This window comes from Channa argus, chromosome 2 (assembly GCF_033026475.1).
Source record: "Channa argus isolate prfri chromosome 2, Channa argus male v1.0, whole genome shotgun sequence".
Classification (NCBI taxonomy): Eukaryota; Metazoa; Chordata; class Actinopteri; order Anabantiformes; family Channidae; genus Channa; species Channa argus.
Window position 1 is genome coordinate 20845806 of NC_090198.1, and position 71606 is coordinate 20917411.

General features: G+C 38.5%; 5 protein-coding genes across 11 annotated transcripts in view; 2 read left to right on the forward strand and 3 right to left on the reverse strand.

Annotated features, from left to right (window-relative positions):
• Nucleotides 1-419: 419 nt before the first annotated feature.
• slc39a13 (solute carrier family 39 member 13) lies at nucleotides 420-11539 on the forward strand. Of its 4 annotated transcripts, none has more exons than XM_067496309.1 (10): nucleotides 444-726; nucleotides 2013-2378; nucleotides 4340-4447; nucleotides 4914-5053; nucleotides 7042-7161; nucleotides 8234-8323; nucleotides 10097-10147; nucleotides 10329-10461; nucleotides 10549-10648; nucleotides 10940-11539. In XM_067496309.1, exons 2-10 carry the CDS (start codon nucleotides 2051-2053, stop codon nucleotides 11013-11015), a joined length of 1146 nt encoding a protein of 381 aa, XP_067352410.1. In that variant the 5' UTR covers nucleotides 444-726; nucleotides 2013-2050; the 3' UTR covers nucleotides 11016-11539. The 4 variants fall into 4 exon arrangements, with proteins under 4 accessions (XP_067352411.1, XP_067352410.1, XP_067352408.1 ...); XM_067496307.1 differs by having other exon boundaries at nucleotides 446-726; nucleotides 4911-5053; XM_067496308.1 differs by lacking the exon at nucleotides 444-726 and adding an exon at nucleotides 893-1401 and having other exon boundaries at nucleotides 4911-5053.
• Nucleotides 11540-13695: 2156 nt separating this feature from the next.
• On the forward strand, nucleotides 13696-23084 carry tmem276b (transmembrane protein 276b). Its single transcript, XM_067496311.1, has 4 exons — nucleotides 13696-14446; nucleotides 17666-17779; nucleotides 19216-19353; nucleotides 19590-23084. Exons 1-4 carry the CDS (start codon nucleotides 14050-14052, stop codon nucleotides 19835-19837), a joined length of 897 nt encoding a protein of 298 aa, XP_067352412.1. The 5' UTR covers nucleotides 13696-14049; the 3' UTR covers nucleotides 19838-23084.
• gas2b (growth arrest-specific 2b) lies at nucleotides 22599-39448 on the reverse strand. 2 transcript variants are annotated; one of them, XM_067496306.1, is made up of 8 exons: nucleotides 39309-39448; nucleotides 35255-35510; nucleotides 33951-34060; nucleotides 33159-33300; nucleotides 31592-31655; nucleotides 29966-30533; nucleotides 29780-29887; nucleotides 22599-24545 (listed from the first exon to the last, which is right to left on the reverse strand). In XM_067496306.1, exons 2-8 carry the CDS (start codon nucleotides 35475-35477, stop codon nucleotides 24336-24338), a joined length of 1425 nt encoding a protein of 474 aa, XP_067352407.1. In that variant the 5' UTR covers nucleotides 35478-35510; nucleotides 39309-39448; the 3' UTR covers nucleotides 22599-24335. The 2 variants fall into 2 exon arrangements, with proteins under 2 accessions (XP_067352407.1, XP_067352406.1); XM_067496305.1 differs by having other exon boundaries at nucleotides 35255-35507; nucleotides 39309-39442.
• Nucleotides 39449-52622: 13174 nt separating this feature from the next.
• Nucleotides 52623-65942, reverse strand: slc17a6b (solute carrier family 17 member 6b). The gene is made up of 12 exons (XM_067496312.1): nucleotides 65167-65942; nucleotides 63572-63827; nucleotides 62742-62860; nucleotides 60967-61081; nucleotides 59523-59610; nucleotides 59301-59387; nucleotides 58791-58933; nucleotides 58551-58700; nucleotides 57949-58081; nucleotides 57509-57619; nucleotides 56079-56206; nucleotides 52623-55837 (listed from the first exon to the last, which is right to left on the reverse strand). The coding sequence occupies exons 1-12, from the start codon at nucleotides 65238-65240 to the stop codon at nucleotides 55496-55498; spliced, it is 1746 nt and encodes a 581-aa protein (XP_067352413.1). The 5' UTR covers nucleotides 65241-65942; the 3' UTR covers nucleotides 52623-55495.
• Nucleotides 65943-67039: 1097 nt separating this feature from the next.
• Nucleotides 67040-71606, reverse strand: part of ano5b (anoctamin 5b) — a 21569-nt gene continuing 17002 nt past the window's right edge. For all 3 annotated transcript variants that reach the window (XM_067496315.1, XM_067496316.1, XM_067496314.1), the window contains 7 exons: nucleotides 70950-71128; nucleotides 70668-70765; nucleotides 70352-70482; nucleotides 70050-70255; nucleotides 69697-69875; nucleotides 69109-69214; nucleotides 67040-69008 (listed from right to left, as the gene is read on the reverse strand). In XM_067496315.1, coding sequence (XP_067352416.1) covers nucleotides 68784-69008; nucleotides 69109-69214; nucleotides 69697-69875; nucleotides 70050-70255; nucleotides 70352-70482; nucleotides 70668-70765; nucleotides 70950-71128 — 1124 coding nt within the window. In that variant the 3' untranslated portion in view covers nucleotides 67040-68783. The remainder of the gene's footprint in view (nucleotides 69009-69108; nucleotides 69215-69696; nucleotides 69876-70049; nucleotides 70256-70351; nucleotides 70483-70667; nucleotides 70766-70949; nucleotides 71129-71606) is intronic.

Here is a 71606-nt window from a genome sequence, read left to right on the forward strand (position 1 = left end):
CAAGCTTTCAGTCCAGTGATGGAGGAACCTACTATGTGTTTATTATTGAGGTCAAAGTGGGTGGTGGAGTCGTTCTGGAGTGCATTATAAGAAGAGGTGGCTCTAATGTTTTGGCACCTCTGGTGGAAAGCAGAATTCACAACAGAGCCATTGGGTTGGATTGCATTAAATTGAACCTTTCTGACAGTCGCAACCTAAAAACTGAAAAATTATAACTTTATATATGGCCGAGCTGTTGTCCTGGATTGCATTAGATTTTACAGGTGTTCCTAATAAAGTTGAGTGTATATACAGGAACCAGTTTATGGAGACAGGCTTTACTAAATATGTTGTTTTGAGCATATAATACATAGGGATATATGGATATTCCGCGTTTGTTCTTAGGCTTTTCTCCACTTTTAACACTGTTGTGGCCTAAGGTACCATCTGAACGTAAGAAATTTGTGCCCCGGAGGCTGCAAAAAAGATATGTAAAGAGTGTCCGACTCTTTGGGGCAAAAAGTGAATGACTTCCTGATTTTTCTGGGGCGGGATCTGTATCCCGATTCCCCTCTCTTGTTTAGAATTCTTCCTCCAGGATCCTGCTACGTGGCTGTTCGGGAAGCTAGCGGATCCCTGCCCCTCAGCTGCTGGGACTGTGGAGCTACTCTGCGGCGCAACCCTGCATTCACCAAGCCGGCCTGGATGGCAGGGACACACTGGTGCAAAGAGTGCCGAAAATCTAAGGTATTGAAACACAAAATGTCGCGTCCGTGTTGGAATTTAACGATTTGCTGAGGTTTCTCGGTTTGTAAAGTTGGCACTAACTTAGTCAAACTAATGCTAGTGTCGCAGTAACGTTACTGTTTACCGTTAGCTGTTAGTTAGTGTCGGAGCTAACTGGCTAACGGTTACTCTCTTAGCGAGCTGCGACTTTCTGTCGCTGTGAATATGTTTGCTCCGGCTAACGCTAGCTAGCGTGCTAACCTTTATTCCCCCACTGAGGAGAGAGAGCTGTGTTGTGAAACGCAAGGTTTAACGTAGCGGTGATTTAATGCGGCGTTTTGAGTTTCTGTAGCGCTAAAGTTCAACGCGGGGACACTGCAGAAGTAGCAAGTAACTATTTCATGCGATCGACTCAGTCCTGCTAACTTTTCGCAGACAAATGTCGATCAGCATTTGTGACGTTGTATGTTTCTAATCACTACTTTCTTTAAGTAACAGACTTGATTTAATAGTCAGTGAACTGAGGGTAACGCTACTTTAGAACTTGGCACAGCCAAGTGTCCATAGACTGCTGCCAAAAGCAAGCAGACACTGGCGTCTGGCCCTTTCTGGAGTTTTCTTTGCTTGACAGCGGTACCTAAAAGTTACTACGTAGCCTACATTCGCTCATGTCTTCTTCTTAAATACATCATTAAGGTACTTGAACATGTTTCCATCATTATGCTACTTTACACGTCACCACATTTCAATTATCCTCATTGTTCTTATTACTGACAGCTGTAGCATTACTTAACTTTAGCTACGCACTAATATTTAACAAAAACAATGGCACGCTTAGACAATACAGTCCTTATTTTTAACAATAATTAGATTCAACTAGTTGTTCCACAGTTTTTTTTTTGGTGTGTGTGTGTTTTCAGATGTCGCATATCACCTCTCTGTCTGTCAGTGGTTAATGAAATATTTCCCCTTTAAAGGTCTTACACAGATGGATTTAAAGAGTCTCAGCGTTGTCTGAACTGTTCTTTCCTGCCCCGTAAACCATCTTGTGACTCCTTACTTACTGTGCTATGTGACCCTTTGGAGGGGCCTGACCTCTATATTGGGAACCACTTAAAACAAGCTACAAGACTACAATGCTCCTGACCCATTTGCGCTCTAGTATTTATCTAATAATGCTGTATATGATCATTTATCAGTACTTTAGTTTTGTTATTAAAGTAAAATCTTAAGTAGGGCTTTTATGCAGTAAGTTTACTGTATATTGCTTTGCTTGTACTTTGTGTGAGAGTGTGTTTATCTTACAGCTTTACTGGTTGGAAGTGCTTTTTGGACCTTGGGACGGATGAAAGGTGGAAGCTGTACCAAGCCCAGCTGGGCTGTATTTGCTCTGTTTATCCCTGTTACTCTGCTGATGCTGACTTCCAGAGGGGCATCAAGCAGCAAGAAGATGACACAAACCGTTATGGCTGGTGCAACAGCCACATCTGCAGGACCAGGCCCCGGCTTGACACCTGACCTCTTAAGCCTTCAGGCAGTGGCAGACTTCTTTGCCAATGAACATGCTCATGTTTGGCTCTTGTCGCTGGTGGGCTCTGTTGCTGTAGGCCTCAGTGGAATTTTCCCCCTGCTTGTCATTCCCATTGAAGCTGGAGCAGCTCTCAAAACAGAAGGTAAGAAATGATGTTACCTAAATATGCCTGTGAAATATTTGGAATTATTTAGTAACTCATGGTATTAAAACATAATGTTTGGCTTATGGCAACATCAACCTGATACATCTTATTGTATATGGTTGAAGAGACAACATAAATGATCAAATAACTTTTTGAAAAGCAGGGGTTTTTTCCACTTTTTGTCATTTTCTAATCTGGTACAGAAATTTCTTTCAACTTTGAAGGAGTCCCCCTCCCTATTTTTTTTTTTTCACTTAAGCGCTATAATTCTTTGTGAATAACTTTTTATCTTTGCCAGGATTTTGTCTTAATTAAAAGGGGAGATTCTTAGATAACTTTAAAGAATTTTCTTAAAATTTTGTCACATACTCCTTAGTTGCTCTGTTGCAAATCTTAGCTTTATATAGCAATTCAATTCAACTTTACAGTACAGAATTTACAAATATGGAGACGAAACCCAACAAATCCCCCTTGAGCAAGGCATAGGTAAAAGTGTAAAAAACTTCCAGCAGAGCCAGGGTCAGGGTGGGCAGCTATCTGCCTTGAGCAGTTGGAAAGGAAGCACAAAGTTAAATTCATGGTGACATATAAATGCATACCTTCACTAACGGGGAAACAACTCCAGTACAGTAACAGTATGTGAATCTTTGTCACCCACTGTGTTTACATGCATTAAAGTAATCAGGTAATTCAGATAAGTCAGCATTCTTGCGTAAACTGGGAACAGAGTTTCGACTCACTGGAAATCTGCAAATAGATACAACAGAAGAATATTCTGATCCTCCTTCCTCTCAAACAAATTTTAGAGGCATGGCTTCCATATATTTTACTGTATAGTGATGGCACGCTTTCCCACACACACAGACACACGGACCGGTATATAGCTTCCTGAATTTTTCTTTTGTATTTTTTTTAACACTGTCAGCGCAAACTGTCTGAATTTTTTAAAAAATTGCAGTGGAAGGCATCTTATTTAGACATTTGAGGCGCTTTATCTTGTTTTCAGTCAGACTTTGATTTAAAAATAAGGCATCTCTCCCTCATTCAGGCTTTCACTGCCCTGCCTGCAGGCTTTTATTACGTACATGCATTGTTGCAGAAAGATCATTTATAAACCTGGTTATATGCATAGACAACAAAACAATCAGCTTTCTCCAGGAGAAATCAACCTTAGGTTTCCTTCAACACCTGCCCTTGTTTTGTAAACCAGCTTTCCCGTTTACATTACAGTTAAGAAACCAGCTTTCAGGAGAAAGCTGACTGTAACCTGGTTATTTAGGTGCATGTAAACGCAGTGACTGAAATCTAAGGGAGACCTTTCACAGAAAACCACAGAGCATGGACGCATTCATCAGGATACATTGTCTAAAATACTATATTATCAATTTCAACAAGGTTAATTTAGTTATCTTAGTTCCTGTATATTTGTCTCAATACACAATTTTGAGAAGAGCTCTGGCACTACTGTTGGAATCAAATTGGCTTAATGCTTTATATATGTTCCTAAACATTTTAATTACTTTAATAATGGCGACCCCGAACACACGGGATAAGCCGAAAGGAGAGTAGTAATAATGGTACATTATGCCTCAGTAACTGAGCCTTAGTTACTGTTGGTCAGCCTGAGGCCATAGTCCCTTCGAGTGGCCCCACCCACAGAAACGTGGCATTCCAGATGTATTTCAGTCCTTTGGTTTTTAAGTGTAGACCTAAGTGGAGCTTAGCCATTACCAAGGAACTCCTTGAGAAGTTAACACTTCTGTGGAAGGCATAAAAGACCACAGTGTATTGGGTTGATGCATTTCTGTGCTTTGTGGGGAGTGGGGTTAATTGGGGAAATAAGTAGTATAGAATATTGTTTTCAAAATGTCAACGGAACTGTAAAGCTGTTATTTTATTTGTTACTGTGATGTCAAGCCAACATGAGAATGTTAATTCATGTGTGTTTGTTTTCCTAGCTGGAAGCCAGAAGCTGAAGCAGCTCTTGAGCTTTGCTATTGGTGGTCTCCTCGGTGATGTTTTCCTTCACCTCCTTCCTGAGGCATGGGCGCTCTCTGGTGCTTCAGGTGGATCCCTTTTCCATTTGTCTTCAATTTGTCTTTCCATTCTTTTTTCTCAAAAGGCAGTTATAGCAAAATTGAAAATTAAATTTTGCTCATAGAGTATATCAGTATACTATTCCTACTACATTATCTTGCCTTTCAACATTATGCTTTCTCACAGACACACACAGACCACAGACCCATGTCATGTTTGTCATTAATCTCCACAGTATTTGCATCAAATATAATAAAATAATAATCTATCAACAATTAATCATTGCATCCCAATTTAAATTATTTTGCAAAGCTGCAATCTTATTTACACTTACAGTGAAACACTATATATATCAGGACAAAACCAAGTATTATTTGTACACTGTTAAACTTTTTATTAGAAACTGCATTTTTTAACACTGACATACTGCTATACTGCTCTAGCTCAGTTGTCACATTCATTCTTATGCACAGTCTCTCTGCTTCTTTCCAGCAGGTAAACAAAAACACTACATGACCCAGGGCTTGTGGGTAATTGCTGGCCTAGTGGCCTTCCTCCTTCTGGAAAAGATGTTTCCAGACCAAGACAGCGCCACGAATACCACTTCAAAATCAGACCTGAATCTTAATTTGGCTGTAAGTAATTCAGCTTAAATAGAAGCTTTCTAGATTTGGCTTTAATTTTTATACTGACTCTCACTGCACAAAGACAAGTCAGTACAAGCCTCCACACTAGTTTGCTTTCATTGGCATGCTTGTTACATACCTCTCTCCTCCATGGTGTTCCCGCAAAAGTTCTGTCAGTGGTGTCATTGTTTTGGTGCCTCATTACCAATAAATGCAGTTACATTTAGGCTGTCATTTATATACAGGTCATCACATTTGTGTTGATATAAAAGTATATATATAATTGGAGAACTGCATGTCCTGAATACTAACACCAGAGCTGTATTGTTGCGGTTTAATGTCTGATAGTTTGCATTTGGCAAAGCCATGCTGTCACTTATATCTTCTTTGAATCGCTTATGACTTCTTTGCAAATAGGTGTGTAGTTATGTTTAGGTTTAGGTTAGCATCCCATTATTTGCCATTTCAGTGTAAGGGGATGCAGACTTTACCCTCAACATAACATAACATAATAATAATAATAATAATGCACATTTGAATAGTACTGGTAAAGGGTCAAGGATGTTATTTTAAAAAAGGATATAGTAATAGCAATCAATGTTTGTTACACAAAGCTAGCTTGATGATTTCTACTTTGTATGCTTAGACATAAGGGGTTTATCATCTCACTCTGAAGCCTTTTTTCCCCCCAAAATATCAGACTCCTCCTTTTCACATACCTGAATATGGAATAATTGAAACTGCTTGAAATCAGAATAAGACGCTTTTTGATAATGCTACTGTTTTGTTATGGAATTATATTATAGCGTAACCAGAGATACAATTTAGCAAAAATGGTGTATGGTGTTGTACTGGTTGCAGTTGGTTTGATGTTAGTAAAATGGTCTTATCCTGCCTCCTGTCTTTGTAATACTCCTGCTAGTGAGGAAGAAGATTGGAATCCATAGCTAAACTCCTCCACTAGTGTCTATTTATAGTGCTGGGATGAAACAGCTGCTTTAGTCATTTTAGTGTCCAAAGGAGAGCACTCAGATTATAGACAGAGGCAACAATGGACAGGGACAGAGTGTGACAGATTGTGTGAGAGGCAAGGAGGGAAGCTATAAGCATTTTCTCCTAAAATACTATGAGTTTAGGCTGATCACACCATAAGATGAAGGGGTTTCAACAAGCTAAACTTTATTTTTATTTGAATTGTCAATGTTTTTATGCAGCCCGCTTCATATTTATAAAGAGCTACTATGCCTAATGTAATGTATGAAGAAAATTTATCCCTAAACAGAATTCTGAATTGACTATTTATCTCCAATCCGTTTTACTTCTGCACAAGATTGATGGCACTAAAGTTATTGCACATATTATTTCCTTATGCTTCAATCATGGACTTGGAGCCAACATTTGCACTTTATGCAAACAGAAGACAGCAGGTTATTTCCCTTTCACTTAATTTTACTGATCGGCTTAAATTGCAACGTATGGGTTTTTTTGATTGCGGGAATAGGGAAGTTGACTATTCTCAGAAAATGAAAGCAATGCCCTGACAAAAATCGGTGTAATCATTTTTGTGGTGTACAAAGTTGGACTTTTTAGGATCTATTATGTCTCATAAATAAACAGAAGTACAAATGACTACTTATTACTACATATGTTGGAAGTTAAAAATATTATCTGTACTTTTTTCAGCAGAAGTTCTACTGCCATTGGGTGAACTGTGTGACACATAATGGAAGCAACCATAAAATGACTGTACACTGCACTTCAGATTTTAGGCTGCCATTAGCTTACTGTTTTTAGTGAGACTGATGTTATTGGACAAGATGGGCAATATTTTTCCTTATAAATCTTTCCACTTTAATGGTATATTACTGATGCTAGGAGCTGACGTGTAATTGGAACATGAGTAATATTTATTTAAAGAATTACATATCTGAAAAAGGAAGCTTCATGTGGGAGAACATAATTTTTCCCCTTTTTTTTTCTTCCTCGTTTTTCTGCAGACACAGTCTAATTCAGTTTTTAGTGGCAAAACAGCAGTATCAATCAGAAACGGGCACCATGCTGAGTCATGGAAATCCTCCAAGCAACAGAGCCTGCAGGAAAGATCAGAGAAAATCAAGGTAATGCTGACAACCATAACATTTTCTGGTTAACAAAGAAGACAGAAAATGTTTTTATTTATTTAATTTTACGTAAGAAGACGCGCCTGGGGTAAGCTCTTCACATAGGTTGTTTATGTATAAGATGAGGCTTTTGCTTTTTCAGTCCTCTCAAGCAAGTCATGACATCTGTCATAAATAGCAACTGAAACAGAAACGGAAGAAAAACACTCCTAACCAGTTATACGTGAATACAAAGGAATAAGATTAAAAAAGTATCTTGGAAGTGTTGGTGTGCTGTTTGGAACATCACAGATTGTTTGGAGATTTACTGTAATGGTGTTTGTATGTGCCTTTCTGCATAAATACTCTACTCTGGCATAATAAAATGAAGCTGGTAAATAATTGTACAGTAAATCCTCTCAAGTAGCACACCACAGGGTAGCTTTAATGCGTAGTCAAAACAGTCAATCAGGATAAAGAAGAAGAGATTTAAGTCACATTTACTTTTGTTTTATTTAGGCATAAACTAAACAGAGGTTCTCAAATATGTTGCAGATTTGGAGTGGATCACCAGATATAATAAGAAATAAGAAAAAGTGAAACGGACAAGGTGATCAATAGCATAGAAATTGAAGCATCAAGCATTTGGCAAGTGGCCATAAATTGAAATACAAGAAAGACCTTCTAAGGCCAAACTGAGCGATTCAAGTGTGAGTTCTTCGAAATCAGAGCAGAAACAATGTCTTAGTATAGAGGTTTACACCTTAAACAATTTTCTGTTATGTTGGAGGAATAAAAACAAAACTGGCCTATAATACATGAGGTATCAACTGCAACCAGTTGGGTTTCTGTGTATCACATGTCATAAGAATCTTCAGAGAAATAGATCACTTACTTTGTAAGTGATTTGTACAGGGTCACTGTACAAAGCTAATAGCACAATACTTACAAAGAAGTAAGTGTAAGATACAATAAAAAACAAAGACTGAATTGCAATCTATGCAAGCTGACGTTCTGGATAATACCACACCTTTCTTAGTTCCCACTAACAAAGGGTCATTTGAGTAACCTTATGTTTAATTTATTACAGACAAGTGGATACCTAAACCTACTGGCTAACTGCATTGACAACTTCACTCATGGCCTGGCAGTAGCTGGGAGTTTTCTTGTCAGCAAAAAGGTAAGAAGTAGTGCTCCATAATTAATCTAACTGCAATTATGATGCCACTGCAAATATAACTTCAGAAGTCTGCTGTTCAATTCAATAAAAAATGTGACAACCTATTTAGGGATTCCCTACCAAAAAAGTGTGTGTGTGTGTATATATATATATATATATATATATATATATATATATATATATATATATATATATATATTTTGCAGAGCCTTAAGCCAAATGGCATTAGGTGACATATCAGGAAGGATATAAACACAACAGTGAGAATTTTATGTGCTGCGAAAAAGTGGAGCAGTGTCAGATTAGGGTTAAATCAGCTCTTAGACACTTGGCATTTATTGTGTGTGTGTGTGTGTGTGTGTGTGTGTGTGTGTGTGTGTGTGTGTGTGCCCAGTTCACCAATGTATTAGTGCATTTCAAAAACTCTTTGTTTGAAATGTAATGTTCTAAAACCAAGCACTCCTTAATTTTGTAGAGGAATATGAGGTAGGAGACCAGGCAGACTTCCCTTGTATTAGTCATTGAAAACTCTAATGTTTAGCTTTTTCCCTTTTTGTATCAAGGAGCAAACAAGTTGCAGCACAATCTATTTGAGTTAAACTGCCTACTTTGGCATTGCACAGCCGGCAATGTGAATATTGGTATGTGCACATCATGATAATGATATAACAATGTATTGTGCAGCCCTAATAGTTAATATTTATAGATTTACAAGATACTAGCAGTTGTTGAGGGGAACGTCAGTCCCTGGCCCTGAAGAACATGACTAACAAGAAGGCAGTGTCTTGATTACTGACAAACAATATCCATTGAGTGTGAACGTGTGTGAATACAAATGTGATTCTTTGCACTTAAAAGGTCAGATCTTAAATGCATTGTGGGAGCTGCAAAATGTCCAATGAGGAGTGCTATAAGACTGAATGAAAGGAAAGGACAAAAATATATCTAGTGAAGTTGGACATCTCTTGTGACTACAGTGTTTGGCAGTGTGTACAGGCTTTCTGGCAGAGCAGGAGACCTGTTGTATCAGCTTTCTCACTGTCTTAAAAGACGACCACTCACTGAGCATTTATCACAGGATACAACAAATGCTTTTAGTTTGAACCCTGTTTTTGTTGTACAGTGTTTGATTGTTTAGAAAGATGCTCTTTAAACTGCAATAATGTAGATTTGGATCCCTTCGGTAGGTTACTGTATATTTGTATCTGTGGGAAGAGGCAGTCCAGCTGGAGAGACATAAGGCTAGCAGCATGAACTATGGATCTGTGTGCCAGAGAGGAAGTTAACTAGATGCATCAAACATACACATACAAGACACCTCACCAGTGGTTTGTGCATATTGTAATATGCTTTTCTAATAATGTGATTTTTGCCGCAATGCTGACTGATTATTTAAAATGTTACGTAAACAAGGAATTGCAGTTTATATTTGTAGTGGCTCATGAACATATTTTAAGCTTAATTTAGGAACTTTTAAACTGTATATCATTGTGCCTCAGGCCTCTTACAACTAAAATAAGCTTTACCTAATCTAAATGTATAACTACATTCCTGTTTCATTCCCTCATCCTTGAGTTATGTTGACTTCTTTTTGACAAAACATTAAGTAGCTTTGTAACTGCATTGACCGGCATCTTCAACATTATCATCACAGCTCTTAAGCAGCTTTCACATAAGACGGAAGAATTTGTCAAACATTTCCCTTTTTTATTGTGAAAAAAAACCCAGCAGCAATTAAGACAAAATGCTTTGTTAATGAGAGTTTTCTTGCAGGTTGGGTTCCTTACCACCTTTGCAATCCTGCTTCATGAAATCCCACATGAGGTGAGATTACAGAAGTCATGTTTAAGTTGTACTTAAAATGTATCATTTCAGGATTTACTGTACTTTGAAATTTCTTGTTTACGTAGTATATAAATAATGTATATTCTGACCACTAAAATAGTTATAAACAAGTACTAAATGTGTAGCCTTTCCCCAATGTTAAAAATGTTTCTGTCTGCAGGTGGGAGACTTTGCCATTCTGCTGAGGGCAGGCTTTGACCGATGGAGTGCTGCTCGCATGCAGCTGTTAACAGCACTGGTTGGGCTGTTGGGAGCTTCCTTTGCTCTGTGCACTCAGTCACCAAAAGGCACAGGTAATTTAAGACTAATATGCTGTGCAAACAAACAACTCATCATCATTACTGCCAAAATCAGTCCTATGTGCTTTTTACTCTTCCTAGAAAATGCCACTACCTGGATTTTGCCTTTCACTTCTGGAGGCTTCCTCTATATAGCCTTGGTGAATGTGGTGCCTGACCTGCTTGAGGAGTCCAGTTTAAGGTATACTAGTGCTCTTATTGGTGCCTAGCTGATATTGTGTGTGTGCGCATATTACAGTTCAAACAGATCCACTTTACCGTACATACCTCCACAGCACTGTAAGTGGCAGACAGCTCTGCAGGGTGCCTTTTAACCTGCTCTGTGTTGATAGAATTGAAACATGGTGACTATTGAACAAGGCCACTTGACTGTAGAACAAAACTTGATATATCAAATGTAAAATGCATGATGAATTAAAAGTAGTACATTTCTGTTCCTGAATCTGAATATGTAACATTTGTGTCTCCCCAGGCACTCCCTCCTGCAGATCCTGCTCATTTTCTGTGGTGTTACAGTCATGGTTCTGCTCTCTGCCATTGTTGGCTGAACAAAGACGAAACACCCTCTCACCTTACCAAACACTAAAACTCAGCACTGGAGATGCTGTGACCTTTCTCATAGAAACATTGTCTTGATTACACCTTGTTCATTTCATCATCATCATCATCATCATCATCATCATCATCATCATCATCATCATGTTACACCAAAATAAATGAACAGCACTTCAGAGATGGATGACTGAAAAGTAGATGTTCTTCATCTGCCTACATTTGTGTGGACACTTTAAAATGTGCCATACTTTGATGTCAAGGGAATGAAGATGGTTTATATGGATATCTGTTACCAAATTATCTATTATATTGTTGGTCAGACAATCTTGTTGTTTTGCACATACATTTACACAGGTACACCCGTTTTAACAGATGCTCCATAGAACAGGTGTTATGGGACCTCCTGTAAAACCTATTGCATTCAAAATTGTTTAAACATGTCATGTATTGTTTCTGTTTTGCATCTACTGTTTCTGTTGTAGCTACTTTCATATTTATTAAAAAGAACACAATTTTATTAGATGTGCACCACCACTACTCTTATCAGTTTGTCTTGTTAAAAAATAAGTGCCAAGAAATCTGGCTGGTGTGTTAAACTAGTATCCTCTCTTAACCAAATGCACTATTTCAAGTTGTAATGCAAAGTTCTGCTTTTATTTTTATGTGTGTGTGTGTGCGTATGTATATGTATATATACATACACACACACACACACAGAGCTGTGTGTGTGTGTGTGTGTGTGTGTGTGTATGTGTGTATGTATATATATATATATATATATATATATATATATATATATATATATATATATATATATATATATATATATATATATATATATATATATATATATATATATTAAAAAAATTGTGATAATGTTTAAATGGCGAAAACAATCTGTACTATTTGTTTATCTCCAATTTTCAAATAATTCTGTGAGACAAGAAAGAGGTGATTATCAGAAAGTGAACCATGCAGGTTTAATTCATATGTTCTTCATGACTTAGCTCCTGCTGAAAATCTCCACCCCTGGAAAAAATAAATTTTTTAAATACGTACATTTAAAACCAATCCTGTTAATTCGTAACTTTTTGACAAAAACACCACACACGCTAGGTGATAGTTAGGATGATTTCCTCATATTGATAAGTTACTGTAGACCTGAGTGTTGGCTCAAACAAACTTTCCATTATGAACGCAATTTTAATGCAAATACCATATGCATAAAATGCCAAATTGGCACGAGGAGAGGGGCTATTGGTGGTGTGTTCATACTCGTCCCATCTCAACGCAGTCTCTTTGGCAAGCTTCTGTTGCCATAACGACTCCACTGCAGGTTGCCTTCCTTAGTCATCAGCCTGTGAGCTGCCTATTGTCTGTGGGAGCCTTCCTCAGTCGCAGCACAGAAGGACAACAAACAGGCCCCGTGTGCACTGGAGGACATTCATTAGGAAACAGCGAAAACACACAAGTGACAAATCTTTCATTGACACTCAGCTGAGATGCAACATTAATTTAGTCCCAGCGTTTAATTCATGATGTCTTGGTTGCAATACTTGGTCTTGCAGACAGGACGCTTGATGAAAAATACGACAGCTTGCTGAACATGACAACAGTCCCTGCGAGTTGTTTTGATCAACCTACAAGTAACAGTGAGAAATAAATATATATAATAGCTATGGTTGGAATTACAGTTTACTGACTGCAGCAGCTTTTCGATTTAAATTCTGTGTCAGACTCACATGACATCAGTGTTTTAAGCTGGTCAGTGATCTGTTTCTCGATCTTTGTACTAGTTTAATGTCTCGGTCCTCTATTCTGTATGGATCCTTAAAGCAGCATGTTTTTGAGAGAATTATGGCTACTTCAGCACTCAGTGTAGACATTTAATGTAAATGGAGTTTTGGAGTTTTCTTTATTCTTTATTGACATCATCAAAAAGTCAGCTATTTACACCTGCTTATAGGCGCCCTGCTTACATATCCATATCCTATAAACTGTGTGACCAACTTTAAAAAACACAAATACACTGCTAAGATCTTTCTTTGAAAATAATAAACGTAACCTTGATTTTTTTTTTAAGAACACCTAAATGCTTTGCTTCACTTTGACAAACTGGTGTGCACATCTCTTAACTATATTAGACCATTGCATTTAAATATTTTATCTTTTAACATTTAGTTCTTTTTGCTTTTTAATTCAACCTTTTCCATTTCATTAGCCTGTAAATAAGCATCTGTGAGTGAATCACCCTGTATGAGATTAAAGCAACCATTTGTAATAGTGAGAACCATAGAGGTCAAAATACGAATTCAAACTAATGTGCTGCTTGGCCACTAGATAATATAAGTTATAAGTTTATAAGGTAGAAGTTTGCTTGGGAGATAAACAATTTGTTAATTCCTAAAACTATTTATATATTTCAATATATGAAACGGAGGTTTTGTACTTGTCCAAGCTGGCACACGTTTTCTATGCATTATAGGTTAATCGGCTGAGTAACAAAATGTTATTGAAACAAGTCATTTCTGCGTCTTCGTGTTGCTGTTCTTCAGGGATTTCTGTTGATTTAAACGAATCCATATAATGATGAAGTGTCCCTCCTTTGCACTTGGCGGTGTTTTGCATGTTTACCAAATCCAAAAGATGACCATTCATGCATTACAAATGACCACTCCCCCATACCAGAGCACATTCCTGTCTGCTCGCCATCCCGCGACAACCTGGAGGAGAGAGAGCGCAACTACATCTCTGCCCCTGCCTCCTCCTCACGGCGTTGGTCGCCATCCATCCCCTCTCCTCTTGTACCATAACAGATGGTGGGAACAACATTGCATCCACCGGGCACCACAACAATAGAGCGCAGAATCCAGTTCGGACCACACTGGCCTTGCACCATCATGCTCCTAGTGCAATACTGCGTGAGGCTGTGAGTGCCGTCGTGATTTATTTCACGCGGTACCACCACCACCACGGCCACGGAGGAACCTTCTTGCGACTATTTGTGCTCTCCATCGTGCGGGAAAGATGGCCGCTATGAAAATACTAACCAGCACAGGGCTCTTCTTGGCGTTCTGTGCGCTGGGGCTGCTTGCCATGGCGATTTGCACCGATTATTGGTACGAGACCGACGCCAGGAGACACAGAGAAAGGTGTAAAAACTATGCCAACAAGCGGAACGACCCAGGGTACATCTACATTTCAAACCACAACCTCCCCCTCCAGATGCCTCCAAAGAGCCTGGAGAGGAAAAGTAACGGCCCAGATGCTGCTGCTCTCATCAGGGCGAAGCGGCACTTTCTGGCCGCAGCATCAGCCATGGAGTCTCATTGCAGCCGGCAGTTTAACTCCACCGTCTCCGGGCTTTGGAGGAAGTGTCACCGGGAAGGATTCGACCTGGAGACCGAGGACCTTATTTACAAAGGTAAACACGAGCAGCCTGAAGCTCGGCTTTTCTTGTGTGCACCAGGCCATGATGCTCAGGGGATGAGCCTACACTCAGCCTGACACAAACACAGGCTCATCCAGAGGCCCGTGCTCTGCCTTCACACTGACATGTGTCTACCTTTTAGATTTTTGGCTTAGAAAATAGAAAAGCCTTTGTGCTTCTGTTGATTTGTGGATTTCGCTGTCCATGGTGCTGAGTGATGCTCCTCTCTCTGAGCCCTTCTCTGAAATAATGTCAGGCCTCTGCTGCTCCATGTTTTCTAAATCTCTCCCTCTTTAGGAGACTAAACAACATTGTGTAAAGGATGGTGTCGCACCGAGGACTTTACAGAGCAAATGAAGTGGTTTTTACGTTGGTTTGAGAGAAAACAGAACCTACAGGGAGAAGCCACACTTCAGGCCTTGCTCATTTATGCTACACCTGACCCACAGCAAGGTCCTAAAACAGAGCAGATACACAAAGAGGCGATTCTCATGGTGTAGAAAAACCACAAGTTGTTATTAATAATGTGAATGTAGAGCCTAGGAGATCTTTCAGTCTACCGTAAAACAGCCAAAATGCCGCATTATTGACAGTTTATCTACCAAAAATTGAAAACAATGAACTACACCTTGTTGTTTTTAGTGTCCTGTGTCAAAGCCCACTGCACTTTCACTATATGGCTACATAGAATTAATGATTAATATCATGTTTTGGTAGGTTTAATAATTAAAGTTTGGAATTGATGTGGTATTTTTTAATCAATAGCATACAATCCAAGGCTGTGGCATAATAGCATCTACAGTGTAATCCTTCCCGTTCTGCTGTTCAAAACTATAGTGACAACCGTGTAGAGCTAATGTGTAGGGACCATATTTTACATCTGCACATACAGCACAGCGTGTATAATGACAACCCGGTTATATTTGGTTTAACTGATTGTACTTCTTTGTCATACAGGGATACAATTTATGACATGTGCACAAATTCAGTGCTATTCCTTGGACAACACAGACCTTTATGAGGCTTGTTGACACTGGCTCAGAAAGTTGATGATTTTATCCTTAGTAGATTTTAAGCCTTGTCCTTTAATATATTTGACACTTTCTTTGTTTCTCACACAATGTCAGGAAACAGTTTTTATATGGATGGGAATTATCAACGTGTGCATGAAATTTCATTGCATTAATTTGCTTCTGTTCACAAAGATTGTGGTCACGTGACTACGACAGATTTTGCTCCTTTGCTCCTTTTAAAAGCGGCTACTTACTCCTGCACCACAGAGATATTCAAAGTATTAAGCCCCAAGTAGCCAGAAGGGAAGTGTAAATTAGAATTTGACTCAGGTGCATGTTTAATGAAATCCAGTAGCCCTTAAAGTACTAAAAAGTAATCTAGCTATTTTAGTTGTGGATTTATTAAGTCTCTTCTGATTTTTAGTATCATGTTTATTCTTTGACAATTAATGATAATGTTGTCACCTATATCTAAATGATTACTGTCAAAAATTCTAAACTGTTTTCAGAAATGACTGATAACACTGGGTTGTCAGAAACAGTTTTTTACAAGGTTTAAATGACAGGTTCACATTTTCGCAAGTGTGTCTTAAAACAGCAGTTAGGTGCCCATATGAACTCTGCTTGCTATAAGAGCTCCTCCTGTTTGTACTGGACATCCAGAGAGCAGATCTCTTCCTAAAGCTCTTCAAAAGTGAGTAATAGGGGCTAAAAGCACAGTCCTCATTGTTTTTCCTTTGACAGTGTTTTCCTGCTGAGTTGGAGCTGAAAATAAAGAACAAAAAGAGGGAATTTTAACCAAAAACGCAGCAACTTTTAGGATATTTACTTAATGTGACACATTAGGAGGATGGAAGCCTTTTATGATCTTCTGATAAACTTTCTCAATATTTTTCTTTTGAACAGATGTGGATTTGGCCCTAATTACTTCCATTCATACTTGATGATTTGGAGGGACCATTTAAAGGCCTGTATTAACAGGAAAAATGCTTACAGTGTTCACTTACACAACGTGAGCTTGTCCTTTAACAACAGACATAGTTTCAAACCAGACAGGCTTTCCCTAAAGTACCAGCTGTACTCTGCCTGTGGTCATGTTGAAGATTAAGTTACACACACACAAAAAAAAAAACGTTACATGGATTTGATATGACATGACAAGTCAAATTATTGTTGTTGAACATCATGGTTTTAGGGACAGGTGGAAGTTTAAGGACAGTACATGTCATGTTTAAAGTTTCTTATTTATTGCACTGGTTAGCAAATCATAAAAAAGAAACTCTGATGTGATGCCATGTACAAAACTGTGTTCAGAAAGACACTAGACACCATGTCACCAGGGAACGTGATTTGAACTACAAATTGTGAATGCTATTGGTGAATGGTTGTGAGGGTGTCTGATATTTGTCTCATCCCGAGGATCACACTGTTGTGACTGCAGTGATGTTAGGAGTAACATCTGGATCGTTCCTCTGGTGTGAACTCTTGTGTTCACCGGTGTAGTGAAAAATGAGACTTCTGAATCTGCATAGACATTGTTCCGTGGAGACTCTGTTAGTGTTGATGGTTGAACAGCGCAGAGTGTTGACCTTTGAAGCTAATATGTTGTAGAGCCACCATTTTAATGGTAGGTACATTTAAAAGTAGGTTTGTATAGAGACTCATAATACAAATCCTGAAGCTTTTCAGATGACATGAACTGATGCCAAGTTAACTGTAATAATCATTGTCTTTGTTTCAAATAATCACTTGAAAGTGTGGTGCAGGATTTAGATGCACCATGTGGTTCATACTTGAAAAGCCTTAAAGAGCTAGCTGCTCTGTCACTTGTTGGCTTTTTAATATTACTTCAGCCCATCTGGAAAACATGAAATATTTGGACTAAAACAACTCCCTGTTGTTAGAACAACTCTTTGCATTAATAACCTCAGATGTCATTAACAAAGCATGTTCAGATCAAAGTCTGGAAGACCACAAACATGAATCGAGAGCCGTAAAACTCCAAAAACATTACAGAGGTTCATTCTTTTACACATAGATTTAATTGTATTGTAAAGAAAAAAAAAAAATCATTTCCCATAGGCTCTACAAAGGTTCAGTTTTACTTACATTTCTTACCTTTCACTGTCTATGTGCTTGTATTTAGAACAACTGTGCTCCAATTATAAATATGCCTTTTGTTTTTATAATTTGTTGCTAGGAATAATTCAAAGATGTACCCCGGTCAAGTATCACTACTCTTCGTCCATCCTTCCACGAAATTTACCCGTCAACATCACAAAGACCATACGACAGGATGAGTGGCATGCACTCCGTAAGTAACTAAGTAATTATACAGTATGTGAACGTTGGCCTCACCCATGGCACGAATTTAACTCCTAGAGTATTTTCAATCATTTCTTTCTCCCAGGTCACAATATTCACAAACAACTCTTTAAAGAACAAATTCTAATAAATAACATAAAACACATTTTCTCATATTTACCATCTCACAGACATTGAAACACAGATTTCTTCATTCTTACCAAAATGTCCTTGTGCTGTTATTCACTTCAAATCTATTCAATGCACAGTTGAAGCAGCCAAGTTATAACTTAAACTGCTCAAGCACAAGAGTGCATAGTGGATAACACCATATTGTTACCATCACCACACAAGTTTCCTGGTAATTTCTTTTACTTTAAAGCACAACTGGTCCCCACTCCTGAATGTATAAATGACCTCATCAACCCTTTGCTCCCACATCTAGATTCATGACCAGAGGTTATCAGGTCATCACTATTAGGGAGCTCTGGGCTTATCTGAAGATAATAGGTCACACAGATCAGGGTCGGCTTTTTAATATTAAGCATTTAGATAAGCTCATATCTCTTATTGGATATCCTTGTACAAAGGGGTAGAGCAAGAGCGATTTTTGACCTTGGACTGTAGAAGTAGCGATTGTCAGTTTGATGCACGGGCAGCTTTATCTTGTTCTAGGGGTGATGTTTTGCATTCAGAGCAGATGTGCTTTTTACCGTCAGTATTCTGTTATAAAATGTTGAGCTTTAAACATTCTATACTACAACATTTTTCAAGGTGTTTTTCTAAGCAGTATTCATGCATATTACTGTAGATACTTAACATATCTAAATTTCTATTACTGCCATCTCTCATCAATCAATCATCTGTTACAATTTCATCCTATATTGTAGCTTATTGCTAGTAAACCTTGAGTTTACAGTTTAAACAAGTTGAATTGAGATGCAACCATAAGATAGGTTGTATATGCAAAAAGGTGAATATTCTTTGTATGAGTTTGTGTTTCCCCCTTTTTGGGGAGAGGGCTTCTGGTTTAATATAATAAATGTCTTAGGAAGAAAAAGCCACTTGAAGCTTAAAATCAGTTTGTTGGTTGGGGCTCCTGTATCACATACTCTCTGATTGACAACACACTTAGAGCAATCAAGTCTTCAGCCGTATAATTTGGCTCTTTGGTTAAACACATTCAGTGTGATGAAGTGGGACATAAGTTGCTCAGCTAGGAATGATGTCTCTTGAAGCAGACTCCAGCTTTACCACACTGCAGGATTAGTTCACACTGCATATTCACTGACAAGTAAAATGAGGGCAGGATTTTCATTTTCCTGTTTCAGCACACTGACAATTTGTCTGTTACGTCCTGTAAGCTCCAGTTTAAGCAAACATCTTTGGTTCCTTTGTTCCGTACCTCTAACTCAGTCGGTGGTGTTTTTCGTTCCCTGCTTGCAGATCTAAGAAGAATGACGGCTGGCTTTGTGGGCATGGCTGTGTCCATCATCCTTTTTGGCTGGATCATTGGAGTGCTGGGATGCTGCCAGCAGCATGACCTCATGCAATATGTAGCTGGGCTACTCTTTCTCATGGGAGGTACTGTGAGAGCACATATGCCTACTTCCACACACATGCATGCAGACACAATGCAATTTTATTAAATTTTTTTATTGATGTCAGCTGAGAGCATCTGTGGGTTAACGTAAGAAAGGCGATCGATGTTCTGTAGTAACATGATTCCTGTCCTGCAGTAAGATGCACAGTTTGTGTAGGAATTGAATAATTGAACTGGAACAGTTTTAAAGCGGTTCTTGTCTTTTCTGCTCACACAGGAACGTGCTGCATCATCTCCTTGTGCACATGTGTGGCAGGGATCAACTTTGAGTTATCCCGCTACCCCCGCTACATGTACGGCCTCCCTGAGGACATTAGCCATGGCTACGGCTGGTCCATGTTTTGTGCCTGGGGGGGCCTCGGTCTCACATTGCTGGCTGGCTTCCTCTGCACCTTGGCCCCCTCCCTGAGCACACCTGCTCGCACAACGACCCACAAGCCAAGGCAGGAGAATGGAACAGTGTGACAGGACCGTGGTGTCATGACGCGACTGATCCATCAAATGCACAAACCGCACCCCTCCAACCTTGATGTTTGACTCTGATCCAGTTTTTGTCTGATCACCATCTCACACCACCCTCGACATTGCCGTCCCCCATCAGTGTGCCTGAATTGTGACAGAAGGAGGAAAGTAACGACAAATTTCACACACCTAATCCTGAAACTCCCAGAGGGGCCTTTAGGAACACCAAAAGTAACACCTGCAGTAACATATGACTGAGACAAGGCTCTCTTAGCACAATTACGAGTTTTTTTTAGTTCCGATTTTTGTCATTCTGACTTTATGGTGATCTTAAGGTGACTGTTTTCAAGACAAGAGAATTTGTGTAAAAATGGTGCTCTCTTAAATACACAAAGCCACATACGTACACTCTCACAGCACACACACACAGACACACACACATGCACACACAGCAGCTATTCCACACATGCTCAGTTACTCTGGATGAATCATGAGCGAAATCCTCCAAAAGGAACAAACACACATCAGGCATCCGGTCAGCATTTCTCTTTCAGTCAAGTGATGTGTGCTGTGTTATTGTTTGTAATGAAAAAAAAAAAATTCTGGCGTTGACTGCCCATCGCTTATCTTTAGTGTAGCACACTTACTGATATCAAACATGAGCCCTGAGCGTACATGTCTGCATCCTCTGCAGAACACAAATGAACGGCGTGGTCAGTACGATTAAAAACACAGACTTAAATTTGCATTGAACAGCAAACTGTTTGATGCTTCTTTAAAGATTCTATATGTACAAATGCATCTATATGTATATCCAGATCATTGTTTGTGTGAAGTAGCTTTTGAATAAGAATGTTTGTTTCCTGTTTGTTTAAAGATAATGATGGCTGACAGTGTGGAGAGGAGAGAGTCACAGGATGGTGCAAGGAGCATGAATCCATTATTGATTCAGCAGCATTAAAGTATTTTGTGGTATGAACCAAAAGGAAGTGAGAAATAAAATAAAAACATTGAATCACAGTAACTGCTGAGCTGTGATTTAGTGCTGCTGTGGTCTTACTGCTCTGACAGACCCAGTTGTTTGCTGATGGCTGAATCACAACCTGACCCAAAATATGGAGGAAGTATTTAATTATATTGTTGTTTACCCTGAATTACAAAATTAAAAATCCAGTGTTCCCACTACATGCTAAAGCACAATCTGCACTCCCAGTCCTCATCTACACAAAATACAGTGGCGTAGTATTGTCCACACACAGAGAGCCAAAGGAGCGAGCCAAAGTGTAATCATGTCATGATGGAAATCTAGCTACTACTGAAACAGCAACACAAACACAATATGAAAAATAATTAATTGAATAACCTGTTTTTTTTTTTTTTTTTACTTTCGTGTGAGATCCCCTTTTGTGATTCAATGGTTAAAATGAAAATACCTCAAATTCTGATGTTAAAAAAGCACAAATGATCATTTAGAATGGATCTTGTGTTGAGCAACTTTCTAACACAGTGTATAGACATTTTGCGCTTTATTCATGATTCATATACACGCAGAAAATCTAAATCAAAAGAAATTCTAGAAATTATTTTAAGGGTCTAGGACTTATAAAAGTATACACTTTGTTGAAGAGCAGCTGCATTTTGGAAAACATTACTTCTTTAGTAATAAATTATTGAGAAAACATTTTTGAATTAGAAAAAGGACATGCCACTTCAAAATAAGAGTTGGGCTAATGTGTGTTACGTACAATAAATTTAGTTTTTAGTAAAAAAAACAATAAAATTCAATAATAATTGTGTGCTAACCTACAAAATTATATACAACATTGTGTGTTAAATAGGTTGTGGCCCCGTAAAAGGTTTGGAAAATGGACTATAGTGGATATGACTTTGGTTTGTTCAGTTGAAATGAAAAAATAATTCTTCTGATGACATTTTTGGATAATAATAACTCACCGCAGCCAGTTTTCTGTTTGTTCCCTCTGGTCTCTAGAGCTAATTTATTTTGCTATTTTGTTTCAAGCTCACTACGATGATACAAGAATAATATAGCCATGTTTTCATAAATGTTGATTGCTGGAGATATTCCGTCAGCTATGTCAATTAACTTTCTTAGGAAAAAAAAAACAACGGTGTTATAATGTGTGTTGACAACACTGTGTGTGATGTTTCGGTCCTTTCACCATCATCATTAACCTCCTCATGAGGCTCCCACTTTTCAGAGCTTGAAGAAAATTAACTGAGGCATGACTGAAAACTTTATCTTCAGTGTGTTGTTGAATCTTTGCACTTTGCTGGGTCCGTGAACCTGAAGTCTGACATGTTTGAATTATACATTTCATGTTTGCAAGGCCACATGTGGGAGCAAAAGATGATCGGAGCATGTAATCAACACCCTGTTGTGTCTTTTACAAAGAGTTTGGGTTTATACCATGTTGTGTGCATTGGGTCGGTCGGTCCAGACTCTTATTGTAAAAATATTTATGCCAGAAACAAGGACATACCATAAATATAAACATATTTATATCTATGGTCATTACACTGACAGCTTAGTCAGTATATTTTCTGATGTCCTACAACTCACAGAATGCAAAGCTGTTTGGTGTTTTGGTTTTTTAACGTTTTAATTTCACACGTAAACTGATACACAGTAATATAAGTATTACTGTAAGCAGTAAACTGTAATGTATAGGTACATGGTGCAAGTATCATGTGTTGTTAGGACTGAAGCACAATTGCACATAACGTTTTGTGTATTATAGGTGGGAAAATCAGATTTTTTTCCTGTACTGATTGGCCGCCACTAAACATGTGGAGGCCTTTGTCAAAATATTTTACAAACAACAAATCCAAGGGACATATTTACACCCCCATATCTTAAACAATAAAACTCCAACATACAAGCACATAAGAAAGATTTTGATTGGACTGAGTTTCATTACATAAGAAAAGCAGCACACAGTAGCAAGATTTACAAAAATAACGTACTTTAGAGAACAAATGAGGTCAGCGAAGTGTAACGCTGTATTTGCAATTGTAAAATCCCTCTGAAGTGGCAATTTCCTGTGTTTCATGAGGAACTTAGAAATGTACTCTGTGCAATGAGAGATGTCCTGTGAAAACGCCACCATTTAGGGTGGCTCCTGTTTCAGTAGCACAGCTATTATTTTCTACAAGTCATTTATACTGGTTCAATCACCTGCAGATGTTACATGGGGACTAAAAAGACATTACAGTTTTGCATGAACTCATTACAGTTAGTTTCTTTCAATATATTTAAAACTTGTGTCCATTTTTAATTAATTTATTTACTGAAATAAAATATGTAATTACTAATGTTTGGATTTTCAGTGTTTGTGTTTGTCCCTAACTTGTTCAGGTTCTTTCCAAAGTTGTCTGTGAGTCTTCCCTACTAATGTGCTTTTTTTTAAGGCCATTCATATTATGTGACTGTCCTTATCTGGCTGCAGCAGTGTGTTTTGCACACGTTGAATTTGTGGGGATTAGGCAGTCTGGGGGAAAAAAAATTATAATAAAAAATATATATATATATGTATGGAGAGAAAGAGAGAGAGTAAGTATGAGCAGCAGTATTCTCCAAAATATTGCGGAGAAGAGGCCTGGCCTTTTGTCACTTAGGACATGGTGCCATCTAGAGGGAGGACATGATGTTTTGTGTCTTTGCTGTTTTTAAAGCTGAGGTAAGCTTAACTGCTACAGCCTGTAAAGTACAAAATGCACAAAAAAGAAATACAGTATAGTATAGAGTATAAAAATATGACAAATTGGGATAAATTCTATTAAAACATTATAAGCTATGCATGTCACTTTGTATAGACTAGTACTCACACTTCAAATGGAATTAAAGCATCCACAATATAACTACGGTACCACAATACATAAAGACATGCAAGTTTACTAACTGCACATTTGCACAAGCTAAATCCACTGACATTACTTTGTACTGCACTGAAGAAACAGTGCAGTACAAATCAGGCAGCAGTAATCAGACTATCGATTAAATGCCAATTTTCCCTATTAATAATTTATCGTCCATCAATTAGTTGTGAGAAATTAATAAAAACCGCTGTTACAGTCCAAGGGGATGGACTTTGATCTCTTATGTATTAAACCAAACATCCCAAACCCTAAGATATCCAGTTTAAAATCATATACCAAAGAAGCTGGTACAATAGTTACAACATTTATTTTTTATTGAAAGTTTACTGAGATGATTAATTGATTATTTAAATGGTTGCCAAATATTTTGCTTACAAATCACTGTATACATAAAGTTATGCAGCTTCGCTGGCAGATGTTACAGTCGTAGTTGGACGATTCACATGAGAAACTAACTAGTTAGAACCAGTCATATGTAGAACCTTTACACAGAAAAGACTGGATTTCCTACATGTTAACTCGTTGACCTGTTGCAGTTCAGTCTGATTAAGTAAATGTTCACCTACTGCCTGGAACCAGCAGCAAAAGTGAGCAGTTTAGGATTCTACATTTTACCACAATAATGGGCACCGACCACCATGTAACTGTCAGGTGAGATGTTTAAACGGGATGGTTTCACTTTGTCCCTGCAGACCCTGACCTCAGATCTGCGAACTGTTCCTCCCCCTCTGCAAGGGTCGTGTTTCTGTAGGTAACTTATAAAGGTCTCCCAGCCTCCACCTACACGTACCATCACATGACGTTCATTCAGCATCTGCAAAGGTGACAGGACACAGAATAGTCAAGAGAGGTAGTAAAGACTGCATGTTTGAATTCTCAGCCATATGAAAAGCAGTGCTGACAAGAGGCCCTCTCCACAAACACACACACACACACACACACACACACACACACACACACACTTCTCATGCATGTGCAGCTCTTGCTATGAAAGGCAAACGATCCCTCAAAATCTCATTAAACCTGATGAAACAATGCCTCATGGCACCAGCTGAGCACACACAGGACTAATCCACGTATGAACATGCATGCGCACACATGCGGTGACGCACGAAGGCACACCCCCACACACGTGCAACAAAAAATGCCTAATAAGCACTGTTTTCAATAAAATGATGACTGCATAGCGACTCTGTGTGTGAACAGTTGCTGCAGAGAAGTCAGTTGTATCTGAATCAACACATCTTTTACAGACAGACATCTTTCCAGATGAAAACCAACTGGTGCCATGGCAACTACTGCCACAATATAAAGCCTGGAGAAAAAAATGAAAGAAGAAATTGAGATGAGTTCAGTGCAGACCCTCAACTCCCAGAAGACATTTGCATCCCCTGGAGGCCTTTCAAAGCCATCCGTTGTTCTGTCAGCACCGGCCCACCCCCCTCTTTCCTTATCACCAATAAACCTTCATTATGGAGCCATTAACAATGTGATAATACAAGCAGATCTACACTTCTTATGCTGGGAGGTGCGTGCCACGTGTATGGGATGAAAAATCAATGCTACAAGCTCAGACACACGCAGGCGACACAGGCAACTATCCAGGAAAATCTCCAGACATGGTCCATCTCAGCTGTTATCCTGGAGATTAAAATGTTGAAGTTGACAGGGGTCAAGTCTGACATCCTGAATAAACCACTTCCCTGTCACAAAGGGAGGGGATTATCATTCTGACTGTCTTCACTTTCATCACGCCTCATCCACTGTTTAAAACACAATGGAAAGAAAATGAACTAGATGGAACCTCAACATCTCTTCCAATTATATAGTTTATTATCTTTCATCTGTATTAACCCTTTATTCATCCAGTGTATTATTTGGTTGGCATCATATGTTTTGCTGTTTGATGTTTGTTTTCTGATTGTTTGACTCTGAATGTTTCTTGTTCTCTATCAATAAAAAAGGTTCAATTATTTATAGGTTTACATCCTTCATCCTACATCCCATATACCTTTAGCTTATTTTTTATTTTTTCATATAAATCAGAACATTTTAAAATGTAAAACCAAATGTATTGAGTAAAAAATACTGTCAGCATCATTCTACATCATAATATTCAATACAAGCTCTCTTTGTCTGGTAGGTTCTTTTATTTCTGTCTCTACAGCCACCCTCCTCCCCCTTCAGGTCTCCATGCAGGGCACTATGTCTGAAGCCCATAAACTACGTCTGGATTCCCCTGTGTCTTCCCTGGTAGCTCCATTGATTTCCTCTCTCCTTTCCTGCTGAAAAATGCATGAGTGCACTCAGGGAAGAGGAGTCATTCAACCACTAACCAGTAGGAGGCAGGCTTTAGCCACACCCGCTACTTTTGAAGCTGTTCACAGTCTGTTTTTGTACATTTTACAGTAAAGATCCATTATTGTATTTCTCCACTGCAATCAATTCCTCTCTCTTGTAAATGCTTTTACCTCTTCTTTCCTAGTTTTTGAAAAAAGAACCAGATTGTTACACCTGTGAGGCACACTTTTGATTGCCACATAATTATATTTAATCCCTATAGTGCACAGAGGATAAAGCTTGGTGAATTCTATGCTACCCTGACCTTTTTTTTAAAGAGCTCTAATAGCTCTTTCCACCACATGATACCAGCACGACTCACCACAACCCAACTCTACCTCATTTTGGTACCAGCTATACTTTGTTTTCCTATGCAGATAGTACATACAGCCAGTCATTATAGCAAAGCATGAAAAGAAAATTATTTCAAAAGAGGCAGCAAGACCAAAGACTGCTGATAGTAAATCAGGAGGGTGTGTCTTTAGAGTTCAGTGAATATGGTGGTTAGTAGTTTCCATGCCCCTTGAAAGCTTCACAATACCAAAAAAGTACCAGGTACCAGGTACTGTGCATGATTTTTATTCAATCTACTCTGCTCCACTATGATCATCTGATGTCTGCGACACTCTGCACAGCTTTCTTTAGGTCACTACCAAATTGCAATAAATAAGAATGCAGGATAACTTAATCAAGCAGAAACTGTTGATATTGAGTTTGGTAAGAAGGACATAACTCACTGAAAAACCTTTAGAAGCACCTAACTTGGGTCAATGTTCACATTTCTGACAAAATCACTGCAAAAGTAGTGACATCCTCACCATCCGCATCTAAATTACTATTAATTATTTATTTATTTATCACTTTTGCATTTTTTATTGGTAATCATTTTTACACCTTCCTCCTCGACTGTAAGGTCAAAGATCAGAGTGATTTACTGAATAAAGACCCTGGAGCTTCTATGGAGTCAATGGCTTGCTCAAGGACACTTGAGAAAGGAAGATAATGAAGTAGACTTCTACCTTAATGCTCAACCAATGATAAGAAAAATAATTTCATCTTTGTCATTTGGTTGATTTTGTTCAGCCGAGTCAAACAAGATTTGAATTGAATCATTGTAGCTTTTAGGTTTATGTTTTAATTTAGATAGAGTAATACATAAAGGCTTGATGTGGCATGTTTTTGAGAGATGTCTGAATGTCTTTTTCTTCCACTGACACACTCAGACAGTGCCCCTGCTATAAAGCTAAAAGAGAGCCTAATTGGGCGCAGAGAAGAAAGAAAAACCTTCCTCTTTTAAAACAGCAAAGAATGGAGGCGCACTCCAGGGCCAGAATGATTGAATAGTCTCCATAGGGAACGGGAGGGGGGGGTAGAAAGTTTACATGTGAGGAGGGGCGGTCACGCTCAGCCGCTCATTAACAAGCTGTCTGATTAAACCCCTTGCTAATGACTTTGTCTCTGTAATCAATAGTAGCTGCTCTTTAAAAAGGTCTGCACGCATCAAATTGCAGGATCTCCCAGGAGCGGCAAAGGGGTTATCCTGGTATATGGTAATGGAGGTTCACGGTGTGTTTCCCTGCACACATGTAGGCAGCTGCGAGCTTCAAGGTAATGGATGGCGTCAGGGTCGATGGGCTGCAGCGCTCTATTCACACAGCTGAGGTGTTGTTTGCTTGTCAGTGGCAAGAAGAAAAAAGAAAGACAGCAGTGCAAATAATGTCTGCAAACTAGTATTTATACAGAACTAATGATAGTCAGATGGACCCTAAGTTATGGTGAAACATCTAAAGAATGTGTACAAAAGGTTGAAACAGTGTAGAACATAAATTATTAAAATATAGAACAATTAATGGGATTTTTTTTCTCTTTTCTCTGCATTCTGCTGGACCTGACCACAAAATAGTAACATGCTCTGGTTAGCTTATCTTTATTGCCTCAGATTTCTTTGATGTATGTTCAAACACATGCTCCTGTGTTATTGATAGGTCTGCCTTGGAGAAACAGATGTTCCGTGAAGCGGAATATTATTTTTCAAATAGGCAGTAAAAACACAGAGTCTTTCAGCCAGTAAAAATGTAGCTGTAACTCCCATTAAAGCAAACTGATGCTGACAGCATTGATTAGCTGTTTAGCGACTGTTGGGTCAATGTGGTTTTCAATACAGTTAACAAAGCATTACATGGGTTTCAACTAGTGACCAATTAGCCACTGAAGATGTGATACACTATTTAATTTCAAAGTTATACGCTGCAAATTTGTATCAACCTGATTCCACAGAAACTATTTTAGCCTGATTATTAAGCTGTTTCAAGTGTTGTGGGAACGACGAAGTGCATAAGGTGCATTACTTAAACAATATAGAGTGAACATTGTTCAATAAAGCAGCTCTATTTATATAAATAGATTTACAGACAGTGAAACCCTATACATATTTCCCACATACAGTAGACGGACTCCCAAGGGAGCTGCCATTTGGAAACACACATCACAGGCATATCGTCCGCAAAATGAAAGAAAGAAATGTGTTTGTTTTTTCCTTCAGGTTCGAAGTCTTGCAGGTCTATGCACTGAATAAAATCATTGTCAGCCCAGTTGTATCCTGACCATTGGTTGCCAAGCAACTCCACCTCTTGGAAGGCCATTCCTCGAGTCTTTGTACAGACGCATACGGGTGGAGCACGACTCAGGGAGGCTGAAAGACACCCATGTCTTCCTCACAAATGATTGCAAATGAGTCGCACTAACACACTGCACTTGTTGCTGACTCAACTGTTGATTAATAACCTGACGGCCTTCGCACCTCAAATCTTATTATGTGTTGCAGCATCTATGATGCATCTCCATTGCTTGAGCCTTCAGCTTTGCTTGTTAATTTACAAGTCATCCTATCAAAGTGTCATGTCATGATCCCACACATCAGATTTCACATTAATTTATCTAACTTAGCAGAAAATAACATATCAGCAGGAATAACATCAAACTAGTGGAGGAGGTAGGCGATAACCAACCTCAATTTCTAGAAAATATTATTGCAAAGAATTAATGTGATTTGGTTTTCAGAAAGAGATGGAATTATGGCCATATTATGATTTAATTCTTTTATATTAAACCTAACTGTTGTGATAATAGTTGTCCACATTAAATCATGGTACATTTCCTAGATATAAGATTCCTCGCTCCAGTCTTCATCCCGTTCCAACACACATTTTCTATTCAGCAGATGCTACTTTTACATTTTATCCTCAATGAACTTTTTAAAAAAATAACCTTCTTTTTTTCTTTTTTTTTTTTTTTTGTCCTTTCGGCTCATTCCGTGAGTTCAGGGTGGCCATAGCGGATCATTGTCTGCATGTTGATTTGGCACAGTTACCCTTAAACCATGCATAATAGAGCAACCATAAGGTTAGAGAAAGATCAAACCTTTGGATGAATGTTTCTAAGTTCAAAAATGTCCTGTGTGGACATGTTCAATATTTAACCAATTTAACCACCATATTTCCCTCACTTTCTCCCCATTGCTTTACTGTACGTACTGCGAGTGCCTAAAAATTACTATAAGAAATCTAATCTTGCTTTAGATGTTATAAATGAATCAAACAACTCCATTAACAACTTTTCTTGTTTGTAATCCATTTGGCACAAATGGCCACCAATTCAGTAGCGTGTAAAACAATTTCTAGGAGATTTTGTTGGCATGGACATACTTACTCGTATATACAAGACTTTCTCTCCAACACGGTAGCAGCCTTTAGGTTGCTTCTCAACCAGGAACCTAGTCGGACAGCTGCAGGGGTAGTTTTCTGTAATGTTTCTCACCTGGAACAGATTAAACAGATCACGTATTATCTTTAATGCCTGAAGATTAAATTTTTAAATTGCAAATACATTACGTACTATATCATCCAAAATGTCATGGATGCCTGTGCTCCGCCTGCTTCTGGATTTTAAAGAACGAGGAGTCAGAGCTGCAGATGGGGGGTCGATGGAAAGTGTAGCTGTTGGAGTGTGGTTGTTCTTTGTGGAGCAGACTTTGGCAGAGGTTACCAAGGTTTGTACTAGGGAGGGTGATGACGGTGGAGTCGAAGCAGATGTGCCAGTGGTGGAGGATGAATAGAACAAAGGTGTTTGTGTTGAGGCTGTGGTTGTACAAATGCTAGAAGCTGAGCGGGAGGACTGAGGAGGGGATAAACATGTAGGTACTGGGTTTGTTGTGGCTGATTGAAGATCAGAGGAGAAGGAGGTGGCAACAGGTTCAGACAAACAGGTCGTGCTTGGAGTGAGGGGCACGGATAGAGGAGGAGGAGAGGACGGGGTCTGAAGCAAGGTTGTTTGTGATGGTGAATACATTGACGTAGGAGGAAAAAGAGGAAAGGGCAGAGGGGATGATGGAGATATGCAACCAGTCTCCTCCCTCTCTATCTCTCTCTCCAACTTCACCAGCCCTGGAGGCTCAACTCCATACCTGAGAGAGAGGTTTGACAAAATATATCAGCAAAATATATCAGATATGAAAAAATTACCACTATGTTGTACAGCAGGAAATAATAATTTCCAACAAGGTGTAACCCCAAATGTTATGTGGAAAGCCTCTGGATCTATAACTATTCACATCCTGAATCAGCTTTAACAGAACCCAATCTGTAGTGAGTGGGATCAACAAAAACATTTAAACGACCAGTTCACATTTTCAAGGGTGTCTTAAAACAAGAGTCAGCTGCCCAAATGTCAGTCAGCAGGAAAACACCTTTGAGGGAAACACAAAGAGGGGATTTTACAGTAAAAACTGCCCACATGATTAATTAAACTCGGGCTCCTGAAGCTTCGTACATATTTGAATACATTGAATACATTGAATACAGGACTGCAGATTTTGGCCCCCATCAAATCAATTGCTTTTTAAGGAGAGATTTCTTGACAGCCATTATGAACTGAAGGAATGATTACAGAATTTGAGACCTTGAAACCCGTCCTGTTGCAAGCGAACGCTGAAGTTAAAACAGTAAGAAAATAGTGGGCATAAATATTTGTCAAATTACTAATAAGTGTTGAAAATGGCGAACTAAAATTTGCCTAATACTAACTGAAGCATTTGCTGTTACATACATTAAAGGTGAAATTGTCTGCTAAGGGTATTAAAAAAAACAGATACAGTTTGCTAAAAATAACACGTAAACTGATAAAATAATTAATAATAGTTGAAATAACAGTTGAAGGATGGGTGCTAGGGCTTTGTTTGAGGGGCTGTGGAGGATAGAAAAGGCAGATATATAATGCTGGTAACCACTAAAGCTTTACTCCTGCTACTATTATTACTTTATACTATTATTTACAATTGCATAAAAAGTTATTTTAGATAAAGTCTGAACTGAATAACTGAATAAACTTCATCTAACACAATTAATGTCATATCATGCAAATTCTAAACCACTGAGAAACTGTAGCAGTTTTCTACTAAGTGTGATTCAGTTCATGATTTACTTTTGAGTGGCAGAATCATGAGAGAGCCAGTTTTCTACTTACCTGGCTGCAATTCGTCCCAGCTCCATCAGGCACAAGCAAACCTCCCGAGGCTGCTTATGCAGGACTTCACACAGCACATACATAAAGTAAACACAAAGAGGATTGGGGGACAGAAATAAAAAAGAAATCACTCTTCTGAAAAAAAAAAGATATTTCCAGAGATAAACTTCTGTCTGTTTGTGTCCAAGAAAGATACAAACAAAAAAGAGACAGAAGCTGGGCACATTGTGCATCTCTATCTTTGAAGCTGGTGTGGGCTCCAGGTGAGCAGCTGAGGGCATGTCATCAACAAGTCAATTCCTCTTCCCTCCAGTAAACATACTAAATGGGGCCTCTATAATTTAGTGGTCTCATTTTAATTTAAAAGTTTATTTTTAAGAAGCCTGGACCACAAAAGTTTATTTGCTATGACATCTGTTTTTGACGTTAGCCTAGAAGTTACTGTATGGTTCAGTTCAGAGGAAAACTGCATCTATAAGTAGGCCAGAAGGTGTCTGCTGTTGATACACAATTAGGTGGGCTCCAGTGGTAGTATTCAAAACTAATATCTATCATTTTCTAATAGCACTGTATTTTTAACAGTGCTAAATACAAACCAACAATGAATCTCCTCTAGTTACGGTGTATCTGCTTGTCAGCAACCTACATTCGTTCATTGGCTTGTGGATTTCCTTTCTTGTCTAAAAACAGCAAAATCTTTTAAACTCCTCAACATTACTGACAAAAAAAAAACAAAATACATATGTAACTCTAATGTGATGAGGAAACTGAATGTCATTATTAGCGATGATACTTTATTTTCATGCAACTAGATCAGGGCTGCAGCAAAGCAAAAAGAGACAAAAGAAAAGAACAAGAATTTCACCTGTGCCTTCAGTGAGGCAGGGAAGCTTGTCAAGGTACGGAAAGTTTACCCGTCCCTTCATTCAATTAGTAAAAAAGAAGTAGGTTGGCGAGGGCTTATTGTCGGTGGGGGATTAACCTGCACATTATCATTCTCACGCATCTGCTGTCTTGCTTAGACATGCCCAGCTAAGAAGTGCTTAGACAAAATACTGTATGTTTGACAGCACCGAAACATGTTAGGATATTAACTGCAAATTGTTTTCTCATCTTACATACAGATTGTGTCGGTGAGACATGAAACAATCATCATCCGGAGTTGTACAGTATGGACAAATTTCCAAATAAGATGTTTACTTTGAAGTATCAGCTTGAAAATATGCTGTATATAATAGATTATGCTGAAGCTATTAGATTTATTCAGACATAGCCCGAGGTAGACGGTAGAAAAAGAGAACTCACCAACAAGAGAGACGATACAGGAAGGATGCAAAGATTAAAGAAGTAATACAATGAAGGGGAAGTTGTCACACAAAAATTAAACCACGTCTAGAAAATGCTCTCGTCATTATTACTATTATAAGGTTTAGTTAGTAGGGTTAAGTTAAAAGATTTTACTTTAATTACTTTCTACAAGACATGACATGATATGATTCACTTAAGGACTTTAAAGGTGAAAGAAAACGGGCAGAGCTACATTATAATGGTAGGTGTCTTAACTCACCCAAATCCTCGGACTCAAAAAGATAAGCCTCGTCAATGCCAATCCTTCGACACCAGTAGAGGAAGTTGGCAGCGTTGTCTCGTGCAAAAAATGATCCAGAAGTTGCATCAGCTCGCCAGTGGATCACTCTTCTTAGAAAAGGCTGTAATAGTTTTCCACACGCAAACACACACACATACACAGGTGGTGAGTAAACAGTGGAAACATGTTCTGATAAAACGATGGAGTATCTTTATGTTTCACCTTTTCTAAGGTACAGACAGGAATCCGTGTAGTGGTAGTGTGGGAAACATCTTCTTTTATGCCGAATTGTTTGTGTGCAAAAAGTGGAAACAAAGGTGGCGTTTAGCAAACATGAACAGCAGTCAGTTCCAGCCTCAGAGCGGACCTGGTTATGCTGCCTCAGCAGGCTCTGTGGGCTTTTCTTCACACTCACTTGCATTTTCTTTAAGCAAAGTTTTCATCAAGCCCTATCATACAGGGTTAAAGCAAGTCCTTTTAACACTTGGCAAATCTATTACAACAAAACCTACATCTTCAACAGCTTTTCTTTTGGCTTCTCCGCTTTATTATGACCTGTGGAGGTTTGTAAAGGTGCAGTAACATCATAAAGAACAGAACAAACCATCTGAGCCATCCGTCGAATAATCTTTTGGTAAAACGAGTTTAAATTAATTAGATCCATTTCTTAGTGGATTACTTTCAAGGTGTGTTTTTGTGTGGACTCTGTTCTGTGTGTGTGTTTGTGTGTGAATACAGTTTGTGCAGTTTGACTTTATGTTGCTGCAGCACCTTGCCATTGTTGGAATGGATCATCTTCTCTTGGAGCAGCTGTGCCAGCTGACAGAGGAGCACGCCATTATCCAACCTCTCCATCAGACTGTCTGCTGTGAGATCCACGCCTGAGGACGACACACACACACACCCATACACTGAATTATACACATCGATCAGTCACAACACTGACACCACTGACAGGTGAAGTGAATGCCATTGATTATCTTGTTAAGGTGGCACCTGTCAAGGGGCAGGATATATTAGACAGCAAGTGAACAGTCACTTCTTAAAGTTGATGTGATGGAAGTAGAAAAGAAAACTTAACAGCCGGTCTTGCGGGGTGTTTCTCGTATGCAGTGGTCAGATAGCTACCATAAGGGATCCAAAGAGGGACAAGCAACAGGGACATTGATGCACATGGGAAGCCAACGATCACCCAATTGGTCCAGTCCCATTTAAGAAGTGCTGCAGCAAAACTTTCTAAAGAATTAAAGCTGGCTATAAATGACAGGTGTCAGAACACACTGTTTATTTGGCTGCATAGCCGCGGATCAGTTGATCTATATTTATAACTCGAGGTTATGTGTTTTGCCTGTTATTATTTTAAATGTGTAAAATACCAAAATGTTAGTAGTAGCTTGGTCTGAACAGATTTTTTGAACTTACATGTTTTTAGTAAGCACGATGAAGGAGGTGAAATGACCTTATATGCTGCAAATTAGCCAGATATTACAATGTAATTACAAAATGTTAGAGCTGTAAAGAGTTTATATACAAGTGTTTTAATCAGTTTCAAACTGTCAGGCATTAGTTGTCAAACATCAGAGTTAAGACTAATGACATGACATTTCAGTTTTTAAACAAATCTCTCTCACTGGCCCAAAAACTGTTTTGACGTTTGTTTGTCTTTGTTTTGTATCGTCTGTCAGAAACTCATACTGCTGGAGTCTCATCACTTTTCAGACACGCCCCCCCAACAGGTTACGACATGTAGCATCTTCATGCTTTCCATCACAATTCATTAAAGTGAGAGAAAAAAACATCCCTTTCCTCTTCCACATTTCCACTTATGATTAATGGGATAAAAAGTAGGTTAATGTGCCCCTGTGACTGCAGCCTTTTCATCTTTTCTCCACAATTAAAGCCCTAGTTCCAATCTTAAAATGTCAAATTCATCTCTGAATGACACTGACAAATGACAACGTGAAAGTTTTAAACTGCCATTTTGTCCTATAATGACATTTTCTCTTGCAAACATTTGTGAGGTTTTTGTAAGAGAAATGTACAGTAGATCCTTAATTTTAAAAACTAGGTCTCACCCATTGTGTTGTTGAGCCAGAAAGACAGGTCTTCTTTCATGGGCAGCAGACTGGCTTCGTGGCGGCTTGGCAGCCACTGGTTGTACTCATGAGGACTGGCAAGTCCCGGCCCAGAGTATCTGGACTTTTGGCCAAAAAAACTGTTCATCTCCAACTCGGTAAGATGCTGCGGGCCGCGAGGGCTGTCATGGCTGGTACTCATGGCTCCCACTTCACTGTTCATGTCTGAGCTCCCAAAGGTTTTCAGTGGATCCTGCTGGGGCAAATAATGTTGCATTCTCAGTTTTCAGTTTTTCACTTATCTAACTAACTTTTTTGTCCCAATTAAGAAGGTTTAGTTTAGGAAAGAGATACAAATCCAAGAATTGAACTTGGCACCTGTGAGTCCACTTTTCTGCACAGCGATAAGAGATTTAAGCTTAGCTGAAGCTAAAAGGAAGATTCAGTATTCTGAATTAGTTTTTTTTCTTTATCAATAATTTGTAGTGCATAAGTTCCACAACAACAGATGAAGATCGATGTTATTTTCAGATGAACTAGAGACGTCATAGCTACATAAAGAGGACTAATTACTTATATTTTACATTTGGGAGTGCTCTTTTTTGTAGAAGATGAGAATAATAATTACAGCAACTAATATCATTTGAAAGATACATACAACCATCTGGGAATTGCTTTAAGGCAAACTTGTGTAATGGAAAGCTTTCCAATAAGAAAACAAGCAATAAACAATTAGGACATAATGATTTTATCTAATAATAATGAAAGTTTTGTAAAAAACAGTGCTGTCCTGCACATGTAGAAAACAGCAATACATGTTGAAACTTATTTTACACACTAGCTTTCATGCATGGACCATCTACTTACATCAACACAACACACACAATCATTAATCAAAGGGATTAAAATGACTAAGTGAAAGTTTAATAAGATGTACAGCTACAACCCTAAGCCCATCTCCTGGTGCTGCTGCATGGTTCATTTGTCCTGTTCCCAGATCAGCCTCTAACACAAAACTCCGACCCATGCAGAGACATGCTCTCAGAGCTAATTAACAAGAATTAAAACAACAGCAGATGCAGTGTTTGACTGGGTCTTCTGAGTAATATACATCAGAGACGCTCGGTTTGTGCCAAGAAGCCTGCATTAAAACAACATGAGCAGTTGCAATGGTGGGGGCGTGTTGTCTAAGGCTCTGGTGAAATCTGGTATGTCCAGTTTGTGCAAACAGATCCGTGAACGCTTCGCGGATGCCTAAAGACTGCAGTTTCATAATGCTATGAGACTGAAAAGTTACCACATGGGCAACTCCTTTATCTGTCAAAGCAGTGGTCATGAGGTAGGCAGCAGCAATGCATCATCCATTGTAGCAAATTCATGTTACAATTTAGTCTGGGGGTTACAATCTAGTCTGGGGGTCAGTGTTTTAATCCGTTGTTCCTTCCCTTGATGTTTGCTCCTTATTTGTAAATTGCTTTGAATAAGGGCATCTACAAAATGACTTATTGCAATTTATTAGGAACGAGTGCCTGCATGTATTTAATGACATCAAAAATATTGTTAAGGTTCTTCACCATCCTTACTATCGTACTCTTTTTTTTAATGTAGGTCAGGGAATTGTTGACTAGGTTGTCTGAGGGAAATGTGACAAGTGGCCCCTGACTGAACACAGTGAAAAGAGTTTTCTGCAAACACATCACACAGACATGGGACAGAGCTAAAGTACATGGTTTACAGAGGGGGCTACTTGCCAAGTTTGAGGCTGATTTCCAAGCTGACCAGCAGAGCATGAGAGCCTCTGCGTCTAACAAAACATCCAGGTGCAATATTCACACCTCTGCTGTGGGATAGCTCTGCTGGGAAGGGAAGGCAAAGGTCACCCACTGGGGTCTTACTCTCAAGACAGCAGGATCCTTTGTATTCCTGCAGAGCTGAAGGTCCATGTCTGTAAACACACAGACTGGCGTACAGACACACAGGCTCATGCTTGTATCAGCGTTTCTATTGCACCTAATTTACTTTGCACAACTATTAATGCCTCCAAAGTAAGATGTGCTTTTGTGATATAAAAGCTTCACAGTCTAACCGACTGATAAAGCAAACAGGTAAAATTAGTAGTTGCCTGCCTGAAAAATGCGAGCAAAATGAGGGATTTGAAGCATGTACATGTACGTGTACGTAAGACGAGTGATTGATGATTTCTGCACAGCTCTTACTCTAGTGTCTCCAGAAAGCGAAACCAAGACTGTGTCTGCAAATCTTCACAGCTAGTTAACAAACGTCTGCAGTAACAAATCTTTCATTGGAAGAATCATCTCTTCATGCAGAAACATGTGCCACTGTTTCTACAAAAAGTCAGTGCATTCTGCTTTTATTTGGAAGTTATGTTCCAACATCCCCCCTATGTGTTGACAACTGAGATCACAAACCTAAAGTGAACATTCAAAGCACTGCACAGTGAATGAAGTGAATGAATACTGTAGAGGTGAACTTACTCGTTTCCGGTGGACCAACAATTATCCTCCTGAGATCATTGTATAATGAACTCTGAACATTTATTGTATTCCACGTAACGGACTAATTCTACAATACATGTTTATGAATTGTAATTTCAAAAATAAGTTCACAAATCAATTCCATCCAACAAGTTTCTCAAAGTGATTCCTAAATCCACAGAACACGGTAAGTAACCGTCTGCCTCCACAGCTACACCCTGAACCTTTTCACCTCTACCTTGTGGTCAGTTCCTTCGCTGTAGTTCCTGTCTCTCTTGGAGTTCACATCTATTCCGTTCAACAGCTGAGCTGAACTGCCTCTATTGTAACAAACCATTGTTATGCATTGTTTCCACGACAACTGGTTAATTTAAAAGGTAAACTACAAAGGCAAACTATAAAGGTAAACATCAAAGTCATATGATGTCATTGATGACATCATACATATACTGTAACAAAGATTTAGTGGGGAAAACTGCATAGGTGAGGTAAAGGTATCAGCTCTAGTGTTATAATATAGCTTTAGTTTACTTCAGCTGCTTCTAGACTAAATAAACCTCGTTTCCACACAGGATGGAAAGGTCTATTTAACTGTGCCAACCCACAGCTCTCACGCTCCAGTGAAATACACCGTAAAATATATATAAGTTTAGTGTAAGGTGAATGAAATAAACTATGAGAATCTCAGAACAATCAGTTCATTGAGTTCCGACTTAACTTTTTGCAACTGAGCCCATAAAGGTTCAGACACCATGACCATGTTGGAGAGTATGTTTCTGCTTCAATATACCAACGATCAGGAACACATTTTCTTCATGACAATTTACCCGGTCTTTTCTTAAATCCTGAAACTGCTGGTTCAAGGAAATATTCACTGAACAAAAAAGGAAATAAAAAAACATTCACAGGATTTTATTTTGTATGGTTGAATTGCTTTCGAAGTGGTATTATGTTAAGCATTTTTTAAAAATAATTTTCGATTGATTACTTTAAATTCTGTGTGATCACTCCGTAACACAAGAGAAAAGTACTGTATTTTAAATGTTAACAAAAGATATTAATCTTGCTGGAAAGTAAATTTGTTCACATTTACTTGCACTTTAATTGAACATATTTATATTTAATACCATTACTACTATATTACATCTGATAGAAAAACATTTCACTTTTAATACACTAAATAATTTAATGCCATACTTTACAGTCATAATAATATTTATTTATAATAAGTGTCAAACTATTTAGAACTTTATCTTAAACTATTCTGTACAGTGTGCAGTTAGGTGAAAAATTTGCATTCCCTTATTTTGAAATGTAAAAAAAGAAAATCAGAGAATTGTTCAAATCAAAATGATGTGTACATTAATTGGAGATTAATTGGAAAACTTGGAGAACGTTACACTGTGCCATTGCAATTTTTCTTAAGTAGACTATAAGATCTTCATGGAGAGGATTTATTTAATAACTACAGTGTGTCACAACCATTAAAATCAGTAAATAAATCTTTACACTTCTATGTTCTATAAAATAAATCATTGTATTACGGAAAGTGTACTTACAAAATGGCAAAAACAGCAGCAAGAGTCCTCTAAAGATTTTCTATCTTGGCAAAATGTCTTTACACCTCCTTCTGTCCTGCAGTTTTCTTCTTACAGGACGTGCACTCATCACTTAAAGCCAGATGTTCATCTCACTCAGGTTCACCACATGTAAATTCACAACTCTACAACAGGGGCAAGCACACACTCCCCTGTACACGCCTGCAAGGTTGTGGTGTCAACTTACAGCTGCTGAAAGTAAGATGGACTCAGAAGAAAAGATTTTTTTGTTTTGTTTTGTTTGTAGCAAAGTAACCGGGTAAAATAAAAATCACAAAATAATAAGACTGCATTCCTAATTAAAAAACAAATCATTTCTCTGGATCATTTTACATAATATGGATGTTTCCTTTTCAAGCTACGAAGTTCGGAAATACTGACATGTTTGACCAATCACTTCACTCTCTTTGGGATTCAGGAACCTACTTCACGGCTTTAACTTTTCTCAACAGTTCAAGCTTTTGTCAAGAAGCCAACGATAGCAAAAAATAATAATCAGAAAATACCCCATTAATGTCAAAACAGGTTTCTACAAAGTAATGTCAATTAAATAAAAATATGTAAGGTAAAATAAGTGTTTGCATAAATATTCACCCCCTTCAGGTCAGTAGTAAGTAGATGCACCTTTGACTCTGTGTGGATAGGTCTCAATCAGGCTTAGTTCACTAAATCACTGCTTAGTTTATTCCAAAACTGCTCAAGCTTCTCCAGAACATTCACCTTGTCAGTAAACCATTTCTTTGTCTGCCAAGCATAGTGTCTTGTCTGATGGCCAAAAAGAACCATTTTGGTCCCATCAGACCAAAGAACCTTCTTCCACTTGACCATTGAGTCTCCCACATGCCTTTTGGCAAACTGAAGTTGTGATTTACCCAGAGTTGTCTTCAACAGTAGTTTTTTTCTTGCCACTCTCCCATGAAGCTTTGACTGGTGAAGAACCCGGGTAACAGTTGTTGTCTGCACAGTCTCTTCCATCTCAGCAGCCGAAGCTTGTAACTCTGTCAGCGTAGTCATCAGTGTGTTGGTGGTCTCTCTCAATTTTTGAGAATGGCCTGATCTGGGCAAATTTAGACATGTTCTATATTCCTTCCATTTCTTGATATTGGATTTCACTGAACTGCAGGGGATGTTCTGTGTTTTTATACTGCAATCCCTTGAAACACATTCACTGCACTCAGGTGATCACAATTTCACTAATACTACTACTACTAGCATCAAATGGCTGGACCTCTGTTGGATTAACTTTGATTAATTTATAATGTCAATAAAAGGGTGACTCATCCCAGGGGATGACTTTTTATATTCACTGTAATTCCACATATAGGGATTAATTTTGCAAAACTGTGTTGGATTTGTTAGGCCACATATGTTTAGCTGAAGTGCAGGGCCATTTACCTTTTTCTTTTTGTTAGATGAATCCAGGACTTTCACCCATGCAACTTCTCAACTTCTCACATGCATTGTGCTGCGTGTCTACATCATCTTGTATGTTGTAACATCAGTCATCTGTGCTTACTCATATCTAAACAAATTACCATGCTGCAGCGTTGATGCATGTCAGCCTGTAGTCAGGTCCTCCTGACAGACAGCTACATATGTCCACGTACGTATGTAGTCTGTTTTTGTAGCAAGCAAGAAGAATTAATGTTTGTTTTTCGTACGCGCGTACACGGCATTTACCAATTTTTAAATGGTTTCTAAAAAGAACTGAGCTGTAACATCTTGGTGAGGGGTTAATCGGTGTAGCATAGCGAGCAGCCCCTCTCTCTTCTCCTGGGAAAGGCTTACCCACATGTTCAGCCCATCTAACCTTACACCCAAAACCATAATCAACTGAGTCGGGAGAAGTAACTTTTTTGCAAATTTATTGTGAAATGCAAATGAAATGAAAAGGGGCGGACCACGACAAAATGGTTAAGCAGTAATAGATCCGAGGAGGCCATTAACAGAACACCTTAGTGGGCTTCACAGGCTGATAGTGAGAGGTTACAGGGTTGTAAATTTACGTATGGGGAACCTAAAGGTGATGACAACATTCAAGATTTCATGAGTGTTTCATGTATTTGTCAAACACATCCATTCAACATACAAAGTGATGTATTGTCACTGTATCACAAATTGGGCAAAATCATTAAAAATAAGAGTTTGTCTGCTCTTTGTTTTGATCTCTGAGGTGTGCATACAGATCATTTATCTGCTAATAGATCATGGAGATCACTTTCACAACCCCAGTGTAATGTTGTGTAATGTTTCATTCATGCTTCCTCATTGGTGCCTTGGGCAACTATTGTAATATGTGTTGTTTTTGATAACAACGGCAGTTTAATAAGTGAGTTCGTCTTGTTTTTGTCAGTGGAACAGGATAATACACATTGGACGAATGATTAATTTTGTGCGAACAAAGTTAGATTATTATTTCAAACAGCCACAACTTCCCTGGTACACAGCATGTAAGTGCAACCTGTAGAGGTTCTGTAAAAAAAAACAACAACAATGAAACAATATGTTTTAATGAGCTCCACGTTATTAAATGTCATGAACATCTCTCTACCCACACCATTACCTGGCTAACGTAAATGTGTCATTCTGATTATTTTTACCATTTGTATTGTACATACAGGCCTAGATATCTAGTCATGATAAATTTATGCAGGAGGAAATAGCAAACAGTGCCATTGCTTTCTCCTGCAACTGGAGGTTGTAATGGCAAGTATAAACTAAACAGGCTGTAAATGCACATTACTGAGTAGATAAGTCTCGGTGTTCGGCTTTGGTGACAATTAACATGACTTAAGACCTTTACAGTCTCATTTAGTCACTTGTTAGCAACAACCTTTTTAAAGACACATAAAACTCAACAATTGTGCATTTGAGGTTTTAAATAATGAAGTAAAAAGGTACAATTTTCATACAGTTTTATATATTAAAGACTTATCACAACATAGTGACTTCTCATGGTAAAAATAAAAAAATCCTCTTATTTTGTTCTGAACCCAGCAGCCAGCACAGCATAAATGTTGTGTGCTGCAGAGCTGTGCAAAAAAGCTAACAGTGAACACTGTGCATGTCGTTAAGCTCCTTTACAGTGTTAATGGTGAATAAACAGACATGAGATTGTGATCAGAAATTGAATAAAGGCATTTCTCACAATGACACTGTTCAGTAAATTTAAGAATTCAGTTAAAAGTACTAAACATTTCAGCCACAGTTAAGATGTTAAGGACGACATACTGTATGACTCCTAACCCTTCTTATAAATACCTGACATGAGAACTTGTATTTAACCAGGGCGTCTGTCTAGCAGGGAGAGAATTATTGAATTAAAACAACGTCTCAGCTACACGATGTGGATCAGCACGTTCATGACAGATGGCATCTAAGGTTGCCAAGACAACTGAACCCTAATCCCTCAGCAATGGTGGTGGGGGGGGAAGGGGGGATTGATAATTCAGCACGGGGCACCATGTGCTGTGTACCACTCAAATTGGTCCCCAGGGTCAAGAGGACCTGAGGCCCATCAGATGGGGACACGGTTATTAGAGACTCACAAGTGTTTTATCATTCTGTCAGATTAAAGCAGATCTCATTTTGAGGTGGAATGAGCTGCATTCATATAATTGAATATTTCTTGTGTTTTAGTGTCAGACTGTGGCTCTGAGTGAATATAATCAGGGTTATTTAAATATAGATGGAAACAAAAAGACTGAAAAAGAAAGGCCTGTTTTAGTAAATGTAGGATTATTTGTATTAGATGTGTAAAGGATAATAAAAAATTTAACTAGTAGTCCCCTAATTTTAAAGTGCAATACTAAAATTTAAACAACCACTATTTTTACATTAGACTATTCATTCTGTACACTATTCGTTCTGTAAAAAGTAGAAACCGTTTTGGCTTTTAGATCAAATACTACATTCAAGTTGTTTTTTTAATTGTCGCTTATTAATTTGTCATTTCTGTCATAAACAATATATGACCTGACCGCAATTCAATAAACTGTTATTTAAATACATTCAAAGGGGAAATTCAATGTACAAACGTTTGCATAATTTATTTTGAAATGGCAAGAAAGTAAAACCTTTTTTTTTATGATGAAAGAACATTTGTACTGGCTGTATGAGCATGAAATATTGTTATTCTTAGTTTTACTCTTTTTGACATTTTAAAATAAATGTAAACTTTTGTACCCATCTGTTTGTTTCATAAAATGTGCTATAATGATAATGTAATAAATACTCCACTCTGCCTTTTTCCATCTTTAAGGACTTTATTGCATCGTCTTAATTGCTGATTATTCTCAGTGTATTAAAACCATCTCACTCTCACAGTCTGTCAGTGGCCATGTAGCATTCATATATAAGACTAATAAATAATGTGTCAGCCAATCCTGCACATGAAAAATGAATGCTGGTTGCCTCTGTTCAGGCTGAAGTGACTCAGGGGGGTCAGTAGCTGCAGGGCAGACCTTTACTTTAATTAAACTACCTGTCACACTGAGCATCTAAATGTGGAGCCAGTAATTACTCTGCTTCTCCCTGAGCAAATGATAAGCCTTTGGGAAGTGCACAAAACTAAAAACAGTTTTGTTGTGTTTTTTATGATTCTTCATGTTTCTGTGGTTCGCCTCACATGCTTTACCCCGATGCAGCGTGTCTCTGATGATTGGAGTGTTAGCAAGAGGCCAGCAGAGGGCAGCATAGCTACTTAATCACAAGCCCTTGATGCTAGACTAAAAAAAGAAAAAGGGGATCCATCTTTACTTTTGACGGACCAGGGTGCAGCCATTGTTGTGATTTTATGTATATGTTTTAAGGAAATAAATGAAAGCAGGAAATTCAACATACAGTTAAATAAAAGGGAACACTTGCATTTAAAGGGCATTTTAGTAGCACCTGTATGCCTATGCAGCTCCATGGTTACCAGGCAAAAGCTTAATGCACTTCAAAACCTCCAGTCAGACATGGAGAGAGCTCGGCTCCAAGGGCGGCTGCCTCACTGTCATTTGTCTCTCTGTCACCGTGATTCCAATCACTGGGATTTTAACAAGATTACCAGGAGCGAGTGGAAGCAATAGAGTAGCAGCCCAATGCAATTATCAAGTGATGGAGTGCCTGAAATGGCTGCATTATCACTAGCCAGTCGCTTAACCCCTGTCATCACACGAAGGATCACACCTTCACCCCCTGTGTGATAATGAACATAGATTTCTCTGCATATATGAGCTTAATCATGTTAATCTTTGACATAAAATGCGAGCACAAACAATACAAATGTAGATGCATCTATTTTTTAATTAGCTGAAGTACTCTGAAGCTGAAGTAGTAAATGAATGAAAAGAAAAACAAAGCCCTGAACCTTGAGTCCACAAACACATGTGCACACATGTGGCTCTTTCTTTCAGTCTCATCCTCATGGTCCTAGAGTGTCTCAACCACATTTCACTTCCTTTTCTCACAAGTATCCTCGTCTCCATAGCAACTCATCTCAGTTTTAGAAAAATGGACAAAAGACACAGACAGAAAGAGGAAAAATAAGCAGATCATACACAAGGAAAAAATGCAGACAGACATTAATTAAAGATACACATTATTTCATACACAGTAGCACACGTATTTGCACAATTAGCAATGCTTTTGTAATTCTTTTCCAATAAGGATGCTGTGTGATTAGTCAGTTAATTTTTGTAAATACATCTTAGAATTTCTTTATGACGCTTTTTATTCACTTCTTATTTCATTCAGTTCACACATGCAAATCAAATGTGAACATCTTACACTTCAGTAATTTTCATTGTCTTATTCATGACAAATGAAAGTTTAGAATTACACATTGATTAAAATGTAAGAATTTTTTACTGCACAAATTTAGCATCGGATTAATATTAGTCAGTGGGCAGATTCAAAGATATTGTGTTTGTTATTAATATTCCACATTTATCAAAACTTGGTTTCCCCTCAATGCAGGCAGACAGCCAACGTCACTTGCAGACCTTGTCCTTCTGGAGCTACAAAAACACTTTATACAACTTCTTTAATAAATGCAGCAGTTCTCCCTAAGACCTTTAAACAGATGTCGACGTTTAAAAATGATACATACAAAGCTGCACCACGAGTAAAAGTCTTGCACTGAAACTGTACTAAACTTCAGCAGAAGTACAGAAGTAGTGGCACAAACTGTACGTGAAGAATAAGGCTCCTGATTTCCAAGTTTTGTTGTTGCCAACAAATCCCATAAAATGAGTAAAACTAACAATGCGTCCCATCACTGTAATGTTTTTTGTCTGTGCCATGGGGCCTCTTTTTCAAAAACTGTTAAAAACACCTGTGTGAATCACACCAAACCATGTTTCTTCCATTTAAAAATGTTTCCAACAAATATATATAGCATATTGCCACCGTCATCCTTTTAATATTAGACGTGAAAATCAGAGCTCTCGCTGTCGCTGTGTGTACACTATGCTCAGTGACTGAGTAACTGTACTTAGTTACTTTCTCAGACTTCTTGCAGTAAGTTGCTGAGCTTGACAACTTGTTGAAGCCCTAAAAAACAAAGCCTTCCGATGGGTTTGTGTGCAACTGGTGTAAAACCCTAAAAACCAAGTGGAGGAACTGACTCTCTGAGTAGAAGACAGAAAGACTGACAGATGGACCAAGAGAGCGAGGAAATGAACAAAACTCTTGCCCTTCTTTGGAACAGTGGATTGACAGATTGACTGTGTTTCTTGTGTAGCAGCAGTCAAGGTGGTGTGAAAGGAGCACCATTAAAATCAGCATGTTTGTTTAGTCAGGAGTGATGGTGTAGAGGAGAGCTTGAAAATAAGTGTTTCATACGTCAATCACTTCAGCTCACCAAACTGAAAACGCCAGAGTTTGATAGAATTAGAGTTCGATATGTAATTATTTACAGTTTTTCAGAGGCCACAGCCTGCCAAGGTGTGTTTGCGCAGTGTTTGTGTACTTGTACATTTAGAAAAAAACTTTTCAGAGATGGACAATGTCTGATCGGAGTGTGACTCATCTGATATATCATTCAGATGTAGCATCTCTGCAGTGTCTGAGTCACCATGCAGCAGTGACAGAGTAAGGGAGAGCACAAGGGAGGGAGGGAGGGAGGGAGGTAGAGCAAAAGGAATAGAGAGCAGATAACAAAAGAGGCTGATATGATGAAAGAAAGATCATGACATTATCTTATCCTTTTCATCTGACTCTTTCCTGATGCTTTCACTCAGCTTACTTTAGTCTGTCAAAGGTGTTATCTAGTCGCAAGATTGAGACTGTGTTCGTCTCACAGGAGGCAGAGCATTTGTGGACGTGTTAAGATTTAACAGAAGACCTAGCTGAAATAATACGGCACATATTCTTTAATGGTCAATCAAATCTGAATTTGACAGATGCAATTTAGCATTTACGGATGTAGAAATATATTTCTGATTACGTGGGCACAATGAGAAGAATTGACTATTTCTACAGGTAGTAAGGTGTAAGGCCAACAAAGCAAGAAAAACAAATATCTAATATAGCTCATTATGTTCTTTGGCTGAGGAAAATATATCATTTACATGAGTTAATATCTGTTACTATTCACAGTGATAGCACATGATATCATATGATAAAAAAAAAAGAAATGCAGAATGCCATAAAAATGGTACCAGCCTTGGTGTAATTTGACCAATTGTGGTATAAAACTGGAGTTGTAATTTTTGCTCTATATATGAAATATCAAGCTCCACATTTTTCCGAAGCAAATGTCAGAGTCAGGGTCTCCTGTGTGTTTTATTCATTTGTTTATTGTCTGTGCCTTTTCCCCCACACATTCGTCCCAAGGTGTCTGCTCTCACAGGCTCAGCTCTTAAAGGCGCCGTGCATTAATATTTAACACTGCGATGAAACAAATCAGAATCCATTAGATAAATGCAAATGTGCACAGTTAAGTTCTCATTAAAAATGGCTGCAGGAAGTCAGTAACAAAGAGTGAAATTACTGTTTGGATTCAGCTTTTTTTTTTCTCAATTGAAGAGCAAGTGTGTGGTTAGTCTGTGCTTTGGAGGGGAAGTAATTGCCTGCAATTGGAAAGCAATTTCTATCTAATAGATAAATTGAAGGTTGTAAAAAGGTGACTGGTGTCGTGCCATTCATGGCAGAAATTACAGCAAATAAAAGTGTAACATGAGAAAATAAAATCATTATTACAGTGTTTTGGTAGAGCTGTCACTATTTAAACTGTTGTAGACAATGGGTTCATCATTGTTAACACAGGAATGTGCACTGAGCTGTTTCTCTAAACTCAAAATGCGTCATCCTTGGATTATCCCTCTGCTTTGAGACGTGTCACATCAGCGTAGCTAACGAAATCAAATGGACAAGTATCTGCAACAAAATAAAATCCATTAAAGAAGGTGTGGGTCTAAGCATTTGCTGTTTACCTTTAAATAGTAAATAGTATACTGGTTTATATTTTCCGTTTTGCTTACTGTTGTGTTTGGATCAAATGTATGAATGCTTAGAATATATAACAAAGCAACAATAAAAATCATTCCCATTGCTGCACAGCATTTTCAGTGCTCATGTAACAAATCATCGCTTGCCTAAGTTGGATTCGCTATTGTATGTTTCCCCCAGTTCCATTAGACATGAAAGCCACCCCACACATACCCCCACCCACCTCCCACCCCCACATCTCTCACTTTTTAATGAGATTTGGAGTGTGTGTGTCACCCCACTGTGAAGCCATCGGTGACAGGCAAGAGGACAAAGGAAGGCCTGATGCCTGGGTTTTGGACCCCCCCCCCTTTTCATAACCAGACACACACACACACTCATACACACACAGACTTCTACTTGCTAGCTCCCATCTGGTGATAGGACATGAAGAGAGAGGCCAGAATAGGGAACTATTGGCACACATGCATGTCCATGCAGACACACACATACTCTTCATGTGCTCTAGGTGCGTTAATTGACAAAAACATGTCCTGAACATTCTTGTCCTCTATTCAGCATTGACTTGTATGGCAAAAATGTATTCTTTGCTCTTTGCTTTGCTATAAAAATGTCTACAGAGACAATATAGTGGGCCGTGGGGGAGGAACCAAAGCAAGGTATAATTCTTGCTTTTGCAAAACCACAATAGAACCACAACTAATAAAGAAAAAAATTACCATCTCAAACTTTATTTTGAAATCCTGAAATGCACTTTGGAGCAGGTTATTATGGGGTTTCTTTTCTGTATCCCTCCACACATCACCAAATATTTTAATGACTGATTTTAATGTGTGCTTGAGAGTCATACTTCTGAAAGAATACATTATTTGTATTTTTTGTTTATATACTCTTAGAATGGATTCATGTTGAACCAGGTCCAGAAGACAAAGATCAATGGTAGAACATTATGTACATATGTCTGCACTGTATACACACATACATCTGAAGGCTTCTTACCTCTATTTACATAATAATGCATCATCATGTTATCTTTTAAGTGTGTCCTTGTTTGTGAATGTCTGTGTGTGTGTGTGTGTGTGTGTGTGTGTGTGTGTGTGTGTGTGTGTGTGTGTGTGTGTGTGTGTGTGTGTGTGTGTGTGAGTGTGTGTGAGGGGATATCTTGAAGGAGGCTTAAGGAAGAAGAGTTTTGACTCCCTAATATTAGAGTGCCTCGTCCCAGAGGCTCCCCCGTGACAAGCTGATGACGCACTTCCTGAAAAGTTGGAAAGAAGGCTGCGTATGAGGAGACGAAAAGGTGGTGATGGGGATGAGGGAGGTATATGGGGGGCAGCTAAATATATACCAGCTGCGGTGATGGTGCTGAAGGCTGGCATGTGCAACCAATCATGCACCCTGACTCGTGCAGGAGGAGGAACCTGCTGCCGTCTTCCGAGCCAATCGGCACTGATCCAGAACTTGTTGTTTTGTGTGTGGGGGTGTCACCCAGCAATCCACATAGAAGTACAACATATAGAACAGGATCATTTAAGGTTTTGTACACCATGCTGTGTTGTATCTGCATTTTGCTCCTCTACATGAACACACCCGTGGTTGTGTTACGCAGTGATCCATCACTGTGCTCCATGGAGAGCTCACGTGTGCATGTGTGTGACCACAGAAAGCAGGAGAGGAATTAAAAGTTAAAACAGCTTTTTGCGACCAAAGATATCTCTGTGTTTGCACAATTATTAAAGCATCTCCTAAAATTTTTGTTATTCTGTAAATGTTCAATTAATCACAGTGCAAATGTTGTTAGTTATACTATAGTAATAGTAATTTCTATGATTAATGCAGTCAGAGTGAGCTTCCTTTTTCTATCTCTGTCGTAAATCAATATCTCATCTTAAGACTTACTTTCTCATCATCCTGTGACCTGCTCAGAGGTGATGCAGGCACGATGTGCAAATCTGGAGCTTATTTATGAGCCACATAAGATCTCAGGGGCCCAAGCACAACATGAGCGCAGGCCCTGAGTCATTAAAGAGTGATTTTGGCATCCACTTCCACTCCCATAAAACCCCCCTCAGCTCCCTCGAGGCTGTAGCAGCACCTGCTCTCCACCCACATTTGAACAGTCACTTAAGATGCTGAACATATGCACACACATAACTCCCCTATTTGATGGCATCAGACACGCACGCCCACATGCTGCATTTACATATATGATGCAAATAAAAACATTAAAACATGTAAAGAGCTGCTGGGTGTCATCTTCCTGCACAGAGATTTGCATCATCAGGATGACGTTACCTTGGGGAAAGTGGCGGATTGATGGCGAGAAAGGGTTATGGGTCACCTCCCTTGTTTGCACCGGAACAAGATGATGGTTCTGGCTGGTTGACTGTGAGAAAATACTATTTAGCTGTGGCTGGTGACACATTTATCGAGCGTGTCAAATTAACAAAAGCAATGAGCTGAACCGGGACGAGAGTCACAATAACACACACACACGCACACAGATGGACAGAGGACAGGGAGGGTGTTTTTAATATCACTTGATACAGAAGTTGTGCATCAATCAAACACTGATCTCTGTGTCACCTTGGGCTTTACAGAGCTCCTGCAGAGTTTGACGTCACTGATGTCAGCAAAGAAAGTGGTCTGACTGTTACTTCTCTAAAACAGCTCTGCACAGTGCAGGAATCTGTTTTAGATACTGAAGATGAAAGTTAGCATTTGGGCTTAGCACCTGATGCATTTACATCTTTTGACAATGCTGTGTGTCTCTCATAAATAAAATTTAAATAAATAAAAAATGAAACCAATCCATGCAAAATGACTTGTATATGTGACTTGTATATATTTTTCAGGTTTTACATATTTAGATAAGTGTACTTCAAAGTGTCATTACTTTGTGTGTAGAAGAGCCTACATTTCTGTAACTGGATCTGTTTACCACTGAGAAGAATTGCTAATACAAAAGCAATTGTGAACAAGATTATTTCTTGCTGTAGGCTATGGTAACAAAGAATTGCAAAAATGTATGTTATTTTCCCTTTTTTTCTTGGCATGAAAGGGTTTAATGTTCATGAAGCAAAGCAAGATATTTAGTTCTATTTGGGCTCAGGTCTACTATTTGTTGCATATCCTCTGATGATCATCCCTAAGAAGTGTGTGTCAAAGCTTTGTTGGTGGAGGTAGGGGTCGGGTTCTAAGTCGAAGTAGCACCTTCGAATAGCTCAATAAGTGGTCCTCCTCCCTTTCATCTCCATTAAGTGGTTAGAACAGTCAATAGGTCTGCCAAAACTCTGGGGACTGGCCCTATTGATTTCACAGACACTGTGCACTTCCTGTGGCCTTGTAGCAAAAACTCACTCTGCTTTTTGTTCTGATATTACACACAGATCGTAGAAGGTTGCCGGGTTGCATCCCCAGCCTGGTGCAGCCTTTCTGTGTGGAGTTTGCATGCTCTCTTCGTGCTTGCGTAAGTTTCCTCCCATATTACAAAGACATGCATGTTAGTTTACTTGGTGACTCTAAATTGCCTGTAGGTGTGAATGTGAGTTTTAATGTGTAAGTCTCTCTGTATTGGCCCTGCGATAGACTGGGGACCGGTCCAGGTTGAACCCTGCCTCTCACCCAATGACTGCTGGGATAGGCTTCAGCCCCCCTGTGACTCTGAACAGGATAAGCAGTTGCTGATAATAGATGGATGGATGTTATGAATTTAGCTGACGTATCTTTGGTTCTTTCCTCTATCTTTGGTCGACCTGTCCCCCCAGAACTCCTCTAGAAGACATCTTCTGAGGAGGTAGAGATATATTTGAGTGCAGAGAAGGCAGAGGGATTACAATGTAATCCATGTACTCGCACTTGTTGTATGAAGGAATGTGATGACATTGTGAAGTTGACCTTTAAATTAAAAGCTATAAGCTATGATAATGTCTATGATAATACACAGATGTTTTCATAGTAATTCTGAAACACCGTGCTACCAACAGGTGCCCCAGTCTGAGGTATCATTACACATGGTTTCTGTAGTTGTTGAGTCATCTTCCAGAGCCACACCGAACCTCCTTCTTCTTCGAAAATCAACACAGACACTGAACTGACAGGAAAGTAGACAAATTCCCGTTTGGTAAAGTACCCAAACTATTGTTTTTTTAGGACAGACAATATTCTCAAAATCCATAAATACCATGTGAGCATTTGCTGATCTCTCTTTGTTAAATGCTGTGTCAATTTTTTCCATTTTGTTTGAAAATATGTGCATGGATTTTTTGACTGATACTGAGACTCATGTAACATTCTATTTATCTATACTATAAGGTTGTCTGATGTGTGTTGACCCACTAATAAGGATTTGTTTCACAAACACAACACAAAAAATGCAAAAGAAAGTAAATGACATAATACACATTAAATAACCTTGATAATGAAAAGGCTGCAATAGTTCAACATTTGCACAGAAACCAATTAAGTTAAATCACATATTAAAGTATGAAAAATCAGCCAAATAACATAAAGACACAGTTGAAAAAAATGTGTTAAACCTAATGAATCAGCTAAAATAAATTGGATATTTGAATTACAAGATGGGAGATCAAACACAGAGCTCAGTAAGAGTAAATATTGTATATGTGCCCTTAAAATTAACCAAATTGTACTTCTTGTACACTTCTTGTCTTGTACAATCATCAAATGGCCAGAAACAGTGAGTGACAATGTTGCTCAGTACAAGAAGCAGAATATGTAGTGATGATCAAATAACTGAAAAACACAATGCTTATACGTTTATGCATTGAAATCGGTTATTTTCTCATCTTGCTGCCAGTACAAATGCTCAGCACACGGAGATTTGTTTGCTTTTTTTAATCAAAAAAGGATATAGAGTATTTCATTTTGACATCAACAAACCTCTCAATTTACACAGTAACAGAAGCCATAGAATCACATTGTAACTTCAGAGGCACAAAAACTGGAATTTTTTTCATTGTCTAAGGTTGCACATTTTTGTCGTTTTTGAAAATGTATAATTGCCTGTTTATTAGCTTTTATGTCGGTGAATATTATGACAGTGAAATCAGGACCATAAAGGGAAGGTACAGTTAATGGAAAACATTAAACTAAGATTTGAGGTATGACAGAGTGTTAAAAAGAGGGAGGGAAGCAACAACAGCACAAAGTCCATGTGGACCATACAAAAACAGAAATATGAAGAAGAGCATCCGCCTTTTAGACAGAGCTCATTTTATCATTCGCATCTGGTGAGCAGCCCCGTCACAAACTCTTTGCACTTTTTTGCTGTCAAAGACGTTTGTATTGGACTCTATTACTATATTTTTGTAGCTATATTTCTATATTTTGTCTTTACAAGTGTTAATTTTCTACGTTTGTTATCACAAAAAAACACAACTTTTAAACAAATGCATAAAAAACAGTTACATAATGACCGTTCATGATGTTTGACCAGAACTGTTACTATGGATTTATTGCTTTGTACACTGAGTAATGTTTGGTGCTACCTGCACACTGGAACCTCACTGTTGATGGTTTGTACTGCCTTAAAAATATTTAACCTCCTGTTAAACCCCTGCTCTGCTCTTTACCTTTGGTTAATTGTGCAAAGAAATTGAAGCATCAGTAACAGTTTCTGAGACAAAGACAAATAAGCTTGAAATAAAGAGAAACATAAATAAAAGGACACACCACAAAGTTCACTTTGTTCCATGCATAAATACAGATTCACACACATCTATATTGTGAAGTGCTGACGTAAAGTCTCTAGACAAGTGGCAAATTAAACAAAACTGGGCCCTTCAGATCTTGTCAGTGTAAGTGCAGAATAAAGGTGAAGCAGGCTCTGGAGCCATTGCTTGTTCTTTCTGTAAAGGAGCTTTGAACAACTTTTATCACCAGACTCAGAAAGACATATATCCATATCCATTCTGTAATGGAAATGGAAAAATGGCAGTTGGCAAATCGCCTCTTCTACCTTATCTCCTCTATAACTATAAAGAGAATGTTTTGTTGATCTTAATGCAAAGTATAGATATACATTTGTAAATATTCAAATACTTGTCTGAGAATGTTCACTTCAACATCTATAGTGTCATCTGACACTTTAAATGCATCTGCTTTTAGTTTCAGAAGTCGTGGCTGAAAAAAATATATTCTTTAGCTTCTTCTCACTTTAAACAATGAGATACTACATGAACACTCGGATCCCTGCTAACATTTGAAGCCAAATGTGATGACATCAAATTTTGTCAAACCTCAACCGCACAGTCACAATGAGCAGTTAACAAGAGTTCATTCATTGTTAGGAATAGAGAAATACTTTCAGCAACTTTGAGGCTACAGTATGCCACTAAAGCCAGCCCTCTCTCTCACTGCTCTGCTGTGCTCTGGAAGCTCTGCCGGTGATTCAAATTTACAATAAAGCAGAATGCTCTGGAACATACTCATCAAGCAGAAATAGCTGCAATTCTCTGATTGGTTTAGCATATATTGCGACTTTGACTGCAGCTTCACATATTTAGCTCTGTTTTGGAGAAAATTTCTACCAACACAAAGAGTTCAAAAAAGTTATGTAATATATTTTTATCATTAAAGTTACTCACAGTTAATGTAAATATCTATTTAGATAATATTGCATATTAAAACTCCCTATATTATTGGATTTGCTGTTTTAATAAGTAAAATTCTCATACTGATTTTGGCTTCTTTGCAATTTCCTAACGTCTTTGCATTGCACAAACCGATCATAAGGTCATGCACGACCATGAGTCTCTAGATCTACAATGTCTAAATTTGATAAATTTACATATCTTTCCTTTGAACATTGTCTGTTTCATATCTCATATAACATATACGATTTGGTCAAGACAAGTCTCTTCACAACGCGTTGGTACAACAGTAATGATGACTATGTAATAATGAGAATGGCTTCGGTCCTGCACTACACTGCTGAGCTGTGACGGGCTACAAATGCTAAACTTAAAACTCTCTACTGTAGAGGTAACAAGTTGCAAAACTCAGCAAACAAACCAAAGACATTTATATGCAAGCGTAACCAAACAGTCAGCACAAGTCATTATGCTGCTCATCATACCAGGTCACTTGCATGTTAGGGACTTACAGAAGCTAATGATAATAAAAAACACAATCCATCATATTGTGCATTAAAAGGACACACTACTCTTAGTGCATTCAGGAGAGATACAGTACAATCTATATCAACAGAGGGTCTACTTTCAGTTTACGCTGTGCAGTGACATGTTGATACACTGTAATGGCTGGCTCGTAGAACGTTGCACTGTAACAAGTCATTTGTTAAATAAGGGGTCTGTTCAGAAAGGCAGCTCCTACATGTATGTAACCCTATAGGCTTTAGTGTGGTCAGAAAGCCTCAGCTGATGGGACAAATATTTTCACGTTAACACACAATTGCACTCCAAATAAATATATCAGTATTTATAATAATACACTTACAGACTGCCAATTTGATATGTGTAACACCTCTATTCATCAGATAGCTTTAGATTTTCTATATATTTTAGTAATTTCTACATTAAGTTGATTTTTTTGTTAGAATTTGTGCAAACAATACAACAATGGATTGCAGTTTTTCTTGTTTCTCATTTCTTGATTTTTTTTTTTTAAATGACTAAACTTATGCACACTCAGGAAAATAGGTCTACTCATGTGTCAGTAAATATATTTTTGGTCTAGGAGTATCCCTCCTCCTGCCTGTATCCGTAGCCTCCTGCCTGTGCTTCTTCTTGGATGTACTCCTCTGTCTTCTCCCAGCTGGTAGCCCAGCCTCCATTCACCTGCGTGGTCGCACCGTATGTCTTAGCCGGACCACCAAAAGCACCGTAACTCTGAGTGATGTCACCTGTTTCTTCTGCCAGCTCATCCTCATCGATGAACCCACACTTCTCCTCATTGGTCAGTTCTGGGTCGGCCCACGGCTGTTTTTCACCTGATGCAAATATCCCATAGAAGATCACACCCCCATAATGCACCATTGAGGCAATCAGGAACACATACTGCCATTCCTCTCGAGTCTGAAGAGGAAAGACAAACAAACTTTTTAACATATAATGAAAAATCTAGACTCTTAATTGTAAATTCTCCCATGAAAAGACATTTTATCCTTATTAGAACTGGATGTTACTGTGTTATCATTCAATATCTATTTGTACTGTGCACCTGAAGGGATTTATTTAGGCCTACATTTAGGCTTATTGCACAAAAATGAAATAAGAGGATCTTTATTACATTACTTTATTACTTTAAAGCACTCACCTTGTTCTTTGTCATGGCACCAACAATCAGTGGGCACACCATACCAGAGAGAGTGCCCACACCATTAGAGATGCCCATTAGGATACTGGCGTAACGTGGAGCAATATCCAGGTGATTGACATTAAAGCCTGGTTGAGCAAACACATACAAAAGAAAAATATTGTTAATAAATTTGCCCTGTGATTTATGACAAGGCCATGCTGCCAGATTTGAAAGCTAAATGAAGGACAGTGAGAGTGTGTATCAAGCAATCGAATCAGGACACTAGATAAAATCAGCACAAGTGGTGACCATGTGGTTGTAAAAATAGGCAGCAACTCGCTGCACATCCTCCTCCTCCCCCCACTCTGACTCTGGCTGAATGAATAAGTGTCCAAGAGAGCTGCTGCACACCGCCTGCCTGGCAAATCCCCCAGGCCAGCTCGCACTGAATTATTTAACACTCTAGGAGAAAGCTCAAGAACAACGGCCAGGAAACTGATTTTGCGCTCACTCACAAACCCCAGCATAAACATGAAATAATCTGTTGAATGAGTGATTCAAAAAGCTGGAGGGTTTAGTCTTCAAGCCAATAAAAACCAATACCATCTGAAATCTTTTTTATTAAGGAATCTTTTACCGGGTATATATGCTAACATTTGAATTTAAAGTTCATCTCAAAATGTTTCTATGTTTTTTTCTATGTCTTCTTTATACAACTATTTCTTAAAATATCTTAAAATCCCTACATTTCTTTCAAAAAGTCTGGATAGAAAATCTAAGTTTAGTGCTAATTTTTACCAGTTTGGCATGTTGTCTTTGTATGGAAATGCAAAATATGGGATATAGTTTTGGTTGTCAACCAAAATTGAGTGTTAATTTTCTATTTGGAAAGATGAGGTTGTCTTCACTACAACGGGCAGTTGCAGAAAATGTCATTTTTCCTTTAGTGAAATTATATAAAAAGGATGAAAACTTTAAAAAATCAGATGAACTTCCACAAATCTACTTCATTCGTGGAGGTATACACCGCAAATACAGACTGCTAAATTAAAGGTGTACGTTGGCATTGTGTATAACATGCTTATCTTCTTTTGCAGTGCTACCACCGTGCTTTTGTTTTACTTCAGGAACAAATAATCAAGTTAGAACCTGTTAATGGGTGAATTTTAGGTGGTAATGTAATTGGTAATTTTTATCTCTTCCATACAAAATATGGCACAAATACTGTAACAGCAATAGTTGTTGTGAAATGTTTATCCCCTTTAGATCTGTCTAATTAGCCTTGTCTCAGCCTCCCAAAATCCCATGGCCCTTCTACTGTGAAAATTATTAAAAGCCACATTTCACTTATCCCCAACACTGATCACTTGAACTACTATATATAATACCCTAAAGCAGATTTAAATAATAGTCTGATTATGTTGAAAGTATGTTCTCTTTGTACTAACCTGATATGGCAAATCCACTGAAGCCTACTGCCAGCACCAGGAAGGAGATGGCCATCCCCTTGCTGTGGGAAAATCCTACAACCAGCAGCAATGTGGCTTCCATGCCAAAACCTAACAGAGAGAGACAGCGGGTCACACATGCACACACGAAGCCCACGGGCTGTTGGTCTTCATGGTGCCAATTGAATTAAGCACGATACATGGTCTGCACTCAATTACGTAAGTGACAGATATGAAATCAATGCACAGTCACAATCAGCGAGTCAACTTGTGTACTAGTATTGAACAGATAGATTTTTTTTTACAGAAATACAAACACAGCCATCTCTTAAACCCATCTGGCTGAAAAAACAGAGCATGGATCTAACACTGAAAACAACACCCAGGAGCTGTACACAGAGAGAGGTGTGGACACTTCTACCTCGGTTCTGACTTCTCACCTCCACAGTTCATGATTTTCCTGACAGTGGTGGTTGACAGGATGTTCCTGCTGCGCAGGTAGTCAGCCAGCTGGCCCCCTATGGGCACAATGATGGTCATCACTAAGTGGGGGAGGGCAGACAGTATGCCAACCTGCAACCACATACAGAATTTTACCAAACAACCTGCAGCAAAATACATTTATTTGAAGCAAATGCAGTACAAAATGTTTTTTCAACTGCATTTGTTGCCACTTTAATTGTATCTTCCCACATAATTATATTCCATATTCGTTATGTGTTCTGTTATTGCCAATGTTCTTTATTTGTTGATGACATGACAGGTGGCTGAAAAGAATCAATCCTCAACAATGGCCTATGAACTGAATTTTCCTTCTTATGTAACATATGAGTTCAGGACAAACAACCACAGCTACACTGACACTGACTTTGATAATTAGTCTGTCCAACATCACTACCTCGTGCTCTACAATGTCTGACTCTAAAACACTGATGTGTTTTTCCATGACATCCATCCATCCGTTATCTGTAACCACTTATCCGACCGAGCCTTTTCCATAACATTCTATCTTTTATCACCAGCCCTCTGACGTGTAGATCACCTTGCTTATCTCAAAGCCAAACACTTCCTCGAAGTATGCAGGCTGGCTGATCAGCAGCAGGTAAAACGTCCAGCTTCTGCAGAAGTTGGCCACAATGATTGCATAGACAGGCATAGAGGTAAAGAACTTCTTCCATGGGGTCTTGAATTTCTGGAATAGATTTTATACATTGTCAAACAAAATCAAAGATTACTGCACGGAGTAATTAATGTTTATTGTTATCTTAGGATGTCCCTTAACCTCGGCAGGACCCATTAGCTTGGCACTCTCTCCAATGCTCTCCTCAATATAGCAGCGTTCCTCATCAGTGATGGTGGGATGCTCAGCAGGGCTCTCATAAGACACTAAGACCCAGAACATATACCAGAAGATGCCAAAGCACCCTGCATATCACAGACAGATTACATGTCAGACATTTTAGATGATTACACCTGAAGCACTAAGCTAATAATTTTAAAAACAGCATTAAATGTTTGCCATCCTGATCTTTCCAAAAGGCCTGAGAGAATACAACCTAGGAAAGCTAACTGTATTCAGTCCAGAGTGAAAGACTGGAGGTTATTTATTGACACACCAAAACATCAGGGGGGCGGAAATCAATACACGGTCTGCCTAGATAAATCTATTTGACTTTCACTGGACTCTTGCTGTCAAATTCTTAAGGTTTTAACCAAGCTTAAAATTAAGCAATTCATTTGTGCAACAATATACATATGCATGTACACTTAAGCTTCTATCTTTCAGTCTTACCGTAGACATAGAACACAGAAGACCACCCAATGTACTGAACCAGGATGCCAGCCAGAGGCATCGCTATCACAGCACCGGCATAGGAGCCTTACAACGACACAGCGGAGTTAGAATTCAGAAGATAAAACTTATTAACCAATACTGTCTCATATGAAACACTAATTCTGGATCCACTTTCTTTATAAAGATGGTGAATAATAAAAGGGAATAGTAAGTATTTACCACAAAATGAGATGGTTGCCAGACGACTCCTCTCCAGGGGAGGAGCCCACTTACTCCAGATGCCATGACAGGCTGGATAGGTCACTCCCTAAACACACCACACAGCAACAAATTATTTTACTTCATGATGAGAAAACACACAAAGACAGTTTGCAAGAGACCAAAGCGCCATGTTGTCTTGCTAATTATTTGTAAATAATGAATAATAAATAAAGGCATTTATTCTTTGAAAGTGGTCACTCAGACATTTTTGCCTTTCCAAGAGAGAGTGGTTTATACAATAAATACATTTTAGGCCACATCCAGGCAATCGTTTTTAATAATTTTTGGTGGATTCAATACAGTATTGCTCTAGTAAATAATGGTCTTAAAATCTATATATGAATGAAGAAAACCGATATAATTTTACACATCATTCTCTATATTCACTCTTTTCTTTAAGATGTATTTCTAGATTATTTGAGTTAGGGATGTACTGACCATTTGTGAGGGACTGCCCGTCTGGTCATGAACATGAACCAAGAGACATCTGATAAAATAATTTAAAAAAATTAACATGTTCACCCTTGTAATTAAGATGAACAAACTCCCCAGTGCCATGAGCAAAGAGGACCTCATGAGCTGAACATGGAGCAAAGCAGCCCTGCAGCTATTAAATGTTCATCAGCCACTAATTTGAAAAGGCTGTGCCGATGTAAAATGCATTCTGCCTAGACATAGAAGAGCGATGTCTTTAAAAGGGGGAAATATTAGATTATAAAGGTAAATTGTGTTTGATTATTCTCCACCAGATTAATAAAAACTATTAAGCATTAAGTGAAAATGTGCTGCACCAAGTTAGATGCTGCTGCTGATGGAAACGTTGAAACAAACCAAAGATTGTCTTGCTTAAAAAATAAAAAGATTTAGTTTTATGTTTAATATTTGTTTCCTATTTGTATATGTAAGAACTAAGTAGTATATTTTTGTATTTTTCACTGTAACAGACAATAACATGTCAAGATTAACTACATGCCTCTCTTTGTCTTTACATGTACCTGAATACACACATGCTGCTGTTGTGTATCCAGGACACAAAGAGTGACAGTAAAACAGAAGCTGGACTATCCCACAAACATTCAGCTGTAGTGGACAGAATCAATACAGCTCATCTCACATTTCCTCTGGCTGAATATCCACTGTCTGTTACAGTATCAGCTTTGCTTTCCCATGGAGTAAATTTTGCAGGAAGCCCCTTTGTATTGTGTTTCAGCTGCAAATCTACAGCTGTAGCAACAGAAATCCAAGAAATGCACCAGACAATTGTCACTTTTGCATAAGGGTGACAGTACCCTTCAGTGCTGATTTTTATTCATTAATACGTTGGATTCATTACACATTATCACTTTTTATAAAACGGTAGAAAGATATTGTTAAACATTTTTAGAGGTCAACATCCGCTTACCTCCACCAGTCCTTGTAGTATTCTGACAAAAATGACACACCCATAATGGACTTTGGCAGCCGAGGGAATGAACATGTTGAGAATCGATGTTAAGACAATGGCTGCACCAAATACCCTGAAAATGATAAGATGCCTTTTAAATATACCATTTATCAACAATGATTTTACATCCAATTGATTGTGTATTCCTTTTTATATTCTTGCTTTGTGCCATTAGCTCACATTATTACAGAAAATAATTAAGATTCACATCCAAATATAAAGTGGCGTTTGTACTATTAAAATGATCAATTATACCCCATACAATATTCTAAAAAAACAGGCCACTGAGCAAACTTCTTTTAGTAGGTAGATTTTGTTGCTAATAATATTGAGTTCATGACTTTTGCAGGTTTTGATCTCCCTATGTACTTTTTCCACCAGTGAAATTATCATTGAAAAGGTTAATCGATTTATATTTTTTACACAAAAGACCAAGTGTCCTTTTAAACAGATGAATTTGAGCCCTGTAGTGTATATTTATCATAATACCCAAGAACATTAGGTATTGACGCAGTTGTCCTTCTTACGTCACAGAAAGACATATTTTAGGCAGCTACGCCCCTCAATGGTCACGTAGTTACGAGCGTGTCGCTTAGCAACCGTTATCACGTTAGTGCTGTTGAAGAAATGTGTTTTTCGTGAATAATGGCATTTCATTTTAATGTATTAAAGTTAGTGGGTGGGAGTAGAAACTTTTTAAATAATATTTGTGTAGGCTTATTATGATTGAAAAGAAAGAAATTAGGTACATTACCTATGCATTTTTTTTCAATCCTTTTTTTTATGGAGCAGCTGAGCAAGAGAAATTAAGGCATAAATACAGGGCTTTTTCTAATTTCTGTCACGCCTCCTCCGCCCCTCTCGTCTGCACGCGGGGGGCAAATCCTAATCCGGTTGAGACTACAACTGGGCACGAGACCAATCCCGATTATTACAACCTCGTGTCAATCAAGAGGACGGGGAGCAGAAAATAAACACTTGTGCACAAAAACAGAAATAAAGGTCCCTATTAACACTACAATAACGTAGCTTTTTAATAATTGTTGGTTTACATTCAGCTGCAGTTTGCCTTTTGATTTATAGGCCTCAATTGTTTTGGCATTGTCAAGATTTAGGCCTCCGGTGACCCTGAGCGGAAACGATGTGCCTTTATATAGTAGATTATGGAGTTACCAACAGGCCAGGGACTGATCATTTCATTTTTCGTGGAATAGTCAATCTTGAACCTCCCGTCCCTAAAATGTGCATCTTATCGGTGTTCACTTTAGTGCTTACAGTCAGCAATAATGACGCGTTGGCGGAGCTCATGTGAATAAAAGCCTCTGGCTACGAGACAGGATCTGGTGTCCCTGCCTTGAGAGAGCGACAGATTAGACCCACTCCCCCCAGGGAGCTCATTAACAGGTGGCAGCAAGCCCTGACACCGGGGAGTGCGGGCCTGGCAGCCCGGTGCTGAATACTCATCTTATATCTGTGACTTGCTCATTTAATTCATAATTCCGACAAGAATTTACCTTTTTTTTTTACCTTTTGGTTTCTAAATGCATTCAAATCAACATGTGTCCGTTTTCTATTTTAAAAATAAGAAAGTAATTATAAGAGGAAGAGGCTGTCACGCCAAATGTTTCGTTTAATAGGCCAAAAATAATAATGAAAAAAAAACGCTTCATCTGCCAAATGAATGAGGCTGTGTTGTGGGCTGTTTATGGTAATTCATGGGGAGGGCCGCCTACCTGTTCGCTGCCAGCCTGGAGGATATGTATCCTCCCGGGATTTGTGTCACGATGTAGCCCCAGAAAAAAGATCCGTGAATCAGTCCCACTGTTTCCGGATCCCAATTGAACTTGGCTTTCTGGTAAATGAAAAAAAAAAAAAAAACAGTATAAAAACGAATCACTGGATAAACGACCTCAGTTGGAACCATATTACATTCGAGTAATAAACGAGCACATTATTGTCTGTAGAGATTGATCTGCTGACAGGCCGGATTATTAAAGGCCTGCAGCAGTTTGATTTCGATTAGGTGACTTTGATGTGATCGCCAAATTCATTCATGGGCCCTGTACTGTCAAAGAAAAGTTACTTTGCATGTTTGGTACACACAGGTTAATAGACTATTTGATCTAAATGCAAAAACACAAATAAGATTTGCTCTAATTTGACCAAAACACAAGTCTATAGAATAGAGCAATATAATTCTACAAGATTAGGCTGTGCAAAGAGGAAACCAGTCTTTTCGTCTTTTTTAATATTTACATTTTAAAAACGTAATATAGATAAGAATACAGTCTAAAGGCCAAATGTCTATGGCCGATTAGGAATTTGGGAAAGTTTTGAAAGATCTATCAAAAACAATCCTACACAAACTTCAAATTAAAATGTGGCTCAAGATTCATGGGGCTCTTTATACAATTTAAAAATGATTTTAGGCCCTCGTGCAGCAGTAGGCCCTGATGTGCTCTGTGTGTCAGGTGGAGAAATGAATTTGGTTAGTTTCTTAATAAAATAAGAGTAACGTGTCTTGTGTCTTGAACGTCAGCGGCGTCTGGCGCCGTCGCCACACCTCTTTGATGATGATCTTGCCGTTCTGGTGGATGGTGCTGTTGTTGACCATCCCCACTATGGCCACGCCCAAGTTACACCGGATACCGAAGGAGATGCAGAAACCCAGTCCGCTCAGGATTGCGATGATGTAGCGCCGAGGCAGACCGCAGCACCTGCAGTCACACAGCGGGGGCTTCTTCTCCGCGGCCTCCCGGGGCCGCCCATCCTCCGTCAGCTCAATCACATCCCCGGTTTTCTGCTTCCTCTCTAAAACCCTGCCGCAGCCAGGTGAGGACAACACAGTCTAATGAGTGTCCCAGTAAAATAGCATCACATCAGGTGACGATGCTGAACGAATACAACTACAGTTTCTTCTACAATGAAAAACACTTCTTAGGCCCTTTTTTATTTCCATATATGAACAGCATTTATTTTAATAGGCTGGGAGGTTTGTCATTTCAGTTAAGAAAATGCAGAAATCAGTTATCGGAGAATCACCATAATCAGCCAGTTGTATGGGAGGTGAAGCTTCTACAATCCACTGCATTTTTTACTCAAGGTTTTCCACTGTCACACTAAAGAGTATCATAAACGGGGAACTAAAAAAAAATACAAATTAAAAGTCAACATGTTCACGTATTTGTCCCTAAGAAAATGTAATAAAAAATATAGAAACTCCGCACTTAAACAGGTAAAACAGGCTAAAAACAGGCGAATATGTTCCCTGATGATACCGCATTGCAGCAGCCCGCTCACTTTCACTCTAATTAGCATTCACGGGACCACGCAGCAGCCCCCAGCCCCTACAAACACACACACACGTCTGTGGGCATTCCTCAAAACCCCCCATTTTTCCCCTCAGGAAAGGCACATTTATTTGCCACAAGTTTCTCCAGATTCAGGATGAAAAAACATAAAAACACTTAAACCCTTGTGTCCGCAAACAAATTTGAGGCAAATTAAAAACGACAAAAAGGGAATCGAATAAAATGCAAAAAAAAAAAAAAAAGTTTACGGCTCAGACAATTCTGACAATAATCTACTGTCAATAATCTATCTAATCTATCTATATATCTGTCAAATTTACATTTATATTTATTCAAATGCAGACTAGTCTACGTTTGAGCTGAATTGACCAAAATGTGTTTTACGTGAGGCTGAATGAGACACGTGCTGTAGGTTTATCACTACTGTGCACCACAAAAAAGTTGAAGTGTGTTACAAATTAGACATAAAGTCCAAACATCACGCGTGGCCTGCACATCGCGTAAAACCCGCCTGTTAATGAGACCAGGGCCTCCTGCATCAGGATGGACTGTCTGTGCATGTGCACGTTTTCATCCCGTGGCATCCAAGTTCATCCAAACCCATGGCTTCACCACTCATACCCACGCACGCGCACGCGCACACACACTTGATTGCATAATTTTCTTCTCATTCTAGAGGCGTGACTAGAGATCTATGTAAGTTGTAAAACGTTTAGGTGGCCTGCAATCCCACACATCACCTTAGCTCGTGCTTGGATTAAATCCAGAATGAAAATAACCACATCATAAGATCAGATCAATTACACGCGCAAATCAGGATGAAAAAAAAGAAAAAAACAGTCTGTACCTGTACATATGACCCAGGGTCTTCCCCGCAAATTCCTTCACCCCCGCCGTGGCTCTTGTCTTCACTGACTCCATATCCAGTTTGTGTGTAGGCCTATGTTCTCAATATATTGTTTACTGCTTAATCGTCATGTTACGTCGCAGGATGGCCGACTGCAGCGGCTACAAGGAAAGCTATAAACGAAGTTCTAAGAAATCTGAGCCCAAGGACGCGAAGATCCAACAGGCGAGTCTACTTTTCACGGTCAAAGCAAGCGCTAAAGCGAAAACACCTTTGCGTAAAGAAAGGGAATCAAACGAGGTGTGCGCCTTCATCCACCGCCACCACCAACTCATCTCCCGCCTGGCGTACAGTAGCCGCGCAAAGTGCCATCCCCACCGAAACCAAAGGGGGTGAAATGGATAGCCAGCGTCTTCGAGCCTTATGGGTCTGTGTCCGCAACAAAAAAAGCATATAGATAGATATAGAAATAATGAACGGCAAAAAAAAATAACAAAGTTAAAAAGCAGCAGTGGGTGTTTGGAGTAGCTTCAATAAATCAAAGAGGGAGTGAGGCTGAATCGTGTCTCCTGTGGTGAGCGCAGGTTCATCTGACGTCGTGTTCAGCACCGAGGTCAGCGACAGCAGCTCCGCGTCCAACAGCTGGCCAGCTGCTCAGCGCTAGTGAAGGCCAGAGTGAAAATACAACATACTAATGTATATAAGCTTTATGATTCTGCTTGACATTGAGTGGAAAAAAGAGGGATTGTTTCATAGTCCAGTCCCTCGCTTTGTGTGCTGGACAATTGATATGAGGTGTAACACAACTCTATTTCTCCTCTATATTGTCATTATGAATTTTCATTTTTCAGACAAGTATAGTCAAAAAAAGGACAGTAACGCCATATAAGCAGGATGCTGCTCTACCGGAGGCGGTGCTATGGAAACCAAACGAGCAGGAGTTTCCCCCCCCTCCTCCCCGCGCCCAACCCCACCCTAACAGGCTGCTTTTCCCAGCATAGAAACCATCGATAATTTAAGCGTCTCCAACATTTTCTTCCCTCTTGACAACCACTTTTTCCCACAAAAACATTAAAAACATCATATAAGTTTTTTGTAATATTTCATGAATTTTCACTGAGACTGTCCTTCTGCAGATTCCTAATAAACAAACAATTAATAAATAATAATATTAATAACAACAACAATAATGTGAATAATAATAATAACTTAAAGCTAAGATAGAGGTATTATTATGGGGGATTAAAGGATAAAAGAGAAAAGCGATAAGGGACATTTCCTGTTATTTGTGGTCATTGTGTGCCATCTGGTGGACACAAAGGGAAATTTAAGCATTGAATGATTTTTTCTTTCTTTTTAAAACTTTTTTTGCATTATCATTTTGAGACAGTTTGTGCTAGATTACTAATTGTGTGTTTCTTAAGTTATTTATTTTCTTATTTATAGCTACTTATTTTTAATTATTTATTTATTTGAAAACACGATACCACCATTTCATTAATTAGCATTAACAATTTGTAACTGTGTATTACTATAACCTTGTTTCACTAATTTGTCATTTATTAAATGAATATCTTCCACAGTTAAAAATACATGAATTCACTTTTATCTGATTGCTAATTATCAAATATTTATACTTTGCTTATAAATTATGCAAATATTAAAGTAAATAACATTTTTTTTCTTGAACCCCCCTAAAAATATGTTATGATTTTTCTTTTATTTCGCTGTTATAGTTGTGCAAAGGAATGGTTCAAAGTAGTCTAAACATTTTAAATTATCAATACACTTACTTTTCAACGAGGGAAAGCTGTTTTGTAGAATTTGACGTAGTTTATTAATTTCTTTAAGTAAAACAATTAGACACAAAATATAATTTGGAGCAGTGTTTTTTTTATTAAAACATGCATGGAAGCTTTCTTTAAATTAGGTTGAAAATCCAAGTAAGGTGTAAGTGTTTATTTTTTTTTTCCCTATCCCTGTTGTACTATTATCTTGTTGTACTATTACAGTGCTACTGTATTTCTGTAAATTAGGTTACAGTCAACTAAAAAGTTAACTCACAAAATATTTACATACTGCAACTGCCATCTATGCACATATAGCAAGACAAAAAAAAACCTCCTTTGCAACAATCAGCAGCAGCAGCATATGATATGAAGCAGGTATAGGATTTAGACAGGAAACTTTATCATTACAAAACTGTACAAAAGTAAAGCAAACACAGTAAACAGAGGTCAGCTTGGGTTAAACATTATGCACTGCTCATATCTGGTGTCTGCAAATTAACAAGCAATTCTTGGCATAGGATGTATAGACCTGAGACTTGGAGTAAGTCCGACTTACTTTTAGAACTGTATAATATTGAATTATTAACAACAAAAAACACAGAGGTTCAGTACAAACATAGAAAGATCCATGTCCATGTTGAGGTTACAAAACGCTCTCCAGTATCTACTAATCTACTGTAAAGAAAAATCATCAGACTTACAATACACTTGGAAAGAGTTTTTTGCTACTCTGGTCTCTTGACAAAGTAGTAATTTATAGTGTAAAATACATAAACAACTAACACTGTTTGTTCCTCATTCATGAGGTGACTACAAGACACAAATGCTTCAGGCAACAGAACAGAAACAGATCAATTAAATATTTTGCACTATAACACATTTAAATAGATAATATATCTTTTATATATACAGCAACTCAGTATCCAGGAGCAAATACTGCACTTGGTCATTAAGCAACTGAAAGTCTCACTCACATGTTTATATGATAAAATTATAAGAATTTCTGCCTCTTACATATGGAGTGATACGTAAGGAGCAATGTAAAAAGAGTTAATCATATGTACATCTTACATCTTGTAAACACAAACTATAAGAAAAAGGCGACATTTTTTTCACGTAGTCCATTCTTATGATTGGTCCTTTTGCACACTAAGAATGCATTTGAAAGGTGAGTTATGGTGACGCTGCAGATTTATGCTTAATAAATTCACTCAAATAATTGATCATTTTCATCTCCGTTACTAAACATGAGGCAACAGATTATTTAAATGATAATAAACTTTGTAAAGTAATAAGCACCAGCCATTTATTTCTTTTGACTTTTGAGTGTGTTTCATTTCTCATATATTTAAACATTTGTGTTTAAATAGTGTTTTCTACATTCATAGTTAAAAGACGTGACTTTCAAATTATAATTACCATTATTCAACCAGCTCTGTAAAGGGTAACTGCATCAGCACATACAGAGACACATTTTATCAGACTAATTAAAGACATAGAAAAACACATAAGAAAAGTTACAGTTACATTTGTTTTCTCTTTGCTTCCATCTCGACAGTTCCCAACATTTTTCATGGCACAGATAGGTTTTATTTATTCAAGGAGCTCATTTCAAATGAAATATTGCATCGTATATTTTCTGATTCCCATGTAATGATCTTAGTAGGAGGTTACATCTTGAGAAATGATTAAGTCCATTCGGCAAGAAAAGATGATAGCGCTTTTATTCCAGTGACAGAAGCCCTTGCACATGAATGTTCTCAGTCAGGAGAAAATGCTCAGACTGGTTCATTCTTGGCTTGGTTAACTGGAGGTGTGAAGAAGGATTTACAGGCACTCAGACAACACTTCATGCTTGTCTGCCATAGTGGACATTTCTGACAATGACTCTGTCATGAAACTGGCGCTCAGCTGGAGTTTGAGCCTCTCCACCTCGTAATTGTGCAGATACTCTTGAACCAGGTAGCGCTCTCGCTTAACGCGTGCCTTCACGTCCGACGGGACGTCCGGGATCATCCATGCTACGAAGAACTTCACCACAAACACAACATGCTGCAAGGGAGAATTATAGTATCACACGGTTAATACATAATCAACTTCCTACATAATTGAACCTTTGAGTATGGAGCAGGGTAAAAAATGTGTGTCTTACTTCCATGATAATAATGAAGGCCATTTTGGCTGCCAGGATGTGCCAGAACTGCATGGTGTGGGTGTACTCCTTAATGTGGCCCGGAGGGTAGCGGTAGTCACGGTATCTATGCAAAATAAAAAACAAAGGGACAGCATGACACATTTGTACATTCAACAACAATGGAATTCAAATTGGTGTCGAAATTTTTACTCTATGTATTCTCCTTTTAGCCCAGCTTCTTGTTTCCAGTCACTAACATTTTTTTTGTCGGTTTATCGAGGTGTACAGTGAGTTTATCAAAGCTGAATATAACTCCTTGCTGGGGCTGCAAAAAAACCAGTGGGAATGAATCAGAACTGTAGTGTTGCAGGCTAGAAAAAAGCTAGCTGAAAGATGCCATGGAGACCTGAGGGGGTGTTTAGAATCCAGACAAAGTTTTCTGTTAGTCTGTCACTGGGAGAGACCCTGCACATCACACTGCACATACTGTAGTAAAATAACCACTTGTTTATAGACACATATGATTGGTGTCATTTTTAAGCTCATCAAAATATAAAATAGGCTACATTCAGATACATAACATGGTCTTTGAGCTCTAATATGTACCTGCACGTTGTGGCGTTATCAAACCAGTTGTCCTCTGGCATGTTGCGCTCAGGTATCTGTGAGATGTGGAATACTGACAGGCTGTTGTTGACATAGCCACTCATGCTGCTCTCATTGCTGTAGGCATACAGGTAGACCATACGGGGGATCATGTCTGAGGTGAATGCCATAATGAAAGCCTGGAACAGTAAGCACAAAAACCTGTCAATAAAATGTTGCTTTAAAAAAAAAAAAGGGAGGGGGGGGTTTGTTTGATGCTTAATCCCATGCTGAAATTAAAAATAAAATCTATTAATGTCCATATTATTTGACATGTGAGAAGTAAGATTTGAGAATTGAGAAATAAAACTTACATTGGTAACAACAGACAAAATTGCCACAGCATTAAGGATCTCCTGCCAGGCCCCAATGTTTCGAGCCTTGGATGCCACTGGTCGTCTGAACTGGGTGGTGAATTTCCAGGCATCCACCCTGATCTCGAGGATGTTGTTGAACAGAGCCAGGAGGGGAGCCAGTGGAAACGATGCCACAAACAGTGTGATGAAGCCAAACTGAATCACTGAAATGACACGCAGTGAGTAAGAAAGTGAGTGATAAAGGGACAGGAAGTGGTCTGTATAAATATGTGAAGGAAAATACCAGTGAAGTATCCTACCCATCTCTAGATACTCATAGAACAAGCCAAGTTGACTAAAGTTCTGTAGAACGTGGTCCTGCTCCCAGCGGCTGTAATGGTTCTCAGGATTGTGCCGCCCCCGTCTACTACTCCACCAATTACGCAAAAACCTATACAAAAGCCCATGAAGGGGAATCATGTGTCAAGCTACAAATAAACAAACCAAAGCCAATAAAAAGATGATTATAGTGACATTATGAACTAAAAAAGTAATAGATATTGTTTTCTGCTTATTGTTCACTGACTTTGCATTGAGTAAATGAGCAGGCACAGGACAAAGATTTGCGGTACTCACGGCAGCAAGGCTTCCTGAATGTTCCCCCATAGCTGTTTTCCAGCCATGACGATCACCAGCTGTGTGGTCAGCTCAATCAGACAGCCTCCAGGGTCACACTAGGCCAGTGAGATTTAGTTTTTATATAAATGACTTTTATTTTACGTACTATCTGTTGATAGCCCCAAATGTATGGTTCTGCCCTCACACCTGGAAAGCCTGCACTTTTATGTTAGATGTTGACTTAAAGAAGTACATGTACGGTAAGTGCTTAATTTTCAGGGGCTTAAAAAAAAACTTCACCTCCTCATTCCTCAGATTGCTCCTCTTGCCAAACATGTAAGAATATTCGCCAGGAAAACCCACAAATTTGCCTTTGAAGAAGGCTACATAGAAACACGAAGAGTAGTAGTTGACAAACTGGAACACAAACATCTTCATGGTCAGTCTGTTCTCATACTCCAGGTGGGTCTTTGGGATTTCTGCGGGAAGAAATAATCATTAGCGATTCTTTATCGCCATGAACATACATTTTGGATCTGTTTGGTGAATTCTAAACATTAATTTAACTGAGAATTCTGCTGCATATTGGTTGAATTAACTTTTGCAGCTGAAAACCACAGTTTCCAGTTACATTGGAAATGTCTTAGTTTTGTTTATCAAATTGATATTATGATGAACAAGTAAAACACACCCCATGCACTCAGCAGCACTTAATTTCCACAAATCAGACCTTTGGTTAGCCTCTCTACTCAGAAAGATGCTCGCATTTATGAATGAACTACAATCCCTATTTCCAGAAAAGCTGGGACATACACGAAGCTGTGTATATTGATTGTAAATCAAAGCTGTCCCAGGTTTTCTTAAACAGGTTGTGGATCAAATTCAAATAGAGCCATTACTTAAAAATCGATTTTGATTTGAAATCATTGTTTCTCTTTATTTACAGATAACATAATG

Coding starts and splice junctions, on each gene's coding strand:
- slc39a13 (XM_067496307.1), top strand. CDS start 2,051: ATGAAAGGTGGAAGCTGTACCAAGCCCAGCTGGGCTGTATTTGCTCTG. Junction 5,054..7,041: donor ACCTGAATCTTAATTTGGCT/GTAAGTAATTCA, acceptor GTTTTTCTGCAG/ACACAGTCTAATTCAGTTTT. Junction 8,324..10,096: donor GTTTTCTTGTCAGCAAAAAG/GTAAGAAGTAGT, acceptor GTTTTCTTGCAG/GTTGGGTTCCTTACCACCTT.
- tmem276b (XM_067496311.1), top strand. CDS start 14,050: ATGGCCGCTATGAAAATACTAACCAGCACAGGGCTCTTCTTGGCGTTC. Junction 14,447..17,665: donor CGAGGACCTTATTTACAAAG/GTAAACACGAGC, acceptor ATTTGTTGCTAG/GAATAATTCAAAGATGTACC. Junction 17,780..19,215: donor GGATGAGTGGCATGCACTCC/GTAAGTAACTAA, acceptor CCCTGCTTGCAG/ATCTAAGAAGAATGACGGCT.
- gas2b (XM_067496306.1), bottom strand. CDS start 35,477: ATGAACAGTGAAGTGGGAGCCATGAGTACCAGCCATGACAGCCCTCGC. Junction 30,534..31,591: donor CTGGGACGAATTGCAGCCAG/GTAAGTAGAAAA, acceptor CCTCTCTCTCAG/GTATGGAGTTGAGCCTCCAG. Junction 24,546..29,779: donor AGAAAGTCTTGTATATACGA/GTAAGTATGTCC, acceptor TCACCTTTGCAG/ATGCTGAATGAACGTCATGT.
- slc17a6b (XM_067496312.1), bottom strand. CDS start 65,240: ATGGAGTCAGTGAAGACAAGAGCCACGGCGGGGGTGAAGGAATTTGCG. Junction 58,082..58,550: donor TTGGCTTTGAGATAAGCAAG/GTGATCTACACG, acceptor ATGTGGTTGCAG/GTTGGCATACTGTCTGCCCT. Junction 55,838..56,078: donor GTGCCATGACAAAGAACAAG/GTGAGTGCTTTA, acceptor TTTCCTCTTCAG/ACTCGAGAGGAATGGCAGTA.